Below are 72089 nucleotides of genomic sequence, written 5' to 3'. Positions count from 1 at the left end.
GTGGGACTCGGTCCAGGGACTCCGGGATCATGACCTGAGCCGAAAGCAGTCGCTTAACCAACTGAGCCACCCAGGCGCCCTCATTACTATTTTCAAACAAAAATTTTGTTTAAAAATTTATTACATGTCTTATTGGTCAATTAGATTATTCCTCTTCTGTGTAAAACTTTGACTCTTTCATCAGAGTTGCTTTTGGTTTAATAATTAGTTTTATATTTTTATAATATATATTAATTTTTGTATAATTTAGGTATATATATTTAACCATTCAATAATTTGAATGCTATATATTTTTAAGCATTCAGTAAGACAAAGAAACAGATCTAAGAAAAGAGCATTTTATAAGTCAGTTATGATGGAGCTGTTGGGATGAATATAGAGAGAATAAACATAACGAATACAGAAATAAAAATTGCTTTGGTTAAAAGGACTCTTAAAGTTTAGATAATTCAAATACTTTCATTGTGATTCAATCTTTTTTACAAGGACGAGTGCTCATCTAGACAACAAGGCAAATAATGGGTTTTTAATATGTATAGCTCTTAGTTGTTTTTGCTATTATTGTGGTTTCTTTATATTGATTGAAATTGTTGGCTGACTAAATGTAAATTCAATAATTTTGAGATTAAGAAAGATTTTTAAAAGTTTGCAACTTTCTTCAGCTATTCTAGCTCCCTGACCTACCATATTTCTCCTAACATATTGGAAAGCTAGTGCTAAAACATAAGATATACAAATGGCAAAGAAGCACATAAAAAGGTTTATAGCAGTTTCAGTCATCTGTGCAATGCAAATCAAAACAAGATACAATTTACAGCCACTTGAATAACTGTAATTAAGAGATAGACAATAACAAGTGTTGGTGAGGAAGTATAGCAATTGGAAGCCTCATACACATTGGTGGGCATGTAAAAGCTTGCATTTGCTTTGGAAAACAGTTTTGTAATTCCTCAATAAAGTTCAACACAGAGTTAGCGTATGACCCAACAATTCCACTCCTAAGTATATCCACAAGAAAACTGAAAACATGTTCACATGAAAAGTTGTACATGAATGTTCATGGCAGCATTATTCTTGACAGCCAAAGAAGGGAAACAACCCAAATGTCCATCAACTGATGAAAAGAGAAATAAAATATACTGTATCTGTACACTGGAATAGTATTTAGACTTCAAAATGTAGTGCTGATATATGCCACATCATGGTGGAATCTTTAAACATTTATGGTAAGTGACAAAACCAGACACAAAAATCACATACTGTGTAATTCCATTTATATGTAAACTCAAAATTAGCATTTCCATAAAAACATTACATTAATGATTTCCACGGATTGGAGAAGGAGAAAAAAGGGAGGGGCTACTAATGGGTATGTACTTTACTTTTGGGATGAAATATTCTGGAATTAAAGAGTGGTGACAGGATGGTTGCAGAACTTTGTCAATATACTAAAACAAAAAGAATTGTTTAATTTAAAGTATGAATTTATGGTATTTAAATTACATCTCAGTTTTTAAAAGTACACTACTTAGCACTCTTAATTGAAACTCAGGTGAGTATAAATATAATTTGACAAATAAATTCAAGTTTAAATATGTAGTTATAAAAATAAGTTATATAGCTCTCTACATCTAATTGCACATTTAGGGCTACAAGATAGATTTATATTTAAATATTTAAACTAAATCATATTACTGAGCATGGCTTTGCCTTGACCCCTCCCGCCAACCCACTTAATAGTGTTTCAGCTTCAACAAGCACCCATAGCCCACATGATTGATTAGTTAAACCTCTCTTTGTATATCTATAGATCATGCATTCTTTCCTAAACAAAAAACAGAGAACTTCTACATGTCATGAAACAGAAACCAGACCCTCATGCACAACCCCACCCCTAGCACCAAGGAACCAGACCCCAAGCCCCTTTTGCACAACCTCTGGGCACTAAGGCACTAGATCCCCTTGCACAACCTCTGAGTACCATTGTAAGGTTTGTAGCTGGCACCAAGTTTGCTTGTAATCCAGAAATGTTGGAGACCACTGCACTCCCTGAACTGATTAGCTGCCCTAAACCCCTTTAAAAACCCCTGGGCCAGGCAGAAACCTCAGTGTTGGACAAGAGTCCACCTTCTCCCCAGCTGGCTGGCCTCCTAAATAAAGCTCACACTCCTTTCAATCAAAACTCATTTCTTGAGTATTGGCTTTTTGAGCGATGGGCAGCTGAACTCGGGTTTTTGGTAACAAGCATGGATAAAGAATTTTTTTTTTCCTAAATTTTTGACTTGCTTTTATGTCAGTACCTCTATGGGTTATAAAATGAGTGATAAAAGAAAAATGAGGTGGTGTAACTTTAATAATACAACAGGTATTTCTTAAATATGCAGTCACATAAAATAATAAATTAGAGCTTTGTTTATTGGAGCATTTAATTTGAATTATGTATTGGTTTTAATGCCAGAAACATGAATGAAGCATTCCAACAGCTTTGTTTATAGATTTCAAAACTCAGGGAAGGTAATCTTTGTAGAACAAAGTAGAATATTTGTTTAATTGAGCATACTTTTTAACCTTGTGATTTTTACCTCATTTTGTCAACCTTGTGAACATACTTTTCTTAAAAATTTGGAAGTAAAATCAGTAGAAAACAGAGTATTAAAAATAACTTAAATCTTCTATAATCAAATATGTAAAATTTCCCATGATACTCTCCCAATCAAGGTAGTTGAGTTATTGTTTAAAAGTGCATCCTATTTTATATATGCCACTAGAATAAATGTTTACATTTTTTTAGACCCAGCAAAATTCAACTAATCATAAGAAAAATAATTATCTATTCCAAAATATGCAGCAGTAGGATAATGACTACTATCATTGAAGAGAAAGTAATTTAGCAATGACTTATACAAATTGACAAGCACCTTGACAAATTAGCACCTTGACAAATTAACAAGGTGCTAAATATGTAACTATACAACTTTGGTATACATATAATCAAAACATTTTAAAAATGAAAAGCTCGAGCAAAGGATATTGTGAAAAATTAGAAGATTTGAGGATATAGGATGTGGTTTTAACTCTTATTCTAGTTGAAATGTGAGATTTTGGAAGAAAAGTGACAATGTGAAATTGAGCAGTTAGTTAATTAGATGATGAGGATGAAAAGGATTTAATATCCTGTACTTTGGCCTGAGATGCCAAAATGATAACTTCCTGGCAAGTGATAAAGGACATCTCACAAAGACTTGAGATAATATGTTTAGCAAAATATTTTTTAACCTAATAAAATGACTACTTTATTTTAGTCATTATCAGAAAAAAAACCCTTCAAAATATATAGCATTCAATAGCAGAACTAACATATGACTTAAGTAAATTAAATAATTGCCTTTTCCTGTGATTTCTCAGGAGAATAGAGACTAAGGCACTCTTCAAAAGTATCAAGATCATGCATGGAAAACAAGGAAAAACAGACGGAGACACAGACTGCAGGAGACTCAGGCATGAAAACTAAATACATTGTAGTATCTTGGTTTGCATCCTGGAACAGGAAAAAAAAAAAAAAGCTTGGAAAAACTGGTGAAATCCAAGCGAAGTCAATAGTTTGGTTAATAGTATTTTATCAATATTGATTTATTAGTTTTAACAAATTTTCCATGGCTATTTAAGATGTTAACCTTATGGAGGGACACCTGGGTGGCTCAGTCGGTTAAGCGGCTGCCTTCGGCCCGGGTCATGATCCCAGGGTCCTGGGACAAGTCCCACTTTGGGCTCCTTGCTCAGCAGGGCCCTCTCTCTCCCTCTGCTTGTGCTCTCTCTGTCAAATAAATAAAAATCTTAAAAAAAAAATGTTAACCTTATGGAAAGCTGGGTAAAGGATATTTGGAAAATGTTGGTGCTCTATTTTCAACTTTTCTGGAAGTTAATCATTTCAACATGACAAGTTAAAAGAAATCTGGAACAACAACAAAAAACAACCACTTGACCATTTCTATGTGGGCATATCTGTACTCTGTAATCTGTTCCATTAATATATATACCTATCCTTATTTAAATACCACACTCTCTTGAATGCTGTAATTAAATAAGCTATAATTCTTTCAAGTTTGCTCATCCATTTCAAATTAGTTTGACTATTTTATATCCTTTGTCTTTCCATAAATTTTAGAATTTGCTTGTCAGTGTGTTAAAAATCTGACTGGGATTCTGAGATTAATCTATAGATTAAGTTGGGGGAATTGATATCTTCAAAATACGGATTTTTCCAATTCTTTAATGTAATATGTCTTTTTCTTCTTTAATTTCTCTCAAGAATCTTTGTATTTTTTAATGTACAAGTCTTAAATACATTGTCAGGAGCTCAGCTGAGCTGGAGAGAGAGCTTGAGTTAGCAGGTGTCAGGATAGACAAAGCAGCAACAAGCCAGAAATGAAAGTGACAGTCAAGACTTTAATCATTTACTGCCATAGTATAAGCAAGAATCTAAAAACAGAGAAGATGCCAACTGCCTCCTGTTCCATTTTTCCTTCATGGAACATCACTCAAGTGGGTCAGCACATGGAGAGGGAAGAGGATCATTACACTATTGAGAAAGTGCCCCCTCCCCAAAAAGACTCTTATAACTCTATGGACCTAGGCACAGTAGAGAGGGGTAGGGAAAGGAATATGAGTGGGAAAGTACTGAGTACTGAGTGAGAATGGAGAAAAAATGTCTTCAGATTTCACTTATAGACACCTCCAAATGGAGGGCACCTGGACTAGGAATGTAGTTAAGCCTAAGAAGATGGCCAGCTAGGGGAGCATGATTCCTTGACTGTAATTTTCTTTAGATACTGCAATGTACTGACTGTGCACCAAATCTGGTGTGGGGAAGGGAGCTCTTCCCCATGAGGTCTGCCAGGTAAAGCTTTTGTAATTGCCTGTGGTTGGATCCAAAAAACCACACGGTTTTATCTCCTGGTCGGGAGCTCGATTCTCCATGCATATCATTAAATTTATCCTCAAGGATTTCATGTATTTGGATGCAATTTTAAATAGTAGTTTTAATTATTTTTGTTGTTAATTGCTAGCATATAAAAGTACATCTTTTTAGTATATTGTCATTCTTGTGTGTAGTTGAAAAGAATATGCATATTTTAGTTGATGCATATTGTGTTCTTAAATTCCTCTATGCTGGCTGTGAATATAGTTTTATTTTTTAATATTGTGATTTTTCACTATCTGAAGATAAGTAGAAGGTCTCATCTTCCTTGAATATGAGAAAATTCTTAATCACTATTTCTTCAAATATTTTTCTCCCCTATGTTACTACTACCTTTCATTTTGGAATCTTATTATATGGATACTAACACATTGGTATGTGTATATTTTCTCTCTTTTTTTTTAAATGGGTTAATAGAACACAAAGACCAAGAGTTTTAAATAAGCATAAACATTTCCAAAAAGGATAGAAAAAAATATTGGAAATATGAATGACTTGAAAATAGTGGGCATAAAAAATAATATTGCTAATATGAAAATACACTCAATAGAGTAAGAGCAAAATCGATGCAAGGGAAGTATGTATTACTGAGTTTTAAAATCAGAGAAGCTACTCTAATAACCAAATACCTAGTAATTACCAAATTAAAAAAATACATATAAAAAGAGTATTTCTATATCTTGTTTGGTTCTTTATGATAACTGACATTATTGACTGCTTCTTCCTACTTGAAATCTTATTTTGGCTTAATACCTTCAACATCATTAGTTTTGTACTACCTTCTGGTCCAGCAATTTTATTCTCTTTAGGGACTTCATTCCCTTCACAAACCTTAAATATTAGAATTCCCTAGTGTTACATTCCCATCTGTTTGCTCTTTCACTTGAAAAAGATTTTCTGGAACAATCTCTTTTACATATAGAATTTTCTATTAGTATTCAGTTTGAGTTCAAGTTACTGAAACAAAAAATTTAAAAAAAAATCTTATTTAAACCAGAAAGAAGCCAAAATTGTAACAAATCTTGGAGTAGTCTAGGAACACAGTCTGCATTATCTACAAAAGACATAATTCGGAAGTGTTACTGGAACAAGCTACATTCCTTATTGCGACAACTTTTTCCAAAGCTAAAATTTTCTGCCTCCTCCAGTACCAAAGATAGATTGTCCTTATCTGTGGCTAGTATTTCAGAAAATCTAGGTTGGTTGATCACAAACTTTATCCTGAAGAAGTCAAACCCCTCCTTGTTTTACCCTTCGTGGCCCATGGCTTTTGGAAGTGCCCATTTACCACCATCAGGCATGGAAGAATGAAGCGACATCGCAGTGGGTTTCAGGGGTTCCATACATTTTCCTGCACCGATAATGTAGCAGCAAATCTAGCTTTTGATGGTCATCAGATCCAATGACCCATGCAAATAAAGTAACTCTGTCTGCTGTTCCATAAAAAGAGCCCAGATTCCAAGGTAATAGTAACTACATCTGCCTGTGCCCCCAAGTGTAAGCAACTTCATCAGCTCTCACTACTAGTACCAGGTCTCCTGACCTCTAATTCAGCAAAACCTAAGGATTCAGGAATTTGGGGGGTGGGTTCTCTAAATGGTTCACTAGAAATGATTGTTAGAGAGACTAGAGGTATTTCTGTCTTTTGATTTCATGTATTTGAACATAATACATTAGCTACTAGTTCTGTGAAATTATTGTATCCTTAAAAATATTACTCAAACCCATCAGGAAGATTTCTCTGAGCTGATGTCTTAGTTTATAATATAAACGTGCAATCTATTTTCTGTTAGAACTGCAGCTTCTGTAAGATGAAGGCTAGATTAGGAAAACTTGATTCCATGATCATGATCCATTATTACATCTCCTTCTGCAAAATAAGTCTCATGGTCAACAGCAAGGTTTTTGGAACTCTCAGGATAGTAAATCAGGCACTTCTTTTTTGACATACACCATTGTACCAGCCAATAAGAAAGACTAGCAGTTGTAAAAAAAATTATCTTGTCTAAATGCACAAAAAAATATTTTGTAGTGAAGCACTCTAGTGGACATAAATATGAAATATGAAGATCTGCCACTTTATGCTTAAGCAGTTTTATACAGAGGCCTTCTCCCAAAACTTTCTTGCATTTCATCTTCTAGAGTTGCTCCTTATAGGCCTTTGGCCAACCAGTCAAGCCATTCTCACACTAACAGTCTATGAATGTTCTTAATTTGGACCATTTCAACCTTCATAAAAAAATGACTGGGGCGCCTGGGTGGCTCAGTCGGTTAAGCGTCTGCCTTCGCCTCAGGTCATAATCCCAGGATCCTGGGATCGAGCCCTACATCGGGCTCCCTGCTTGGCGGGAAGCCTGCTTCTCCCTCTCCCACTCCCCCTGCTTGTGTTCCCTCTCTCGCTCTCTATCAAATAAATATATAAATAAAATCTTAAAAAAAAAAAAAAGAAAATGACTGACCAAGTGTTCTGCTCACATTTCTGCCACTGGGAATATTTCCTTCACCAGTGTTCTGAGACATGCCTCACTTAGTTTGTAGTGTTATACCAATTCATCTTCGGTTTTCACTTAATACATCATATTCGGTCAACCCATCTGTTAATCAGACTGAGCTGTTCTTCTCTCACTTGAGGCTCCAGGTTCAATTTGAGAAGGAGACTTTGGTGCAAAAGAGGTAGATGAAATGAAAAACTGTACATGTTTGCCTCCATCTCAAATTTACCATTTCTGGGTTATGATAGGTTGCTGTTTCACCTACATGACTCTTTGATTTGGTGAGTACCTTAGTCCTTCCAGGGTGCTATAACAAAGTGCTATAGACTATATGGCTTATAAGAACAGAAATTTATTTCTGACAGTTCTGGAGGCTAGGAAGTCCAAGATCAAGGTGCTATGAGATTCAGTGTCAGGTGAGGGCCAATTTCCTGGTTCATAGGTGGTCTTCTTGCTGTGTCCTTACATGGCAAAGGGGGTGAGAATGATTTCTGGGGTCTCCATCATAAAGGTACTAATCTCATTCATGAGGGTACCCCTTTCATAATTTAATCACATCTCAAAGGCCTCACCCTCCTAATATCATCACATTGGGCATTAGCCTATCAACATATGAAATTGGGAGGAACACAAATATTTGATCCTTAACAGGACCGTAGCAATGTCACCTTTAACTTAAAGCAGAAAGTCCAGCAGGACCAAGATGACTGGAGCCATAATAATTTCATTGATCTGTCAAGTCTCTGCATCTACATAAGACTTATCTCCAATACTTTCATTTACATGTGTCTTTCTTTCTTTTTTTTTTTTTAAAGATTTTATTTATTTATTCATGAGGGACAGAGAGAGAGAGAGAGAGGTAGAGGGAGAAGCAGGCTCCCAAGGAGCAGGGAGCCCGATGTGGGACTCAATCCCAGGACCCCGGGATCATGACCTGAGCCGAAGGCAGACGCTTAACCATCTGAGCCACCCAGGCGCCCTACATGTGTCTTTCTATGGTATGCAGAGTACTTACACTTCCTGCTTATCAAATCCTGTAGCATAATAGCAAAATGTCATCAATATAGTGGATCAACATGATGTTCTCAAGAATGTTCAAGACTACCAAATTCCCTGAAGACTATATTTTCACAAAACAATAAAATGTTAACATAATCTTGAATAAGATAGTGAATCTATACTGCTATTTTTCCCACATAAAAGTAATTGATATGATCTTTTTATTTATGAGCATAGTAAAGAACACATTTTCCTGTTTATCTTGTGGCAGTGACACTTGTCCAAGACAGCACAGTTGGTTTGGGGGCTAACTTGTTTCCGGTAGTTTCCAGTAGTTTGCCATCATTTTCCATGTTCCATGTAGTTTTCTAAGATCCAGACAAGGGGTCTAAACAAGGATATTATAGGGAACCCACATTAAAGCTTTTGATGGGGTTGCCAGTCTCAGCATTTCCTGATGGGATTCAGGAAAACATCTAATAAACCATCTTGGCTGAGGCAGGAGGACACATTCAGATGCTTTCATTTTTGTCTTTCTATTGTAATTTCTACTCTCATTTCACGTGTCAGGAAACCAATATGAGAATGCTGGGACATGCTCCCTATACTTATACTGGTCATAATTACATCTGAAGGTGACATGCTAACATGTAACATTATGTCAGTTTGCTCAATCCCAAAAAGCACATCTTACTATTATCTTTAGCCTAAAGCAAAAATAAACAACCAGTTTCTCAAATATATTTTGCATCCTTCCAGCCAATGCACTATCTATTGCTTTGGTGAAGACAATTGTCAAAAATTGTGAATTGCCTGAGATACCACCCTAATTTGAAGCAAACAATTTATACTAATATAAATTATTGGAAGAAGGTACAAGATTCCTCTCTCAAAGACAACTGACTTTATTACACATTGCATAACAAGCTACATAACTTACATCTGCCTTATTTCCTCTTGGCCACCCTGAGAGGTATCACTCGTAGATGATCCCAGTGACCCTGTTTGTCTTCTTCTTCTTTTTTTTTTTTTTTTAAGATTATTTATTTATTTGAGAGAGAGAGAATGAGATGAGAACACATGAGAGGGGATAGGGTCAGAGGGCAAAGCAGACTCCCTGCCGAGCAGGGAGCCCGATGCGGGACTCGATCCAGGGACTCCAGGATCATGACCTGAGCCGAAGGCAGTCGCTTAACCAACTGAGCCACCCAGGCGCCCCCCTGTTTGTCTTCTAATGAAACCTTCCTTTGAGTCTTGGAAGAAATTGTGAATATTTTGAGATATCATTCCTGTGATTATGTTATGCTATATGGCAAAAGGGAGACTATCTTGAGTGGGCCTGCCCTAGCCAGATGAGTTCTCTAAAGGCAGAGGGTTATCTTTGCCTGGTTGCAGAAGACAAAGTCAGAGAGACATGCTCAGATTGGCCAGAAACAATGAAAACATGCTTGCTAATATTCTGTGGGGCCACATGTCAAGGAACTCAGGATGGCCTGTAGGAGCTAAAAGCAGTCCCTTGCAGACAGGTAGCAGCAAAACAGATACCTCAGTCCCTACAGTTGCAAGGAAATTAATTCTATCAGCAAGTAATGAGGTTGGAAGAGGCCTCTGAGGCCCAGGTGACAATCACAGCTCTACTCAAAGCTTAAGATTTCAGTCCAATGAGAGCCTGAATAAAGTTTTGAACTTCTGACCTATAGAGACTGTGACATAATACATTTGTGTTGTCTTAAGCCCTAAGTTTGTGGTAATACCACCCCCATGACCATCATAGTGGTGAAACAGAGGCTAAGGTAGATGGGGCACACACAGTGGGTTTGTGTCACGACTGAAGAACTCCAACTTTGTTTGGTGAACCCAAACTTATTATAATAGGATACAAACAAGGACATCCTCCCTTTACTCCAGAGGGATGAACTCGATGTGCCAAGGCACTTTCAAATAAATACACTCTCAGAAAGGTAGTTTGAAACAAAAACAGCCAACACCTCTGCTTATAAGATGTGCAGAAACATGAAAGACATGTCTCTCAACAGATATGACCTCTGGCCCCTCCCAGGGAACCCAGTCATAAGATGGATTCTCTGGTCAAAAAGTTTAATTTTATTATGTCTACCTACTATATAATTGCAATCTCTCTTCATGCTGTACCTTAACTGGTGTTCAGGTGGCACAAAGTTACCTATTTGGTGACCATTAGTTTAGTGTCTTTATTTTAAAAAATGCTTATTGGTAAAGAATCCTAGAATGTACAAAACATATTTATTTGTTTTTGTTATTTTAAATCTGTCATTGATTTATCACATCTCAGTTTTCTCAGGGCAATTTTTAATGAATGCTGTTTATCAAAGAATAAACATGTAGATATCATCTATATGTTAAAAGATAATTTCAACATGATTATTTGATTTATGGAATTATATAACATGTTTTATGTAAATAATATTTTCCTGAAAACTATAGAAGCCAGGTGACAGAAAATACATATTATACAATTTATCAGGTAAATTTGTATATGTGATTTGATATTAAATAGAATTTTAAGTTTTTATGTTTTATAGCTTGATTATATAGAAAGTATTGACTTAACCATAAATCAAATTTTTTCCTATGGAGAATAGAGAAGGACATAAATAGAAGTTTAAACTTTCTATGCTTTACAGAATTCCATAGTTATGATTTATTTTTTTTCAAGATTTTATTTTTTATTTGACAGAGAGAGAGACAGCGAGAGAGAGAGCAAGAGAGAGAATCCAAGCATGGGGAGTGGGAGAGGGAGAAGCAGGCTCCCCACCAAGCAGGGAGCCTGATGCAGGACTCGATCCCAGGACCCTGGGATCATGACCTGAGCCAAAGGCAGACGCTTAATGAATGAGCCACCCAGGTGCCCCTCCATAGTTATGATTTAACTTTAAATCACTGGGGCACTCTTTTTTTGTATAAATTAATTATATGATTTTGCAATTGATCTATTTTAAAAAACACCTTTAGTAAGTACATGGCCTTGATGATGAAATTTAAAATGTCATACAAATACTGACATTTTCATAATTGAGCCGTACAGAGAATGCTTTCGGTTTCACAAAAAACAAACTGTTCATCCCTTCTTCAGTCAGATTAACTGCAGTCAGATTTCCTCTGAAGTTATCTTGAAAAATTTTGAGAAAATTTGTAAATTGTAAAGAACATTAAGGGAGGAAAATATGTTAAATTTAGAATATTAGAAAAATTTTATTTAAAAATTTAAAATATACCTATATCATATAATTTGGTCTGAAATTGTAAAGAAAAGTAAGTATGTTTAATGTGTACATTTTAACCTGTTTCTTCAGGATTGAAATGAATTTAATTGATATTTATATGTGAAAATATATGTTATTTGTTATGCTTGCTTTTATAAATATATATGTGTTTACATTTATAATTATATATATAATCCTAACTATATTTTATGCATAATAAAATATTAAAAGTTAATATACAACATGCTGTCAGTTAATATCTCTGAGTGATTTTAAGTGAATTTTATTATTGTAATTGAGATTTATCTATATATTCATAACTTTTATAATGGATATTTTTGTTAATAGAAAATGTACATGTTATTTTGTAAATTAGTGATTCCTTCAGCTACAAGGAACAATAGAAGAAAGAAGGGAAGGAGGGAGGGAGGGAGAGAGGGAGGAAAGAAAGAAAGAAAGAAAGAAAGAAAGAAAGAAAGAAAGAAAGAAAGAAAGAAAGAAAGAAAGAAAGAAAAAGGAAGGGAGGGAGGGAAGGAGGGAGGGAGGAAGGAAGGAAGGAAGGAAGGAAGGAAGGAAGGAAGGAAGGAAGGAAGGAAGGAAGGAAAAGAAAGAAAGAAAGAAAGAAAGAAAGAAAGAAAGAAAGAAAGAAAGAAAGAAAAAGGAAGGGAGGGAGGGAAGGAGGGAGGGAGGAAGGAAGGAAGGAAGGAAGGAAGGAAGGAAGGAAGGAAGGAAGGAAGGAAGGAAAAGAAAGAAAGAAAGAAAGAAAGAAAGAAAGAAAGAAAGAAAGAAAGAAAGAAAGAAAGAAAGAAAGAAAGAAAGAATTACTAATAGTAGCTTTTAAGTAAATGATAGGGTTTTAGAGAAGCCTTCATTAGTATTTTCTAGAAATTACCAGAAATAACCACAGATTGCTGACTTCATCTTCCATGATCAAGGGAATTATAGAGAAAATACATCAAGACATGGACTAAACTTTTAGATAGTATCTGGGGTAACAAAGTGCTGCTTTGAAATGTTATATGCGAATTTGGTGGCAGCAGGGAATCATGGCTCTGGTATGATAAAAAAAAAAAATAGAAAAAAATTCCAGTTTTGTTTATCCATTTCTCTTGCTTTAGGACTGTAAGTGCCTGCTTCTATACTGCTCCAGATATCATAGGAGTAAAATTAGGTCAATGCAGAAACCCTGCAGGATTGAGGACAAGAAACAGGTAGGGGGGAGGAGTTGACTGGCTTTAAGCCGTCACTTCCCTATCTAAATTCTAAACTCAGTGCTTGTGAACAGCAGTCAAAGAGGAGCCTTCTTAATATCACTTGGGAGAATGCTGAATAGAGCTAGAGGATAAATCTTTGAAATAAGGAGAAGTGTAATGGAATGAAGTATGAAATTATGGTGACTGGGATCTCAATACAAAAGATGACTCAACCTCTTATTTTTTAAACCTAATTTGGATATTCAGCCCTTCTTCTACATACTTTTCAGTACAAAAGGAACCACAATCCCAGTTATATGATTCTGACATGCCAAAATATCAAGACACAGGAAGAGAACAAATTATCTTAAAAGAAAAACAAGAAATTGGACTATGAATTCTATCAGAAACAGGCTACCATAAAAAAGGGAAAAATAATTAAATATAAACCTATTAATCACACTAAAATAAAAAAAAACAGGAAATGAGAATCATTATGTAATAAACTAAAAATCATAAGAGGAATCCACATGGGAGTATTATATTTAGGATGTGATTACTTAAGTATAGAAAAGAGTAGACTGGATAAATAATATAATGAATACAGCTGGGGAAAAAATCGCTGAAATGATAGCTCAGATGGAGAGGCACTCCCAAAAATGTAGTAAAAAAGGACAAAGAAATATTAAATATATAATAAAAATGAAGAAAGAGAAATACTGTGTATGAAGGGTAAGAGAGAAATGCTGTCATCTCATTGCCACAATCTTAATGACACAAATCTCAGAAAGAGAAAATTTAAAAAGAACAGAAAAAAAAAAATACTTAAACAGAAAGAGATATGTTTGGTAGAATGTAAGGATGAATAACCTAAGGATAAAGAAGCTTATAGACTACTAAGATAGGGAAATAAGCATATTTAAATATAGAGAAGTAGGAACATAATAAAACAAATTTTCAAAAAGAGAAAATCATACTTGCAATTGAGTCAGGGTCAACTTAACATTAGATTTTTCAATAACAAGATTTAAGAATCTATTTTCAAGAATACAGCATTATTTTCAATAAGAAAACACTGTGTCTAGAATTTTATATCCAAAAAAATTTACCAAATATAAGGCCATTCTATAAACAATCTCATAAATACAAGTCCTCAGATTTACCATACAAATATGTTAAAAATATCTTTGGAGAAAGTAAAATGCTAAAGATATGAAAGAGATAATGAAGGATGGTTGACTTGGACAATAAGAGTTGATATGTCAGAATAGATAAGATTTAAGAAACCAAAATAAATTACACACACACACAACCTAGAATTAAAATTCCCCGTGACAAGATTGTGGGAAATAATTGATGAGAGCATCCTAAAACTCCTGTGTTTTTAGTAAACAGTATGGATGTCTACTATAGAAAATATATAAAGGATTAAAAAGTAAAAATAAAGAATACATACAGATTTTTTTAAACTAACTTTTTGGAAGCATTTTCAAATAGCTGATTTTACAACAAACTTAAATGCACTAACCTGCCTTGTAAGATTTGATTTAAATAATGTCTTTTGTACTTTACAAGAGACACCTATAAAGACTAAGCACTCAAGGAAGTTGAATATGAAAGCATGATATAAAAATATATGAGGCTATGGGCGCCTGGGTGGCTCAGTTGGTTGAGCTGAGCCTTCGGCTCAGGTCATGATCCTGGAGTCCCTGGATCGAGTCCCGCGTCAGGCTCCCTGCTCGGCGAGGAGCCTGCTTCTCCCTCTAACCCTCCCCCCTCTCATGTACTCTCTCTCTCTCATTCTCGCTCTCTCAAATAAATAAATAAATCTTTAAAAATATATATATATATATGAGGCTAATAACAATGAGCAAAAAATCTGGTGTTTATATATATTAAAATTATATGGACTTTAAAAATCAATATTAGGAATAAATAGGGTTATTACATCATGATAAAATCTGTAATTCATCAAAGGTAATCACCTTTCTAATTAGGCAATTAGAAATATGTTGGTTTAGACAGAATAGATTTATCATATATTAAGTAAAATTGATAAAATTAGAGTAAGAAATTGGTAAATCCACCAAAATGAGACATTCTAATTCACATTAGCTCTTTATGGATAGGTCAAATAGAAAAGATAGACACACACAAAAAATTAACACAAATGTAAAAACAATCTGAACAACATAAAGGGAGAAATACAGAATTCTGCAACCAATAATTAGAAAGTACACATTCTTGTCAAATACATTTGTAAAATGTACACAATTTGGTATGTACTATGCATTAATTTTCAAATAGGTATCATGATATATGGCTGGGGCTACTAAAATTTGTGTGTTTGTATGTACATTTGTATATAATTTATAATCACATATATATCTTATTTTCCATAACTTATATGGATCTCATATGTTCAATAAGATATATTTAATAGTTGTTTACGTTTTAGTGGTGAGTGGTTTATTTTTAACAGCCTTGCAATTTTTACTTTTTTTTAACTTTTCTTTTTTACTCCTGGTAAATGTGAAGTACCTTCTTAGGACTGAACATCTGTATATAACATTTATAAACTTAAGATAAAATATTACAAATAACCACCTGAATAAAAAAATAAAATTGGGAATATCTAAAAGTGAGTTGATACTTGGAAGAAGAGAAAGATGTGGGTAATTTTCTCATTCTTTTTTTTTTTTTTTAAGATTTTATTTATTTATTTGACAGAGAGAGACACAGCGAGAGAGGGAACACAAGCAGGGGAGTGGGAGAGGGAGAAGCAGGCTCCCCGTGGAGCAGGGAGCCTGATGTGGGGCTCATGACCTGAGCCGAAGGCAGACGCTTAACGACTGAGCCACCCAGGCGCCCCTAATTTTCTCATTCTTAAAGCTTTTCACCTGAGGGTAGGCTTTGACTGGTGCTATATGAAGTACCCTAAGACTACTTCAGTCTTACTGACTGAGAAATTAGAGGACAGAGTTTTGAGTGATCTCAGTGAGAGAATAAATCCAATAAAGGAGAGATCAGTGGGGAGAGACAGGCTCTGAATACATAAACTATTCAAATCTCTGGTTGACCCTTGAAATATAAGGTGAAGGACGAGGTCCAAGAAGCACAGATGAGACCTCTCCTAATCTCATCTCCATCTGTCACAGACTTCTCAACTTCTTCCTTTGCTATTTTTAATTACTTTATACCATGCAACACAACCTAAATTCCTGCATTCCAGAGAGTTAATGAACATAGACTTTGGGTAGAATAGATCCTACTAAATATTTCATGCAGTGAAGCAGATTATAGTTCAGATTATTACAGGAAAATTATTTATGTTAGGACTTGCTTTAACTAATTTCTTATTGGCCATTTTTTCCATTTAAGTCATTTATTTACTTTTATACCTTCTAGATCCCAAGCTCCATGCTAATATCTGGGGTATGATGTTGATTAACAACAACAGCAATAAATGATGATCATGTCTATAAAGGTTAAATTCTAATGGAGAAGAAACAAACAAAAAGAGCTATCTTATCAATAGGATAATTACTTACAAGTTTAGATAAGTGCCATTCTGCTGACACATACTGACATAAGAAAACAAAGTAGTTTCAAGTGGAAAATAAATTGAATTTATATGAAAATTATGAAAGTATACACATTAAATCAGTTGAGAATACATTGAAAGGAAATAAAAGCTCCTTTTAAGAATTATGTTCCACTAAGTGAAAATTATTTTTACCACCACCAAATTAGACAGGTACACATACTTAAGACATGTTAGAATTTGAAAATAAAACAATAACATATTTTATTTAGAGAAAGGTGGAATGGGTGGGATATAAAATCTCAATTAGAAATGTTGACTTCTAACAAGAGAACTGTAACTACCTCCAATCCTGGAATTAAGGCACTATTGACGGACTCAAGTATAAACAACTGTTTTGAATGGGAGGGACCTGAGGGCCTATCAGTATGTGAATGAGTGTATATAAACAGTCCTATCTGTAAGAACCAGCATGTGTGAATTTATGTACATTTTATCAGTCTAAATATTCTTTTCATGTCCACAAAAAGTCAGAAAGAGGAAGTTCAGATTTCTTCTGACATCAGGGAAAAACAAACAGACAAAACCAGCTGTGTGGAGTCATATGGAAAGAAATTACATCAACAACCAAACAAAACAAAGTAATCATTTACAGAAAGTAATTTCCCCTCACAGTATGTAAACATGATAATTTTACTTAATTTTTCTTTTAATATTTAGAACATTTTCTATCAAACCTAAATTTAAACTAATTTTAGATTTGTAAAATACTTTTTTCCTCAGAAATTTATTTTCCTTTTGGAAGACTAAATAATTCATTCACTTGAAATATAAACATTTATATGTTTACTAGTTTTCATTTTCATCTGTATACATATTGATTTATTTATGTAATGGTGTAATTTAGACAATTATTTTATTACATAGCTGATACCACTTATACCCACTTATATCACTTACTTATAATTATCAAAACTACATCTTACTTTGTACCCTTTCAACTTCCTAGCCTGGTAAAACTCTTTTATCGCCAACAAAACACTAATTCTTTTTCTTAGTTCTTCATGGCTAACAGTAAAAATTCTAAGATAATGTTGCTAAAAGATATCCTTACAGTTTTATATTTCTTTTGAGTTTATTTATGGAACTATTTAATTATTTATTATACAGGCTCATGTAACAGCTGTTGTATTTAGAAATTTTAGAGGCAAAATAAGTTTTGTGTTATATTTCTCTGAATTACATTCCCACTAGGTATTTTTAGTCGTAATAGAAAATCAAACATAATTTTATACTGTAGCATCTGTCTGATGTTCCAATTAAGAATAATACAGAGTTTTCCTCTCAAAAGAATAAAAAATATAAATAGAGCTTACAAATATTTTAATTTTCAGGTACTTATCACTTTACCAGCACCCTGAAAAAATTTGACAGAAATTCTTTTAACTACAAATCCTTTATTCTAAATCAAATAACATATCAACTTTCTTGCAATTTATCACAATGTAATTTTCACATTTAAACTTCATGGATTTGAAGAAGAAAATGAATTATGACTTGCCTGAATGAAAGGAGAAATACAGCTATACTTATATTTGAAAATAAAGTGTAGACCAACATTACCTCTCTTTCTAGGATACTCCATAGCCCAGTAGTGGAAATGGCAGGCAGAATGATATGTTTCAGTATTTCCCAAAACAACATTAAGTATAAAGGAATATATTTACACATTAGAAGTCAATGATTAAGGGTATGAAATATTTTGTCTGCACCACCTGGGTTTCCCACAGAGCTTTTGACTCAGTAGGAAATTTTAAATTAACATGTTTAACCTTATTACCACTTCCCGCCCCCCATATCACTCTTAAAAAAAAGAAAAAAAGAAAAAAAGAAACATCAGCAGCAAACCTACTTTAAATCTAGTGCAATTTTAAGTCTATTACTAGCTGGCCTCACAAACACCCCTTTGCCTAGTTGATATCCAAAATTCTTTTCGTAAGACATAAGTCCTTCTGTTTAAAAGCTAAAAGTAAAATGATTCAGATCATAATATCTACTTGCTACAACTTGCAGAATAATATGTTTGCGTCAGGTAAAATGAACTAGCAACAGGAGGATCAGAGAGCAGAGACATGAGCTACGTTTAGAGATGCTAGGAAAAAGATGCATGATCTGTGATTGTACATAAAAAGGACAGACCGGGATTGTTGGCTAAGGTGGATTCCACTTAAATTTTGCTCAAACAGACAAATAATAAATGTTCTCACTGTTAAAAAAATATTCATGTTTCAACAAAGGAGTGGTCTTTTTATGTTTGTTTTGTATTGTATATACACACCAAACATGGCTAACACTGTATATAATAACTCATTCCATGAGTTATCATTTCCACTTGTCATATTTTTACAGTGTACAATGCATAACTTCAAAAAAGAAATATGTGTTTGAATGGAAATGATTATGTCATGCTTAACACCACTGTATCTACAGGCACTATATTTTAAAGACTTGAAGAGATTCTATTAAGTATCAGAGCAGCGAAATCCCTGAACCTTATACAGGGGGTCACAATGAAGATAAATGTCTAGAAGACATTCCTAATTTAAAGTAAGAAAAGTGCACAATTCTATTGTCAAGAAATTAAAGAAATAAATGGCCAGTACATAGAAAGGTTAGGTTATATAGCAGAGTTGTAGCTGTTCTGTGACATTTCTACTACAAGCAATAGTGATACCAACATTCTTTTATTTTTTATCTAGCTCACCTCTGCATCCCCAGAGATCAATTCTCAAGATATTTTTTTTTACTAGAAATAGAGATGAAAGGTTTTTCATGGCCAGCTGACCCAACTTATTGTTTCAGACAAAAATATCTTAACTATAAAACTTATGTCATAGGATATTTCATAATTATAAAGCCCAAGTAATGCTTTTCCTGGTTCCCATTATTTCCTAATAATACTAATAATGTTTGGAGCTTTCATTAACTCTTATAGGCCAACCAAACATTGAATCATTCTTCACAATATCAATTAAACAATTAGCCAAGAACTCTTAAAATAAACGCATCAAGCACAATGCTGAATCTTTGTAGCAAATGGTATCCTTATGTCCTGATTTAGTTGAAATTTATTAACAAGTAAATAAATGAGCATTTAATAAGCAATTACTTCAATAAATTAGTTGGATATACAAAAGGCTATAAAGGTTTTTTAGAATAATCTCTCTGTAATTTCAGAATTAATAATCTAATGCAGAAAGCCACCATGTTAAAAGATCCATAAAGACAAAGGAATATAGAAGGTGGGGAAATACAAGTAACTTAAGTGACTAAAGTTGGTAACTACAGAAAAATATTTCAGTGGCATTTCATGACCAGAAACAAACAAACCCCCCCAAAACAAAAACAAAACAAAACCAACCGAATAAGCAAACAAAAAACATTTTTGCTGCACCAGAATCACATACAAAGAGTCACCTGGGATCAGATCTTGGATGAGACAGTTCCTAAATATATAGCCTATATTTTATTAATTTCCATATTGCTATAATTAAAACAATGCATGGCACAAATTACACATTGAACATAGTATCTAATTTAATCCTAACAAGGTCCTGTGGGTATAACTGGAGGAAGAGGTAAATATTAACACATTACTGACAGTAAGACTGAAATGCTAGACATAATCCAGATTATTAATGAAATTCCATATTATCTTTATATTTTTGAAAAACTGCTGAATGATTTCAAGTAGAACTTAATTAAAGGTCAAAGACAACAATGATGAGAGTGTGAAGAATGCAACTGATGAGGCAGAGTAAACCAGTTACCCATGATGAAGACTAGAATTAATGCATAAACAGAGACGATGGAGAGGTAATGATCAATTGCAGAAATATATAGAAATTGAATTTTCTGGACTTAGTGAATAGTTTGTTGTATTGTTGAAAGATATAGAGAACCAAGAACAAACCCCAGGACTTAATCAAGATGGTGATAATAGGAGGCTCCTGAATTTCTGTCCTCCCATGTTTGCACCAAATACAAAGCTGCACATGAATTGATTCCCTCTGAGAGAAATCCAAACTAGTTGAGTGACTCCTCCACATGGGGGAACTGAGAAAATACACACATTGCAATGGGTAAAAAAGGCTCTTGCCATAGACTCCAGCCCCAACACAGCACCTTAGAATTCAGAGGAAACTCTGAACTCCCAGCTTCTCTCTGAGGAGCAAAGGGTTTGGACCACATACATAGTGCCCTTTTAAAGCTGCCACCTGAGGGATGAGCCCTCAAATCAGCTAGTGCCCAAGAACCAGTGGGGCTGGTGTTTATGAGTCCCACAGGACTATAACATTATAACAAAGAAAGTAGCAGTTGCTAACAGTGTGAGAACGCTTCCTGCCGCTCTTCCTCCTCTTCCTTGCTTAATGCAGAGATTACAGACAAGAATACCAATCTCCCATTTTTTTTTCCTGGAAAGGGTTTGCATACTTTACCAGTTGCTGCCTGAGGATCCAGCTTCAGATTAGCCTCTGTTTAAGGCTATGAACTAAAGGGAGAAGACTCAAATAAATCAAAAAGTGAAAGAAGGAACATTACAACTAATAACACAGAAAGACTAAGGATCCTGAGAAATTGATATGGATAATTTGCCAATGAATTAGAAATGGTAAGTTCCTAGAAATGTATGACCTTTAAGACTGAATCATGAAGACATAAAATCTGAATAGGCCAATTACTAGCAACAAGATTGAATAAGCAATCAAAAACCTTCAAAGAAGAGCCCAGGATCAGACGACTTCACTGGTGAATTCTACAAATATTTATAAGGTAATTAAAACCAACCCTTTTCTAATTCTTCCAAAAAAAACTAAAGAAAACGAAACACTTGTAAACTCATTTTATGAGGCCAGCATTACCCTGACACTAAAACCAAAGACACTAACTAAAAACAAATTACAAGCCAATATCCCTGATGAATATAATACAAAGATCCCCAACAAAATATTAGCAAACCAAATTCAACAATACATTAAAGAATCATACAACATGATCAAGTGGGATTCTATTCTGGGATGCAAAGATGGTCCAACATAGGCAAAAAAAGTTTGTTTGTTTTTTTTTAAATGTGATATACCACATTAATAGAATGAATTCTAAAAATCATATGATCCTCTCAACAGATGCATGATAAAAACTCTCAAAAATCAAATATAGATGAAATGTATCTCAATGTGATAAAGGCTGTATTTGACAAGCCTACAGCAAATATCAGACTCAACAGTGAAAAGCTGGAATCTTTTCTTCTAAGGTAGAGCACAAGTCAGAGAAGCCCACTCTCAGCTAGAGCAATAGGTAAAAATAGAATAAAATAAAATGAAACAGATAAGGAAGAAGTATATATAATTGTCTCTGTTTGCAGATTGACATATTATTTTATATAAATTTTATGTATTTCCATACTATATATAGAAAACTCTAAAGATTCCATCAAAAACAGAATAAACAGTTCAGTGAAGCTACAGGATACAAAATCAATATATAAAAATCAGTAGTGTTTCTATACAATGAACTATCAGAGAGAGAAATTAAGTAAACAATTCCATTTACAATAATATCAAAAACAAAATACTAAGGAGAACAATTTAACTATGGAGGTAAAAGGTCTATAAACTGAAAACTATAAAACACCAATGAAAGAAATTGAGGAAGACACAAGTAAATGGATATTCTATGTTCAGGAACTGGAAGAATGAATATTGTTAAAATGTCTATACTGCCCAAAGCAGTCTACAGATTCAGTGAAATACCTATCAAAAATCCAATGGCATTTTTCACAGCAACAACAAAAAATTATTTTTTTGTAGAATTTAGTGATTCATCACTTAACATATAACACCCGGTGCTCAACACAACAAGTGCCCGTCTTAATACCCATCACCCATTTAGCCCATCCCCCACCCACCTCCCTCCATCAACTCTGTTTGTTCTTTATAGTTAAGAGTCTCTTATGGATTTGTCTTTCTTTGACTGACTTATTTTGCTTAGCATAATACACCCTAGTTCTTATGGAACTACAGAAAACCTTGGATAGTCATAGCAATCTTGAGAAAAAGGAGCAAATCTGGAGGTATCCTGCTTCCTGATTTTGAACTATATTATAAAGCTGTAGTAATGAAGGGAGTATGGTACTGGCATAAAAACAAAAACATAGATAAATGGGACATAATAGGGATCCCAGAAATAAACCCATAAATATATGGTCAGTTACATTTTGACAAAGGAGCCAAGAATGTACAATGGGGAAATGATAGTATCTCCAGTAAATTGTGCTGGGACAGCCACATGCAAAGGGATAATACTGGAACACTGTCTTAAACCATACATAAAATTCAACTCAAAATTGATTAAAGACTTGAATGTAAGACCTGAAACCATAAACCTCCTGGAAGAAAATATAGCATGTAAGCTGCTTGGCACTGGTCTTGGCAATTATTTTTTATATTAGACACCAAAAACAAAGGCAACGAAAAACCAACAAGTGAAACTACAAGTTAAAAAGTTTGGAAAGGAAAAAAAATCATCAATAAATTAAAAGGCAACCTAAGAATGGGAAAAAAAAATTTTTCAAACCACATACCAGTAAGAGCTTAATATCTGAAATATGGAAGTTCATAAAACTCAATAGCAACAAACAAACAAAAAACAATTAAAAATTGGGCAAGGACCTGAATAGACATTTTCCCAAAGAATAGATTATTTTCTTGAGGAAATTCCATACTGCTTTCCATAGTGCTTGCATCAGTTTACATTCCCACCAACAATGAATGCCCAAGACTTCCCTTTTCTCCATATTCCACATCTGGCATTTGTTAACTTTTGCTTTTTTTTATTAATAGACATCTTAACAGTGTGAGATTATGTATCATTGTGGGTTGGTTTTGCATTTCACTGGTGATTAGTTAAGCTGAGCATTTTCATTACCTGTTGGCCATTTGCATGTCTTCATTAGAAAAATGTCTACTCAGGTCCTTTGTCCCATTCTTCTTTGTTATACTTGAGATATTACTAATTCATTTATTGGTTCGGGGGTCAAAAACTCTTTTCTGTAAAGTTTCATATTGTAAATATGTTAAATTTTGCTGGCCATACCATATTTGCTGCATTTACTCAAATGCACAGCACCCTTGCAGTGTGACAGCAAGCTATAGCCAATATATAAAAGAATATGTGTTTGTGGCCCAGTGAAACTAATGGGCACTGATACATTCCTTAAATTTTTTTTTACCTGTCACGAAATATTCTTATTCCTTTGATTTATTTTAACTATTATAATTATTTTTGAAACAACATAACTATTGAAATTTCTCAAAATGTTTGATGACATCTTTATATATTTTATGAAGCATATTTTATAAAACTCAGTGCTAAAGTCTTACTCATTTGAAGAATTCCCCATTGTTGCAAATCAAAAATAATGCTTTTATTTAATTACTTATATATTTTTATTTAAGTAAAAAGCTTAATTTAATTTAGTTTATTCAATGAAATTATTGGGTGATTATTTATTAGGAAAATATATTCTTTAAACGATATCATTAAGAACTACAAAACCAAAAGCCAGATTTAGTTTGATATTAATGTAGCCTCATATGTATATCACTGCATGCTATTTCATTATTGGAACCATTTTGAAAAACTGCAGAATACAAATATATTCATGTGCCACAAATCAGGGGAAATACTCTCAAAAATGACAATTTCTGTTTTTTCTTGGAAGGATAAAGTAATCAATAAATAGCCAAAAGTATAGGAGAAAAATAGTAAAAAGTAAAAATATAAAATAAAATAAAAATGAATTAGAAAACCCAATATTAAAACCTATTAAAAATATTGCAAAGTTGCAATTACTACTGTTAGATAGAATCCCATTACATTTTGAAACACAAATTTCAAACACACAAACATAAAGATATTTATTAAAAAAGAAAATATACTGAACATATGTCACAGAAAAATAATGGATGCTGTATTTTAACAATGCATAATTCAAAATTACTGGATAAATTGATAAAGTATGTTAGAGGAAACTCATGCTTCATTAGCACCTCACAACTAGAATTAACCCTTTATTTTTTTAAGATATGTATATTTTAGAGAGAGAGAGTGAGTGTAAACAGGGGGAGGGGCAGAGAGAGAAAAGCAGATGCCTCAGCTGAGCACAGAGCCCAAGGCACAGCAGGGGCTCTGATCCCAGGACCCTGAAATCCTGACCTAAGCCCAAATCAAGAGTCTGAAGCGCAACTGACTTAAGCCCACCCAGGTGACCCAAGTTAACCCTTTCAATACTATTGCAACTTGAGTAACTTTAGTAGGAAGCATGATCAATTGTTGAAGGCAGTAGTCAGATATTTTACTTTGAATTCTGACATTCTACCTATCTAAAAATTTTCAAATACTATAAAGGCTTTATAAATTTTCTGAGTAACATAAAATTATAAGAGTGGTTTCAGTTTTCATGTCTCTGATTAATGAAATATTAAATTTGCAGGTATTTAATAAAGACAAATATTGGAAGTAAGGTTTTATATACATATATATGGTGTTTTTTTCTCCTTATCCATAATGGAGAGAGGACAGTTAGCATAAAAACTCACAACATACAAGTTATGCTGTGAAAAGCAACTGAAGTTAACAAAACTATAATGTTAACATCCACTATTTCACTTCTACTATGACCAAGAATCAGTCTCAACTTTTTGGAAGGCATGAGTTTTCATGAGATTTGCCACAAGGGACAAGTAGAGTGACAAGGAAAAAGAGAGAAAGAGTGAGAAAAAATCAAAGTCTCATCCATCTAGTAATATCATTTCCAGAAATTAGTCTACATCATGAAGAAGTCATAAACTTTAAAAAAGTGCTTATTAGGAGTAAGCAAACATTCAACAGATTAGATTTTTCCTTGTATTTTGCACTTGGTATAAGTTGTGTGTGTGTGTGTGCATGCGTGTGTGTGTGCATGTGTGTTGTGTGCAATCTTTGAATGCTAAAGCTACAAATGCTAGTTAATTCAAGTATGTTTCATCAATGATCAGATACTTCAAAAAGTATGTTGTCATCATTCATACCATTTTCTGAAATGACAAATAATTTTGGTCAAAATTCTAGAGAAAGCAGGCATTGTCTGCATTTATCCAATATTGTATTCTTGAAAAAGTCAGTATATATTAAAACAGTGCAAAAATGTGTTATCTTTTTATGTAAAATGCAATCAGGTGATCACAGTAGACAATTACAAACATATTTGACCTAATGATTCTTGATGAGGAGGACACAAAATTCTTCAGTTTACTGTACCAACACACGTTTTTGTTATTGTTTTTGTTTTAAACATGTAACATCGGTAACTCCTGCCTATAATATTTACATAGTCATTATGACAACTGAAAACACCTCCATATGTTTCCAAAATGCATCTTTGTGGGAAATACTTTCCCCATTGAGAAATGTGTAAGATTCTGAGTTTCATTGTTATTAAATATGAGTATTAGATTATTTCCTGTAAGTAATTTCCTATGCAAGACAGTGCAAAATAAGTTATATGTACGTTTATGAATACAATAACACATATAATCATATAATTTATATTGATACAGTTTTAGTTTTGAAAACCATGTGTTGCCACATAGATCCATAATATTTCAGATAGGTCTAGCCTGAAACATTACACAAAGTATGAGGAACAAACACAAATAGAAAATAAAAGAAATGAGTAGCATTAATCAATGCTAAATGAAAGAAAATACACCACAATTTTAAAGAGTTTGAATGAGTTTCCCTTTTGATAAATGTTTTAGATTGTTGTAAAGTCTATTAGACATAAAACTCCTAAATTTGGGAAAATAATATGATTAATATTGCATTTTTATTTCATTACATACTTCTGGATAAAGTGTAAAATCGGAAACAGGTTTTCTTCAGGGTTGCTTAGAGGAAAAAAGACTTTGGGTCTTTGTACACACTGATTTTAGAAATCGGAGTGAGTAATTTCAAAAAGGACATAAATAATGCTAAGTCTTTGCCTGCTCTTATTATTATGCCAAAAGTACCACTGTTACTGAGGAAGGAACTGACATCTCCTACAAGGCTCTCACTCAAAGGAAAGCCTGGAATCAGACCCTCTACTCTTTCCTCAGTAAACTAAAAGAACATTGATTATTGCGGTTTCTTTGTGGCACAGGCCACAGGTAGAACAGAACAAAGACTAATGTTCCTCAGCACAATAATAGGATATCATTGTGCTTAGAGGACAGGGCCAAATCCTCCCGAATAAAGGCACTATGCTTTCTTCATTATGCCATTAGGTTGTTGCCACAGAGAGAAAATGATGTTTTTGACAGAGGTCTAACTTAGGCTATCACATAAAGAAGCTGGCTGAAGTGTCATTCTCCATTTTTTTGTGTTTTTTTTGGAGAATTATAAGAAAGTTTATTTTAATCATTCTGCACGATACAAAGTGACCACATTAATGAAATGAATAGAAATATAGAGATAATAGAAAAATAATAGTAGAAGGAGTAAGTCCTCATTATCATCCTGAGAAATCCAAATGTTTTCATTTCTCTGGGTACCTTTCCAAACTTTTTTTATCAAAAATGTTGAGAAACCAGACATAGCTAAATAATTACATATGAAATTAAGCACTGTACATTATCTGTAGAGTTTTATTGTATATTAGACATTGTTTTGAAATATATTTATATTCAATTTTAAAGGATAAAAATATGAGCCATTAACTTAAGTCAAGTATTGTAGAATAGAGTTCAGAAAGAAATCCAGGCTCCATTTCACCATTTTTTTTTTAATTATCAAAATCTTATGGTCTACAAAAATTCTATTTGAATTAGAAAGGGTGATCATTTTTTTCTATTCAACATCCCCATTACCTTTTGTGGAAAAAGAAGGCTCCTTCCACTATAGATTCTTGATTCCACTACACTGTTGGTGGGAATGCAAGCTGGTGCAGCCACTCTGGAAAACAGTATGGAGGTTCCTCAAAAAGTTGAAAATAGAGCTACCATATGATCCAGCAATTGCACTGCTGGATATTTACCCCAAAGATACAAATGTAGGGATCTGAAGGGGTACGTGCACCCCGATGTTTATAGCAGTAATGTCCATAATAGCCAAACTATGGAAAGAGCCAAGATGTCCATTGACAGATGAATGGATAAAGAAGATGTGGTATATATATGGTGGTTAATATAACATAAAAAAAGAAACATTAGTTAATGTGCTCATACACTAAAATAAAAAAAAAAGGATGACAAATAAAGACCAGCAAGAGAACCTATTAAGAAATAAAATCTGTTTGCTCATTCATTCATTCAACACATATTTACCACTGAGCACATGGCACATGTCAAGACCACTCTTTATGTGGGTCTCTACAACAAAACTTCTATTATAGGTGAGGGACTGGGTGAAAAGTGGATGTAGGATCCTGGGTTTTGAATAGATGATTTTTATAAATCCTGCCCAATGCTGAAACAATTATGATGACTTTCCCTTTGTCTTCTCTTGGGTTTATCTTTACTATATTTTTCTATTCTTTTGTACTTGGATCTCATGGATTTTAGATTGATTAGTGACTTTCATATTCTTAGAATTTGGAGAACCATTCTGCAAGATTTTTTTTTTTTTTCTGTCATACAATCCAAGATTTAGAATGGACACTGGGGATGATTAAACAAATTCACACTGAACACAGTCATCCTGTATCCTCTCAAAAATAGGCTCCTGAGGGGCGCCTGGGTGGCTTAGTCGTTAAGTGTCTGCCTTCAGCTCAGATCATGATCGCAGGGTCCTGGGATCGAGCCCCGCATTGGGCTCCCCGCTCTGCGGGAAGCCTGCTTCTCCCTCTTCCACTGCCCCTGCTTGTGTTCCCTCTCTCGCTGTCTCTCACTGTCAAATAAATAAAAACTTAAAAAAAAAAAAAAAAAAAAAAAAAAGGCTCCTGAAATGTCATTCCCCATTAAAGTAGCTTTGGAATAGAACACTTCAGTGATTAGCATTCATAACCCAACTTGAACCTTTACATCTTTTGCAAATGCATTTTGACCAAGACTTTCAATGTCAGGTGAGAATGAGAATTCTAAAAGGAATCCCAAAGCAACACTTCCTCCTGTGAATAGGGGTTGACTTGCCAAAGACTAGGAGATGTATGTTTTTAGATTGAAAGCCTTCAAGGTGAGAGAGAGAGAAAATGGTGGGGGAAATGAAGGGAGGGGGAGAAGGAGAATATATGCAAATGTGAACACTTGGAAAGAAGAATGAGGTAAGGATTTGAAATGGTATTCATAGATACATCTCTGAATGATACTAAGGTTTGAACTATCTTCCCTTACATGGAACAATAAAACGTTTGATTTTGTTGAGAACTTCAACTTTGTTCTTTCTAATCTTTTTTTTTTTTTTAAGGATTTTTTTTATTCTTATGTTAATCCCCATACATTACATCATTAGTTTTAGATGAAGTGTTCCATGATTCATTGTTTGTGCATAACACCCAGTGCTCCATGCAGAATGTGCCCTCCTCAATACCCACCACCAGGCTAACCCATCCTCCCACCCCCCTCCCCTCCAGAACCCTCAGTTTGTTTTTCAGAGTCCATCGTCTCTCATGGTTCGTCTACCCCTCCGAGTTCCCCCGCTTCATTCTTCCCCTCCTGCTACCTTCTTTTTTTTTTTCTTAATATATATTGCGTTATTTGTTTCAGAGGTACAGATCTGAGATTCAACAGTCTTGCACAATTCACAGCGCTTACCAGAGCACATACCCTCCCCAGTGTCTATCACCCAGTCACCCCATCCCTCCCACCCCACCCCCCACTCCAGCAACCCTCAGTTTGTTTCCTGCAATTAAGAATTCCTCATATCAGTGAGATCATATGATACATGTCTTTCTCTGTTTGACTTATTTCACTCAACATAATACCCTCCAGTTCCATCCACGTCGTTGCAAATGGCAAGATCTCATTCCTTTTGATGGCTGCATAATATTCCATTGTATATATATATACCACTTCTTCTTTATCCATTCATCTGTCGATGGACATCTTGGCTCTTTCCACAGTTTGGCTATTGTGGACATTGCTGCTATAAACATTGGGGTGCACGTAGCCCTTCGGATCCCTACTTTTGTATCTTTGGGGTAAATACCCAGTAGTGCAATTGCTGGATCATATGGTAGCTCTATTTTCAACTTTTTGAGGAACCTCCATACAGTTTTCCAGAGTGGCTGCACCAGCTTGCATTCCCACCAACAGTGTATGAGGGTTCCCCTTTCTCCGCATCCCTGCCAACATCTGTCGTTTCCTGACTTGTTAATTTTAGCCATTCTGACTGGTGTGAGGTGGTATCTCATTGAGGTTTTGATTTGGATTTCCCTGATGCCAAGCGATATTGAGCACTTCTTCATGTGTCTGTTGGCCATTTGGATGTCTTCTTTGGAAAAATGTCTGTTCATGTCTTCTGCCCATTTCTTGATTGGATCATTTGTTCTTTGGGTGTTGAGTTTGATGAGTTATTTATAGATTTTGGATACTAGCCCTTTATCTGATATGTCATTTGCAAATATCTTTTCCCATTCTGTCGGTTGTCTTTTGGTTTTGTTGACTGTTTCCTTTGCTGTGCAAAAGCTTTTTATCTTGATGAAGTCCCAATAGTTCATTTTTGCCCTTGCTTCCCTTGCCTTTGGCGATGTTTCTAGGAAGAAGTTGCTTCGGCTGAGGTCAAAGAGGTTGCTGCCTGTGTTCTCCTTTAGGATTTGGATGGACTCCTGTCTCACATTGAGGTCTTTCAACCATTTGGAGTCTATTTTTGTGTGTGGTGTAAGGAAATGGTCCAGTTTCATTCTTCTGCATGTGGCTATCCAATTTTCCCAACACCATTTGTTGAAGAGACTGTCTTTGTTCCATTGGACATTCTTTCCTGCTTTGTCAGAGATGAGTTGACCATAGAGTTGAGGGTCCATTTCTGGGCTCTCTATTCTGTTCCATTGATCTATGTGTCTGTTTTTGTGCCAGTACCATGCTGTCTTGATGATGACAGCTTTGTAATAGAGCTGGAAGTCCGGAATTGTGATGCCGCCGGCTTTGCTTTTCTTTTTCAACATTCCTCTGGCTATGCGGGGTCTTTTCTGGTTCCATACAAATTTTAGGATTATTGTTCCATTTCTTTGAAAAAAGTGGATGGTATTTTGATGGGGATTGCATTGAATGTGTAGATTGCTCTAGGTAGCATTGACATCTTCACAATATTTGTTCTTCCAATCCATGAGCATGGAACGTTTTTCCATTTCTTGGTGTCTTCCTCAATTTCTTTCATGAGTATTTTATAGTTTTCTGAGTACAGATCCTTTGTCTCTTTGGTTAGATTTATTCCTAGGTATCTTATGGTTTTGGGTGCAATTGTAAATGGGATTGACCCTTAATTTCTCTTTCTTCTGTCTTGTTGTTGGTGTATAGGAATGCCACTGACTTCTGTGCATTGATTTTATATCCTGCCACTTGCCTGAATTCCTGTATGAGTTCTAGCAGTTTTGGGGTGGAGTCTTTGGTGTTTTCCACATAAAGTATCATATCATCTGCAAAGAGTGAGAGTTTGACTTCTTCTTTGCCAATTTGGATGCCTTTTATTTCTTTCTGTTGTCTGATTGCTGTGGCTAGGACTTCCAATACTATGTTGAATAGCAGTGGTGATAGTGGACATCCCTGCCACGTTCCTGACCTTAGGGGGAAAGCTCTCAGTTTTTCCCCATTGAGAATGATATTCGCTGTAGGTTTTTCATAGATGGCTTTTATGATATTGAGGTATGTACCCTTTATCCCTATACTCTGAAGAGTTTTGATCAAGAAAGGATGCTGTACTTGGTCAAAAGCTTTTTCTGCATCTATTGAGAGGATCATATGATTCTTGTTCTTTATTTTGTTAATGTATTGTATCACACTGATTGATTTGCGGATGTTGAACCAACCTTGCAGCCCAGGGATAAATCCCACTTGGTCGTGGTGAATAATCCTTTTAATGTACTGTTGGATCCTATTGGCTAGTATTTTGGTGAGAATTTTTGCATCCATGTTCATCAGGGATATTGGTCTGTAATTCTCCTTTTTGATGGAGTCTTTGTCTGGTTTTGGGATCAAGGTAATGCTGGCCTCATAAAATGAGTTTGGAAGTTTTCCTTCCATTTCTATTTTTTGGAACAGTTTCAGAAGAATAGGTATTAATTCTTCTTGAAATGTTTGGTAGAATTCCCCTGGGAAGCCATCTGGCCCTGGGCTTTTGTTTTTTGGGAGATTTTTGATGACTGCTTCAATTTCCTTAGTGGTTATAGGTCTGTTCAGGTTTTCTATTTCATCCTGGCTCAGTTTTGGTAGTTGATACATCTCTAGGAATGTCTCCATTTCTTCCAGGTTATCTAATTTGCTGGCATAGAGTTGCTCATAATATGTTCTTATAATTGTTTGTATTTCTTTGGTGTTGGTTGTGATCTCTCCTCTTTCATTCATGATTTTGTTGATTTGGGTCATTTCTCTTCTCTCTTTGATAGGTCTGGCCAGGGGTTTATCAAGCTTGTTAATTCTTTCAAAGAACCAGCTCCTAGTTTCGTTGATCTCTTCTACTGTTCTTTTCGTTTCTATTTCATTGATTTCTGCTCCGATCTTTATTATTTCTCTTCTCCTGCTGGGTTTAGGCTTTATTTGCTGTTCTTTCTCCAGCTCCTTTAGGTGTAGGGTTAGGTTGTGTACTTGAGACCTTTCCTGTTTCTTGAGAAAGGCTTGTATTGCTATATACTTTCCTCTTAGGACTGCCTTTGCTGCATCCCAAAGATTTTGAACAGTTGTGTTTTCATTTTCATTGGTTTCCATGTATTTTTTTAATTCTTCTTTAATTTCCTGGTTGACCCATTCATTCTTCAGTAGGATGCTCTTTAGCCTCCATGTATTTGAGTTCTTTCTGACTTTCCTCTTGTGATTGAGTTCTAGTTTCAAAGCATTGTGGTCTGAAAATAGGCAGGGAATGATCCCAATCTTTTGGTACCGGTAGAGACCTGATTTATGACCTAAGATGTGATCTATTCTGGAGAATGTTCCATGGGCACTAGAGAAGAATGTGTATTCCGTTGCTTTGGGGTGGAATGTTCTGAATATGTCTGTAAAGTCCATTTGGTCCAGTGTGTCATTTAAAGTATTTATTTCCTTGTTGATCTTTTGCTTAGACGATCTGTCCATTTCAGTGAGGGGGATGTTAAAGTCCCCCATTATTATTGTATTGTTGTTGATGTGTTTCTTTGCTTTTCTTATTAATTGCCTTATATAATTGGCTGCTCCCATGTTAGGGGCATAGATATTTACAATTGTTAGATCTTCTTGTTGGATAGATCCTTTAAGTATGATATAGTGTCCTTCCTCATCTCTTATTACAGTCTTTGGTTTAAAATCTAATTTGTCTGATATAAGGATTGCCACTCCAGCTTTCTTTTGGTGTCCATTAGCATGGTAAATGGTTTTCCACCCCCTCACTTTCAATCTGGGGGTGTCTTTGGTTCTAAAATGAGTCTCTTGCAGACAGCATATCGATGGGTCTTGTTTTTTAATCCAGTCTGATAGCCTGTGTCTTTTGATTGGGGCATTGAGCCCATTTACATTCAGGGTAACTATTGAAAGATAGGAATTTAGTGTCATTGTATTGCCTGTAAGGTGACTGTTACTGTATATTGTCTGTGTTCCTTTCTGGTCTATGTTGTTTTTAGGCTCTCTCTTTGCTTAGAGGACCCCTTTCAAGATTTCCTGTAGGGCTGGTTTTGTGTTTGCAAATTCCTTTAGTTTTTGTTTGTCCTGGAAGCTTTTTATCTCTCCTTCAATTTTCAGTGACAGCCTAGCTGGATAGAGTATTCTTGGCTGCATATTTTTCTCATTTAGTGCTCTGAATATATCCTGCCAGTCCTTTCTGGCCTGCCAGGTCTCTGTGGATAGGTCTGTTGCCAATCTAATGTTTCTACCCTTGTAGGTTACATATCTCTTCTCCCAAGCTGCTTTCAGGATTTTCTCTTTGTCTATGAGACTTGTAAGTTTTACTATTAGATGTCGGGGTGTTGACCTATTTTTATTGATTTTGAGAGGGGTTCTCTGTGCTTCCTGGATTTTCATGCCTGTTTCCTTCCCCAAATTAGGGAAGTTCTCTGCTATAATTTGCTCCGTTATACCTTCTGCCCCTCTCTCTCTTTCTTCTTCTTCTGGGATCCCAATTATTCTAATGTTGTTTCGTCTTATGGTATCACTTATCTCTTGAATTCTGCCCTCGTGATCCAGTAGTTGTTTATCTCTCTTTTTCTCAGCTTCTTTATTTTCCATCATTTCATCTTCTATATTACTGATTCTCTCTTCTGCCTCATTTATTCTAGCAGTTAGCGCCCCCATTTTTTATTGCACCTCATTAATAGCCTTTTTGATTTCTACTTGGTTGGATTTTAGCTCTTTTACTTCTCCAGAAAGGGTTTCTCTAATAACTTCCATATTTTTTTCAAGCCCAGCTAGTATCTTTAAAGTGATGATTCTGAACTCTAGATCTGACATCGTACTAATGTCCGTATTGAGTAGGTCCCTGGCAGTCGGTACTACCTCTTGTTCTTTTTGTTGAGGTGATTTTTTCGTCTTGTCATTTTGTGCAGAGGAGAATAGATTAATGAGAGAACAAAATGCTAGCAGAGTAACCACGTCCCCAGAAAATATACTCTAAACAAATCAGAAAAGACCTGAAGCAGTGGGAAAAGAAAGGGAAAGAGAGAAAAAAGAGAAAGAAAAAAAAGAAAAAGAAAAAGATAAAGATAAAAACAAAAACAAACAAAACAAAACAACAACAACAACAAAAAAACAGAATGTGATCAAATATGATCAGGCTGGTATATAGATCAGTGCCACACACTAGATTTGGGGTGTATTTTGGTCTTTTAGAAGAAAGTGCCTCCCAAAATTTTAAAGAAAGAAAAACTTATATATGTACAAAAATAAGGGTTGATATGATGAAGGGATGGAATATGACTGTAAAGATGGAAATTATAAAAAATTTTATAAAAGGAATTGATAAGAAGTTGTTTGAAAAAAGAAAGAAGAGGATTTAAAAAAAGAAAAAAAAAGGGAGAGAATGTGATCAGGCAGTGGAATAGAAAACACCATATACTAGAGATTTAGGGTATATTTTAATCTGTTAAAAGAAACTATCTCAAAATTTTAAAGAGAGAACAACTTATATGAATAAGCCAAAAATACGGGTAACTACTATGAAGGGATAGAATATGACTCTAAAAATGAAAAATAAAAATGTTTTTTTTTTTTTTTTTAGGGATTGATAAGATGTTGGTTGAAAAAGGGAAAAAGAAAAATTCAAAAAGAAAAAAAAAGAAAAAAAGACAGTGAAAAAAAATTAACTTTGAAAGACTGAAGAATCATGGTAAAAAAGCCATGAATTCTATGTTCAGTATTCCCCTAGCGCTGGAGTTCTGCGGTTCTCATTGATCGGTAAACTTGGTCTTGGCCGGCTGTTCTCGCTGATCTTCTGGGGAGGGGCCTGTTGCCGTGGTTTCCAAATGTCTCTGCCGGAGGCGGAATTGCCCCGCCCTTGCCCCCTCCCGGCTAAGTAATCTGCTCGGGTTTGCTCTCCGGGGCTTTTGTTCCCTGCGAGCTTTCCGTACAGCTTTGGAGGCGGAGAGTGAAAATGGCGGCCTCCCAATCTCCGCCCCGGAGGAGCCGAGAACTCGGGGCCCCGCTCCTCAGTGCGCCCCCAGAGAAAAGCCGTCAGTCACTCCCGTCTCCCCGGTCTCCGGCCGCACTCCGTGCTCACCCGGCCTGTGACCGCGCGTTTCTATCTCTGGCACCCGACCCCGGGTGGAGTCTCCAAACCCAGCAGATCCCTGCGGTGCACTCCCCCGCGGCTCCTCCCGGGGGACGAAGGTGAGTCTCCCCGGATCTGCCGCTTGTTGGGTCCCTGCTGGAGGAGCAGGGGCCCGACTGTGCCGCGGATCACGGTCTATGGCAACCCCGAGCTGAGAGCCCGCGCCTGGGCTTCGCCTCTGCAGCCGGCTTCCCTGCTCCGTTACCTGGGAGCTCTGCCACACTCAGGCACCCCCGGTCTTTCTGTGACCCCGAGGGTCCTGAGACTACACTGTCCCAGAGGGTTCCACCCCCCGCTTAGCCACCAGAGTGACGTCCCTCGGCGGAGCAGACTTCTAATAGTTCCGATTTTGTGCTCCGCGGCTCTATCACTTGCCAGAAGCGGCCGATGGAAGCCCCTCCCCCGCCGTCTATCCTCCCGAATATCGCCTCGGATTCACTTCTCCGCACGTCCTACCTTCCAGAAAGTGGTCGCTTTTCTGATGAGAGAGTTGTTGCTCTTCTTTTCTTCGATCTCCTGTTGGGTTTGTAGGTGTTCAGAATGGTTTGATCCCTATCCAGTTGAATTCCTGAGAGGAGATGAAATCCAAGTCTCCTACTCCTCCGCCATCTTGCTCCGCTCCCCCCCCCCCGTTCTTTCTAATCTTAATACTTCTCTAGGGATTGCTCTAGGACACCCACTTTCAGTGTATAATTTTTTGTACGTTCATATCACTCCTTTCTATTTGTATTTTTCTAAAGGGAAATGATAGCTAGAGGATCACTGGGGTTTATTTTCTTCAGAGGTAAGGGTCATTATCCCCTTGAGTGAACTATGATCTAGACTCTCTGATGAATTTGAGTGGTAGTTGCCCTGTCTCAGCTGAGATGTCCCATTTCAGCCATGACAGCTAAGAGAGGGAAATATATTTCGGAAGTAAACCAACTAAATTTTCATTATATTCTTGAAAGGAGCAAACAAAAAATAATGGACCCATCTACACTTGGGTTACAGAAAATAGCATGCAAAATTATTTTCAAGTCATTTGGGCATGTTATGTGAACACTCAGGTTTGAGGTAATAGGTCCCAGGTCATGTCTAATCTTCTAATCTTCTTTTCCTTCTTCTCACAATCCTAGACATTCTGTGCTATAATTGTCCTGACTACAGAGCATACCTTTTTTGCACCTTTCATTTCCTTTCATGCTTCTCCCCTTCCCCCCCTAAAAAGAGATGAAATACAGAAACAGAACATAGAAAATATTTCTTTTTTTTCCTACATTCTCTCTATTTCTTTTTTTTTTTTTTTTTAAGATTTTATTTATTTATTTGAGAGGAAGAGAATGAGGGAGAGCACGAGAGGGAAGAGGGCAGAGGGAGAAGCAGATCCCCTGCCGAGCAGGGAGCCCGATGTGGGACTCGATCCCAGGACTCCAGGATCATGACCTGAGCCGAAGGCAGTTGCTTAACCAACTGAGCCACCCAGGCGCCCCAACATTCTCTCTATTTCTAATAAGGAACCAGTGTCCTTATTACTTCCATTCATTTGGGGGACACAAATTTCACTTTCCTTACTTGATACCCAAGTATACTGACACATATATTGACATCCCTGCTCAATGGGTCAAGTGTACTGATAAGGGAGGTATAGGATGGTCAGTGAGGAGCACTGACTCTTGGAATCATACATTACTGTTCCCTAGAGATACAGTGCTGCAGCCATGGGTTTAGGGGCTCTTCTTATGTGAGCAATAAGTCTTAACTGAGAATATGAAAGTCTAAAGTGGGAAATTCAGGAAATGGCACACTCCTAGCACCAGACTTGGACACATCAGTTATAGATTCCGAACCTTTCACAAATAGCTTCCTACACTAAGTTGCAACAAGAGACATATGGGATAAAAGAGAAGAGTATACATATATAATAGGCTGAATACTTAAAATATGGATTGACAGTTTTTATAAATAAAAATAAATTGCTCATATTGATTGCATATTTGTCATAAAACAGTTATTGTGATGTTTTGTAAGGATTATGTCCTTTAACTTTACACACACACACACAAAATTCCATGATCAGGGACACCTGGGTGGCTCAGTCAGTTACGCATCTGCCTTCAGCTCAGGTCATGATCCCAGGGTCCTGGGATTGAGCCCTGCATTGGGCTCCCTGCTCAGCGGGGAGTCTGCTTCTCCCTCTCCCCCACTCCTGCTTGTGTTCTCTCTCTCTCTTTCTCGCAAAAATAAATAAATAAAATCTTTCAAAAAGAAAATCTATGATCAGAACCACAATCTCATTATATAAGTAGTTTGGAAAATAATGTTCATTTTAAGTACCAAAATACCACACGTTAGAGTTTTCAGTAGCTTACAATGTCCCAGTTTACCATTAAGTTTTTTTTTTTTTTCTCACTGGCGCCAGTTTAACAGGTGGAGTCTGCCTGCTCCTTAATCCTGATTGAGGATGAGTTCTGGAAATGAGTAAAGCCTTAGACCCAAACTTTAAGTTTCCAGCCTTCCCAATTTCTAAGGCACCTCAAGACTGAGTGGGTCCATCAGGAAGTCTTTTCTATCCTTATGAGCATTTACAGGAATGCAGAGGAGAATCTTTACACATAGCTCCCATTCGCTTCTCGATACACTTTACTCAAAAGAAGTAAGGACTTATAGGAATGCCCTGTTACTTTCCTAGAAAACTTGAGAGTCCACATATCTACATGCTGCAACTGAATCCTTTCTTTTTGGGGGTGTGGGAGGGTGGGCACAGTAGTACCTTTATATTTGTCAGTCTCTGGTCATAATACAACATGCAGATCGTTTCCTACAGACCCAGATACCCTTCATTTTACTGACTACCTATTTACTTGAGTAGTTCCTGACTGACTATACCACAGCATAAGAGAAAATGTAAGGTTTAAGGCTGTAGGTGTTTCTTAACATGGGGATTAGGAAAAGTCTAGTAACTGTCTTCATTTCTATATTAGACTCTATTATTCTTGTGATGTTTCCTTATTTTCAATTCATGGCACTATCCTAAAACCATATGCAGTCTGGTAGCAAATGGTATCGGCCAGATGCCCCAAACCTAATCACTTTTCACTCTATGAGATAGGCCCTTGGGTTTATATGCTTTGACAGCTGGAGGACCTATTCAGCCCGAGAACTCTTTGGTTAAATGAATTAGATAAAAGAATTAAAAAATTCTTTGCTTGGTTTACTTTCTTATTTTCTGCATGTCTCCACACACATTACATTGTGGAGGAATCACTTGCTCCGAATCACAGGATAGTGATTACAAAGCACTTCACATGCATGGTTTTTCATCTGAAACATTTAATTTCTAATTGTATCCTGCGTAGCCTTTAATGTTGGTTACAAAACACTTTCTACAACTTCATCAGATGGCGCTGATATCTCATGAGGTATGAACATGGCCTGAGCTGTGTTAATTAATACTCTCCATAATCAGGTATTTAAAGTTTGTCAGTCATAATAAAAATATTGTCCTGGCTCAATTCTAGGGTAATGATTACATTAAAGATGGTTGTTTACAACACCAACCTAAAGGGACCTAAGGTGTATTATCCGGTTGTCAGCTCTGGTAACTTGTCCTTTGAGATCCACATGTAATTTGTTCAAAATCCATTGCATGTATGGTGGGGTATCCTGCCTTCTTGATATCTCTGCTCTGTCTTATTTTTATATTCACCTCTGAGTCTATGTTTCTGTTCCCACTGAAGTAGTTCACTTTTGGAATTATTTCACTAGCTTACATATATGTAAGTTTACATTAAGTTTCATTATATTATAAAACACTCCCTTCATCTTGGGATGACTGGGTGGCTCAGTTGGTTATGAGGCTGCCTTCGGCCTGGGTCATGATCCCAGGGTCCTGGGATCGACTCCCACATCGGGCTTCTTGCTCAGCAGGGAGCCTGCTTCTCCCTCTCTCCCCCTCTGCTTGTGCTCTGTTAAATAAATAAAATCTTAAAAAAAAAAAAAAAACACTCCCTTCATCTCAATAACATTTCTGAGACTCTTCCCTCAAGATCTCTCTATAAAATCATTACTTGGAGATAGCCACTATTAACAATAAGATCAAAGTAACTGTGTCTCTGGATCACCCACAACTACTGAAAAAAGTTCTCTATGAAATTTTCACACAGATGTATATACATATGAAAGGAAAGAATACCATCAAAACAAACTGTATGCCAATATATGCGGTTCTGGGATTATTTGGAAACAGGGAGGTATTATAATAATGATGTGGTAAAATTAAAATGTTAAAGTGTAAACTCTTTCTTGTTTCTCTGGTAAGTGTGAAAGCAATTCAAGCCAAGATGCTACAGTTACTCAAATATATTTCTATATGCTGGGTTTTCAGTCATTTTAATATTTTATAATTCTACATTAGGTGTTATTTGTAACAGAGAGCACAAGACAGTAAAAGACAAACAGGTGCATTGATACCGACTGCTTCCAATGTCAGGACTGGATTGTTTGAGGGAGAACCGAACTCATGGACGTGTCCTGGAGTGAGAAGTTGCTAAGATACTTACCATTTATCAATGTGGCATCAGATTTAAATTCACACACACACACACACACACACACACTCGTATTCTGAAGACCCTTCTTGGGTGTTGTTTATACTTGAGAAAGAGGGAAAAACAAAAACTCCAACTAATGCCAGTAGCAATTTGCCTAGCGCTAAGAGATGGGACACAGTGTTCTCCAAAAAAATCACAGATATTTTTGCAGAGCACGAATACCCAAGAAGGTTACTCATAATTAGGATCGAGCAAGTTAAAACAAGATAAATTATGTCTAAACACTGGCAAAAGCAATCCATGAAGACCACAAAACTGATTTTCTCTCTCAATATACATCTATATATATGTCTATATAAATATATATCTTTCCTAGCTTCTTTACTAAATTTAGCCTTAGCCCTGCTTCAGTTCTCCCACTTCCATACAAAAATAGGAGTATTGATCCTGTTTTCTGGCAATACTTAACCTAAAGGAAAACCATGCCCTTTAAACTTTTCACCAATATCACTTAATAAAAGCCCAAATCTCTCCATCTCTTTGAGATGCTCCATAACATAATGTACAGTCAAATGGGAGAAACTCACTTTTCAGCTTTTATGACAGTGTTTGTTGACCATGTCTACAGACTATGTTGCTCTGACCAAATACCCTCAATTTCATAGGTGATTATAATGAGACTAATAAGATAAAACAATAAGTTTTGATAGAATAATTTCACAATCTTGAAAAAAATTTGTTCTGTATAGTTTGGTAAAATTACTCAGGTGACCACTCTAAGTTTTAACTATAGTAACCTGGACTAGGTTTTGCTAATAAAATCTAGGTCAAGACCCATTTATGCTTCCTGATTATTTATTATTGATACTAGGGTTTTCGCTCTTACTATATCAGAAAAGCAATCCTCTTTTTCCCTTTCACAAGACTGAACACATTCTTTTTTTTTTTTTTTTTTAAGATTTTATTTATTTATTTGAGAGAGAGAGAATGAGAGACAGAGAGCACGAGAGGGAGGAGGGTCAGAGGGAGAAGCAGACTCCCTGCCGAGCAGGGAGCCCGATGCAGGACTCGATCCCGGGACTCCAGGATCATGACCCGAGCCGAAGGCAGTCGCTTAACCAACTGAGCCACCCAGGCGCCCCAAGACTGAACACATTCTATACCTTATCTTTAACATTCTGAATTCAAACACTTGAATTCAAACACTTTGAGGTTATTAGATTAAGTCTTATGCTCTAACAAAACACACAAGTAACAAACTACAAACACAAGAAACAGCAGATTTGAGTTAGAGGAAGACTACTTCAGTTAACTTAAGCACCAAGAACATATGTGTGGTCATTTTATCACTAAGTGAACTTTGGTAAGTCTTATGGTCTTATGAACAAAACTAAAATTAAGGCAGTACTATTCCATATATTTTCTTTTAGCAATAATAAGTATTTGAAGATCCATTGCATCAGGATTACTTTATCAATAATATTCATGGATCTTCACTGATTTTGAAGCACCTGGGACACCTCCATATACTTGAACACATATTCTAATAAGCACAGAATGGTCTGACTGTATCTTGTGAGTATCTCTTGGATCTCTTGTCTTCATTTTCAGTGCCTGCTGGCTTCTTGAAGTAGATCCTTAAATGGACTCTCAAGGTCCAATCTTATTCTATCATTGATTTTTATTTCAGCTTGGCTTACCTTTCTAAAATACAAATCTGATAATGTTTCTTCCTTGCTAGAAGCCTTCCAGCAGTTTGTTACTCTTGTAATAAAGTCCATCCTTTTACAACTCCTTGTGATCGGCATTCTTTCAGTTTCCCTCTTTATCTCTCACTACTTTCTTAATAAAAAATGTCCACTACATATATACTTGCATTATGCCATTATTTTGAGAATTACATTTTATGAATTAGTCATATTTCAACAAGATGTATAATGATTACTTGGCCTTTCTATGTCTTCAATGTTGTTGACTTTTATATCATGACTTTCCCATTAACACTTGAAAATTTTGTTAACTCTTTCTTTGTCATAGTACATCTTCATGTATCTTTTTAAAAATATTTAAACTTTTTATTTTTTATAGGCACAAGAATTATCTTTTTAATTCACACATGATTTGACTGTTAGACCCTTGTGTAACTGAAAATATGTTTATGACTATTAAAAGATCAGCAAATTAGCTAGTTTAAAATTCTTGAATGAAAAAAATATGTTCTTTTTATTACATCTTTTTCTGTTCTTAAAAGTTTCTCTCAATTTTTTGAGGACAGTATGTTTTGAAGTACTTTCTAAAAATGTCTCTCTGAAGGCACAGATGGTTTTTCTTTACCCTTTGAGTTGCAAGAAAATTGCCCAGTTGCATATAAATGTAAATATGTTTTAATTATTTTATCTACTCTACTTATACCATTTTTGTTCAATTTAGAGTCTTATTTCAATCACTGTCTCAAGTAGATCCCCTTCCAATGACTCAGCTTTTACTTTCTTCAAAGAACCAATAATCCTTAATTGTATGTCCACATATTCTTGGTGTCAAGTCAATCACCTCTTCTTCATTCCTTTAAGGTCTTTGTTATCTTCTAACCTACTCAGTTTCTAATGTTCAATAGACACACTGCTGTTCTGTATTTCTCCATATAAAGCTGCAAACATTGATATCAAATCCTTTCCTTTCTTTCTTTTTTTTTTTTTTAAAGATTTTATTTATTTATTTGAGAGAGAGAATGAGACAGAGAGAGAGAGCATGAGATGGAGGATCAGAGGGAGAAGCAGATCCCCTGCCGAGCAGGGAGCCCAATGTGGGACTCGATCCCGGGACTCCAGGATCATGACCTGAGCCGAAGGCAGTCGCTTAACCAACTGAGCCACCCAGGCGCCCCAAATCCTTTCCTTTCTTTACGATTCTTCTTTTTGGCCCATTTCCAGGTGGATTGCTGTACTTTTTCTCTACTTAACCTAAAGGAAAATCATGCCCTCTTAAATCTTTCAGCAGTATCGCTTAAAATGAGCCCAAATCTCCTCCTCAGCATCTCTTTGAGATGCTCCATGACATCTCAGCTGTGTTTCTGATCTTCTTGACTGGTAGGGATCTGCTACGGACTGAATGCTTGTGTCTCTCCAAAATTCATATATTAAAATTCTACCCCTGGGGCGCCTGGGTGGCTCAGTCCTTAAGTGTCTGCCTTCGGCTCAGGTCATGATCCCACGCTCCTGGGATCAAGCCCCACATGGGGCTCCCTGCTCTGTGGGAAGCCTGCTTCTCCCTCCCCCACTCCCCCTGCTTGTGTTCCCTCTCTCCCTGTCTCTCTCTCTGTCAAATAAATAAATAAAATCCTTTTAGAAAATTAAAAAAAAAAAATTCTACCCCCCAAGGTGATAACATTAGGAGGTGGACCTTTGAGAGGTGCCTTGGTCATGAGGGTGGAGCCCTCATTAATGGGATTAGTACTCTGATAAAAGACACTCTACAGAGCTCCCTAACCCTTTCTGCCTTCTGAGAATATAGTGAAAAGATAGCCATCTATGAACCAGGAAGCAGGCTCTCACCAGATACTGAATGAAGACTCCAGAACTGTGAAAAATAAATTTCTGTTGTTTATAAGCCACTCATCAATGGCTTTATTATAGCATCCAAATGAACTAAGACAGGATCCATACACCTTTTCAAGATAATTACTAAATCCCATTAGATCTATTAAAACATTTTTGGGGTGCCTGCATGGCTAAGTCAATTAAGGATCTTACTCTTGAATTCAGCTCAGATCATGATCTCAGGGTCGTGAGATTGAGCCCTGCATTGGGCTCTGTGTTGGGCATGGAGCCTGCTTAAGATTCTCTCTCTCTCCCTCTGCCCCTGCCCACCGTTCACTCTCTCTCTAAAAAAACAAACAAACAAAAAAACCCACATACCACATTTTCTAGCCTTCATGTTAAGTATGTGAGTGTGGTAAATTATAAAATATGGATACAAATTTTATATCCTTTTGCACTATCCTTCCAAATGATATGGGCCAGTTTTGTGACCTGTGTTGGGTATGAGACAATTAGCAAACATGACACAAAATGACAACTGTAAAGTACTTCTTTGTAGTTATTCACTTGCTGCTTTTGGAATCCACTTACAGGTGAAGGAGCCCAGCTTCGCCTATTATCAGCATGATGAGAGACATGTGGACATGACCACATTAATCCCATCATCCCTGCCGATACTGGGCCAAATAAGAAATAGAAGAATGAGGCCACCAACACCATCCAATCTAGTTCAGTGACCTGTTCTTTAACAGTTGATCTGGTCCAGATGGGTAGAAATACTCAACTAAACCACAAGATTGTGAGAAATAACACATGCTTGTTTTTAATCCACTAGTGAGTTTGGGATGATTTGTTGCATAGGAAATTTAACTGATAACAGGCAAGATAGTGTCAACTATAAAAGGAACCACTTAGTACGGAAACCCTTGAATAACATCTGTTCTTTTTAAATAGAATGGAAATTATCAGCCAGAGAATGAGATATCCCCAATGTATTAAGAAGTTGGTTAAGGAAATGGAGGATGTTCTTCAGCTCTCTCCTGGCCTACTGTTATCCTGACAGCCACAGGCCTCATGGGACTAGCCTCTCCATGTTGCATACTTCACAGACAAGCATACTAACCAGGAATATTTCACCTGATGAAAACACATTTCCTTTTATGTAGCTTTTCTTAGTGATATTAAAACTTCTCTTGCATATCCTTTGCAAATAAACTATGTAATGGTTAAATTGTGCAGTGAAGAAAATCTCATATATCAATCAGTTTTAAATAAGTTCTTTGTTCTAACAGAAATTCTAACAGAATTTCCTGTGTCCATACTGGGAAAACAATTAACTCAGTTTTCTCCTAATGGTAGAAAACCAAAATTTACGTGATTGGTATTTACAACAGCAGCTCTACAACAATTTGTATATTTAAATTTTCTTTTTTTTTTTTTGTATATTTAAATTTTCAAAGGAAAAATTATATCTGAGACAAAGATTGGTACATAATGGATGTATAAGTCAAATGGAAGAAACTCACTTTTCAGCTTTTATGACAGTGTTTGTTCACCATTTCTACAGACCATGCTGCTTTGACCAAATACCCTCAATTTCATAGGTCATTATAATGAAACTCGGACTAAGAGATAAAAAATAGCTTTCAGAATCTTGAAAAAATTTTATTCTGTATTGTTCGGTAAAATTACTCAGGTGACTAAGTTTTAACTACAGTCCTGGACTAGGTTTTGCTAATAAAATCTAGGACAAGACCCATTTATGCTTCCTGATTATTTATTATTGATACTAGGGTTTTTGCTCTTACTATATCAGAAAAGCAATCCTCTTTTTCCCTTTCACAAGACTGAACACATTCTATACCTTATCTTTAATATTCTGAATTCAAACACTTGAATTCAAACACTTTGAGGTTATCAGATTCTTATGCTTAAAGTCTTTTTTATCTTGTTCAACAGACATGCTTTTGTTCTATATTTCTCTATATAAAGTTGCAAATATTGATGCTGAATTCTCTCCTTTCTTTGCCATTCTTCTTATCCTGCCCATTTCCCGGTGGTTTGCTGTACTTTCTACCTACAAGTCATGTTATCTGTACTCATACTGAAGATTCCACATATTCTTACAGCTGTCCTACAAATCATCCTTAGAAATCTACTCTTCCTGTGAATTTTCAGGATGAGTTTGTTGCACTGTATTTGTTTTGTGTATTTTTATTAACTGGGAAATTCATTGAGACCAACTCTTTGTAATCAGAGGGAATTGGTGGCCTTAGTTTCTACTTGTTCTCTACTTGGCAGAAGTCGAATACAACTTCTATATTTCCAGCTAAATTCCACATTAAAGTGATTTTTTTTTTTCTAATTTTTCTCCTTGTGTCCATGAACTATATTTATTATTGCATCCATGAGGCTTATATACTACTTCTCTGGAAGACTGAAACTGATTTTCCTCCTCTCTGTACTGCCTGGCTCATTGGGTACTTGGAACAAATGGAATGAAATTTTTTTTAAAGATTTTATTTATTTATTTGAGAGAGAGCATGCATGTATGCACAGGGACAGTGAGGGAGGAGCAGATGGGGAGGGAGAGGGACAAGCAGACTCTGCTCTGAGTGTGGAGCCCAATGTCAGGCTCCATCACAGGACCCTGAGATCATGACCTGAGTCAAAACCAAGAGGTGGAGGTTTAACCGAATAGAGCCACCCAAGTGCCCCTAACAAAGAGAATGAATTCTTAAAATCTCTGTACTACATTGCTACCTTTCTTTCATTGTATTTTTGGTGCTACTGAAGAGCTAATAATTTTATATAAAATAATGCATTTCTTTATATATAGTTGATATATATCTTTCACATTCACTTTTTGTTTTTCACACATAAGTCGGTGGGGGGGCAGAGGGAGAGGGAGAGAGAGAATCTTAAGCAGGCTCCATACCCAGCAAGGAGCCTGACATGGGGTTCTATCTCACAACCCTGAATTCATGACCTGAGCCAAAATCAAGAGTCAGACACTTAACCAACTGAGCCACCCAGGCAGCCCTCACACTCACTTTAAAGTATGTTATTTTGACTTTTTAGTTTGTTTTAATAATTTCGTAGTTTTCTCTGCCATCATCTATAGATATTATCCCAACCATTTTGTATTTTTGCACTAAAATCTATTTTTATTTTTAAAATTAGCAATGAGTTATGGTAGCCTAATATAATTTGTTCAGAATCAAGAGTGATGCTTCCCATCTGACATACATTTATGTAATCACCTCATATAGTTCAATGTTTTTCCTTACTTTTAGCTCTTTTCATCTCAAATTCAATAACCAACAAAAATTAATGATATTTAAATGACCCCATTGCATAAAAAAATTACCCACTAACATGATCTGTTTTGTTCCATAATATTACTATTTTGTTTGTTTTTATATAGAATTTACACTTGTTAGAACTTTGATTTTCTCCATTTTTTAATCTATGAAATATAAGCATTAACTCTATTCAGTGTATCTCTGTAATTTGCAAAATCATCACCTCTTGGCCTTGTTAAAAAATGAAATAACCAGGTCCCAAATAAAAAATATGTTTCATTAGAATTGTGCTGAAATGTAGACATCTATATTTTTATTTTTAAGTATCTTGGATTATTCTGAAGCATGTAGTCCAGGGACTAAATTTAAGGAACAGTTGTTCAAATAATCTTCAGTTTTCTTTCTTATCTGATAGTATATATATTTCTGATTTCTGGTTTATACTTTTGAAAACAAATGAAAGTTATGCTGTAACATTCTTTAAAAATGGTTCCTTCTACCACCATAGTGACTCCTGCTTGCCTTCTATTTCCCCTCACATACTCATTTTAAGCAGAAGAGACTATAGTGCTTACCCTATTCCTGTCCCACTGTTGCCTCTTTGGTGTGGTGGGGATGGAGAGCATAACTGCCTCTTTAGATCAAGGCCCTCCTCATATGAAGAACTGGACTTAAGTTGCTGAACTCAAGGAATGGCATCCATGCTTCCTCCTCTCTACCTGAACCTGATTGAAAAGATGAGATTCTGGAATCTGATCCTATGCCTGACGCTATAAAAGATACAATTTCACTGGTCAGTTGAGGGGAGGAGAGTTTATTGTGAACATGGAAGGAATATAAGTAATTGTGGGCAGATGGCACACAATGATGATTTTAAAACTCGTCAGCATTTCTTTTTTGGACATTCTTTTCACAAAAACTGGAGTCTAACTTCTCACTTCTCAAAAATGGGCCAGCATACTGATTTGCTTTTAAATGAGAGGAAGTAGCGGAAGTGACACAGTTGGACATTTGCAAACAGGTTTCTCTCAGGTCTTTCTTTATTAGGATTTATGCCTTTGGAGCCCTGAGTATCTGTGGAGAATGTTTGACTCCCCTGAAGCTGCCTTGTCGGAGAGAGCATATAGAGAGAACAGAGGAGTGCAATCCCCTCCAGCTCCCAGATGTTCAAGTCTTCCCAGTTCAGAACCAGATACTTGACTAAAGAAGTCTTTGAGAGGATCCTCTGTCCCCAACCACTCTATCCATGCAATGTCATGAGAAATCCCAGCCAGAAACAATGAAAAAAGAATGTAAAAATTTAACACAAGTGATTTTTTTTAGTTATCTTAAAATTATTACTATAAATCTGCAAATTTTCTTAACTAATTCACCCTTTTAAAGAATGGGCACCTTCAAGTATATTTATTGTTTATTACATATATATATATATACTGTACACAATCAAACACTCTGAAAATACCTTGTTTGTTTGATTGGTTCATTTTTTTTTTTTTGCACAGTTAAATCAGCAATAAATGTAAAGTTGAGATTCATAGACAGACCTCTTGCTTTTAAACCCTATCCTGAACATTAGTTGTACAGATACATCCAAATCCAGACCCTAATTTTTTTACATTTTGTTAAAGTAAGTATTACTTTTAAAATAAAATTTTTAGCAGGACACAACACTTACATATTTCGTCATTTCCATTACAATTAACATTACAGTTCGAAAGTGTGAATTTGTATTAGCATGTTGAAAAGGAAGATCTATTACTTAAATTAACACAACCAAATAACCCTACATTTCGTTAATAATAAGACAGAAATACATCACCACGGTATACTTTTTAACTTGTAATTCCTTAGTTGGGATTTTATGAACTAGTATGGCATCTTAATCTCTGATACAGTGGAGAAAAAGAGTGCAATCCTATTGTCTACACATTGTCACAGATGACCTCTATCTAGTCCTATACTGATATCAATGCAGTATGATCTGTTATCTCAAAAGCAGAAAGTATACAAATGAGTTGGATACAATGCGAATTTCATTGAAAAATTTAAATATAGTATTCTTTACTATTTAGTAAGTATAGTAGTCTTCATTCAACTGCCTATATGTAAGGAATAGATCTAAAGAATAAAGGATTTTAAACATGGGTATCGGGGTGCCTGGGTGGCTCAGTCGGTTAAGCGGCTGCCTTCAGCTCGGGTCATGATCCTGGGGTCCTGGGATCGAGCCCTGCATCAGGCTCCTGGCTCAGCGGGAAGCCTGCTTCTCCCTCTCCCACTCCCCCTACTTGTGTTCCCTCTCTCCTGTCTCTCTCTCTGTCAAATAAATAAATAAAATCTTTAAAAATAAATAAATAAATAAATAAATAAATATGGGTATCATTTCAACTTATCAATTTTGTTGAAGAGTATGGGAAGATGATAAGCAAATTATGATTCTTTTCATAATTTCTCTTAAATCCATCTAATGCTTATAAATAAAATAATACATGTAAATAATATATTTATAATATAAACATAAACAATGCATAAACTCATTCATCGTGAAGGATATTTACTTTTTCATTCAAAGTATGATGCCAGATGAATGATTACTATCATTTTTGTGGATTGTACTTGGCAGATGAAAGCCAGGTTTGTCACCAGGCTATCGGGCTAGAGAACCGAAGTTGATTAGTTTCACTCTGTTCAAAATTACAGAAAGTGACCCGTTACAAGGTTAATCAGTAGATATATAGGAGATAGTTTGGTAATCATAGCACCTGGACAAAGAACGAATAGATTCTTTCTGACTAAATCCTCAAGTCTGAAATTTCAAACTTCCACTTTAAGAATGAAAATGACAAGTGAATGAAAATACCTGTGTTAATTGACCATGCGTACTACCTCTTCAAGTAATTCTGGAGACCATCTGAAATACATAACCAAATCAAATGAACATTAGAAGTTGGAGGTTTCTGTGAAAACCACATCATTTTCTTTATACAACTGTTACTTAGTCACCCAAATTATAACCCAACTATGGATTCATCTTTCCATAAAAGTATATACAAAGTCCCTCCAATTAGGTATAGCCATTTCTCAAATGTCAAAATACTACATTTACTCTTATGGGAAGAAAATTTGAAAGCACTGATTATTATGCTTCACATTCAGATGGTGGCCTTGCTTCTGACACCCTTTTTAAAGTTTCTGTTTCCATTATTAATGGTTTGATTAATTCCCTGCATGGAAACTTTCTAACAACAGATATTGTTAGTGCTATCATGTAGTTCTGTGTCATTCAACTCCATATTTAGTACCACCTTCCCATTTACTTTATCAACATGTTAGATTTGAATTTAATATCCATGTTTATTTACAGATTTATTGATTATATGTAGAAAATTTCAGTAAATGAATGGAATTGATTTTATTTGTAGCAAAATGGGTGATTTGTAGTTTACAGCACATTTCGCAACTCCACATTTCAGGATAACCTTAAATAAAAGACAATTTAGTCAAAATTACATTGTATATTCAAACAAATGGATATTTGATAATTTATTATTTACCTATTGACTATTTTAAAACAAAAGACCTCCCCCAAGTTTAACTATTATTTAAATAGTAATATGAAGGGGCACCTGGGTGGCTCAGTCGGTTAAGCGACTGCCTTCGGCTCAGGTCATGATCCTGGAGTCCCGGGATCGAGTCCCGTATCGGGCTCCCTGCTCGGCGGGGAGTCTGCTTCTCCCTCTGACCCTCTTCCCTCTCGTGCTCTCTGTCTCTCATTCTCTCTCTCAAATAAATAAATAAAATCTTAAAAAAAAATTAAAAAAATAAAAATAAATAAACAGTAATATGAAGAAGGAAAAAAACGCAGGACTGATGATTAAAATTGGGTTGAAGGAAATCAAAATATCTTTATAACATATTCCTGCTAAAGAGGATGTAAGGCCCTAACAATCATACTGTTTAGAAAACTGAGTTGCTAAATCATGTTGTAAAACTTAATGGCCATTCCTGTGACGTTATCTACAGCAATACAGAATATTGCTCCCTAAAATAGTATATAGTCATTAGGTCAAACAGAGGAGTTAACATTTGTAGAGCACCTGTGCTATGTAAAGCCCATTGCCTATTTTTAAAACAATTCTGTCATGAAGATAACACATTCTCATTTTACAGGTAACGCCCTAGGCCCGGACGTAGTGAATAACATACTCTGTTTCAGTCAGACCTAGTGTTCATGTGCCCTACCCAAGAAAGCATCTCCATCTGTGTACTCCCTCCATCTCTATTTACAGATTATGAAACATGCACCATGTGAATAACTCTAATGTGTAGGGAATAACATGTAAAGCTTCCAATTATAATGCAATCTATTATTATAAAGATTCTACTTAAACAAAATCATACAGCAATACATTTCTATATATGCCTTTAAATCCTGTAACAGCACAATTTTTATAAAAGATTTCCATCTTAAAAAAATGGGTTCCATAGGGGTGCCTGGGTAACTCAGTCGGTTAAGCGTCTGCCTTCGGCTCAGGTCATGATCCCAGGGTCCTGGGATCGAGCCCCACATCGGGCTCCCTGTTCAGCGGAGAGCCTGCTTCAATGGGTTCCATCATATTTGCTCATGAAATATGTTTATTTCTTTGGTTATTAACCTATCAAATTTTAAAATATATTGTTTTACTTGCTCCATGATTGTAGATATAATTTAATAGTTATTTGTAATTGTTTGGATAAATGTAAAAAAATACATGTGCTAAATTAATATTTTATATTTCTGTGGCTTAAAATATGGTGCCTGATAGACACAGTTTATGTTGAGTTAAATTTAATGCAGTTTTTGATAGAACAAAGAAATAAAAGAATTTCGATAACAAAAATAAAAATAAATTTTAAGTTTAGAAGTCTGTATAAATGTTGAAAGATCTAATGGAAATCTGAGGAAATAATACCTGAGATATCCTGGAAAAGGAAACATTGACAAAATTTTCCACTCTAACACCTTTAACATTTTTTTGTTTTAAATTTATATGGATAGAAATACATAAATAGAAACAACTGAAAATCAAAATGTGTATTTTCAAAAATATTGGCATATTCAAATAGATACAACTCAAGGCTCCATTTTTTTTTTTAAACAGCTATATATTCCATGAAAGATATTTATTAATTTCCTTAGGAGCAAGTGAGAAAGAACCAGCAAATATCAACATTAGCCACTGTGAACATTTATGGTAGCATGGACTAAGGAAGCTTCTCTGAAGATTGCTCATGGAGAATTTCTGGAACTCATCAGCAGACAGTATTCTCCCTAACATGTACATTAATGAGGGAAAAAGAAAGTTGTATCCAAGTTTGGTTGTTGAAAGTAGTTTAGGTTTTATTATCTGCATCACCTTAAAAGAAAGGGCTTTAAATGAAGGTAATGCACTGCTTCTTATCACAAATTGGGAAGTATTAAAATGCATAATTAAAATATATAACTTGAAAGTAGGGTAATACATTGGAAAGCAAAACATTCATTAGGGGCGCCTAGGTGGCTCAGTCATTAAGCGTCTGCCTTCGGTTCAGGTCATGATCCCAGGGTCCTGGGATCGAGCCCCGCATCGGGCTCCCTGCCCCGTGGGAGGCCTGCTTCTCCCTCTCCCACTCCTCCTACTCGTGTTCTCTCTCTCGCTGTGTCTCTGTCTGTCAAATAAATAAATAAAATCTTAAAAAAAAAATTCATTAAATGCAGTGAGTTTGGCAATGAATGCATTGTTCTATGTGCTGGGTGTGGCTGACCACCTGAAATAGATAAAAAATAATTTTGATTATAGAAAAACACAGGATCCCAGGAAGATATACTGAGATATTCTGAGAAACATTTAATAATAGTCATGTGGCAAATAGACTTTCATGTTTGGCTGACTGATTCATTTCCATGTTTAGTCTTTAGTAGAAAACACAGGTTTTACCAGAGCACAATCCAATACAGCGTTCGGTTCTCTCATGCTTCTGAAAAGTTTGAGATACATATTTTGGATGCAATTCTACTGATTGCATAGAGCAATACAGATGTAACCAGCTATCATGAGAGAAGGCTGCTGCTGGAAAATCCCCAAGGAAGATGGGAGATAACTCTAACCTTGCAGAGTATCCTGATGATTATCAAACATCACATGGTGAAAAGAAAAAGAATGGCATCAAGCAATATAGGCATTGTTGATTATTTTCAGACAATTATGTCAATATAGAAAGAAGGGAGGATAATAAGAGTACTCAGTGGGGGTGTATGCATGATGGTGTGGGGCAGTTTTGTCCTACAGTATATTAGATTTGATAAGTTCTTTTTTAAAAATTTTATCGTTATGCTAATCACCATACATTACATCATTAGTTTTTGATGTAGTGTTCCATGATTCATTGCTCCATTCAGTATGTGCCCTCTTTAATACCCATCACCAGGCTAACCCATCCCCCCAAACCCCTCCCCTCTAGAACCCTCAGTTTGTTTCTCAGAGTCCATAGTCTCTCATGGTTCATCTCCCCCTCTGATTTCCCCCCCTTCATTTTTCCCTTCCTGCTATCTTCTTCTTCTTCTTCTTTTTTTTTTTTTTTAAACATATAATGTATTATTTGTTTCAGAGGTACAGGTCTGTGATTCAACAGTCGTACACAATTCACAACACTCTCCATAGCACATACCCTCCCCAATGTCTATCACCCAGCCACCCCATCCCTCCCACCCACCACACCAGCAACCCTCAGTTTGTTTCCTGAGATTAAGAATTCCTCATATCAGTGAGATCATATGATACATGTCTTTCTCTGATTGACTTATTTCGCTCAGCATAATACCCTCCAGTTCCATCCACATTGTTGCAAATGGCAAGATTTCGTTCCTTTTGATGGCTGCATAATATTCCATTGTATGTGTATATATATATACCACATCTTCTTTATCCATTCATCTGTTGATGGACTTTGATAAGTTCTTTATAGATTTTGGATACTGACCTTTTAGTAGATAGGTCATTTGCAAATATCTTCTCTCATTCTGTTGGTCACCTTTTAATTTTGTTGATTGTTTCCTTCACTGTGCAGAAGTTTTTTTATCTTTATGAAGTCCCAATAGTTCATTTGTGCTTCTGTTTCCTTTGCTTCAGGAGACTTGTCTAGTAAGGAGTTGCCATAGTCGGGGGTCAAAGAGGATGCTACCAATGTTCCCCCTAGGATTTTGATGTTTTTGTCTCATATTTAGGTCTTTCATCCATTTTGAATTTATTTTTATGTAGGGCAAAAGAAAGTGATCCAGTTTCATTCTTTTGCATGTAGCCATACAGTTCTCCCAGCCCCATTTGTTGAAGAGACTCATTGGATAGTCTTTCCAGCTTTGTCAAAGATTATGCTTCTGAAAAGTTTGACTGAACAGTGGTGGGTCCATTTCTGGGTTCTCTATTCTGTTCCATTGATCTATGTGTCTATTTTTGTGCCAGTACCATACTGTCTTGATCATTACAGCTTCATAATATAACTTGAAGTCAAGGATTGTGATGCTTCCCACTTTGCTTTTCTTTTTCAACATTACTTTGACTATTGGGGGTCTTTTGTGGTTCCATACAATTTTAAGATTATTCTAGCTCTGCAAAAGTGCTCCTATTACTTTAATCAGGATGGCACTGAATCTGCGGACTACTTTGGGTACTATAAACATTTTAACAATATTTATTTTTCTAATCCACGAGCATGGAATGTTTTTCCATTTCTTTGTGTCTTCTTCAATTTATTTCTTAAGTGTCCTGTAGTTTTCAGCATACAGATCTTTTAACTGTTTGGTTAGGTTTATTCCTAGGTATCTTATGTTTTTTTGGTGCAGTTGTAAAAAGGATCAATTCCCCTTGACTTCTCTTTCTGCTGCTTCATTATTGGTGTACAGAAATGCAACAGATTATGATTTTTGTATCCTGTAACTTTGCTGAGTTTGTGAATCAGTTCCAGCAATTTTTTGGTGGAGTCTTTCAGGTTTTCTACAGAGTATCATGTTGTCTCCAAAGAGTGGAATTTTGACTTTTTCTTTGATGATTTGGATGCCTTTTACTTCTTTTTATTGTCTGATTGCTGAGGCTAGAACTTCCAGTACTATGTTAAGTAGCAATGGTGAGAGTGGACATCCCTGCCTTGTTCCTGACCTGATATCTCAAGTTTCTTAATTGTTTTGAAAATTCAGTTATTTAAAAAATCTCAGTTTTCACTTATTCATGTTTTCTGGTATAGAAATTTGATTCTCTACTTATAAAATAAGTAAGTCATGGTGATGTTATGTACAGCATTGTGACTCTAGTTATACTGTGTATTTGAAAGTTGCTAAAAGAGTAGATCTTAAAAGTTCTCGTCATAAAAAAACGCTATGTATGGCAATGGATGTTAACTAGACCTATTATGATGATCATTTTGCAATATTTCCAAATATTAAAACATTATATTGTACACCCGAAACTAATATAATGTTTTAGGTCAATTACATCACCATTAAAAAAATCTTTTTCTTTAATGATAACAACTAGATGGAAAGTTTTTTTTTCTATTCAGTAGATTTAATGTATATTTAAATACTATTTTAATTCATAATTTCTCTCAACCTTCTCTCATTACTTCTTTCATTTGAGTTTTGGACTATATATTTTTTTGACATTTTAGGTAGGCTCCATGCCCAAAATGGGGCTCAAACCCATGACCCTGAGATCAAGAGTTGCATGCTCTACCAACTAAGCCAGCCAGGTACCTCTGGACTAATTTTTTTATAACTAAGCCTGGACCTCCCACCCCCACCCCCACCCCACATTCACACAGAGTAGAAAATACTTCTGGCTGCATGGTAAAATAACAACTAATGAAAATGTTAAGTAAATCTATATTTTAAAAACTCAGAGTTTTGAAAGAAATTCTTTAAAATTGGTATTTCTTTAGTCAGTAAGATGTTTCATTTTAAAATTCTATTTAAAATATATTCAACAATTGATAGATTTTGAGTAAAGGAAGGCTAAAATTTTGATTAAGAATGAAATTTTTGTCTTGAATATGTGTGAATAATGTCCCTCAATTGTGAATGTAGTAGTTAATTTATTTTTCCTCTTTGGAATCTCATAAGTATTAATTCTATTTGCAAAGTACACAAATAGGTTATTATCACATTCATCCATCAAAATCAGTTACTATCCAACCAAGTAATAAAATTAATTGTTCCCTATATTGGATTTCTTTCTTCCTTTCTTCCCTTCCTTCCTTCCTTCCTTCCTTCCTTCCTTCCTTCCTTCCTTCCTTCCTTCTTCCTTCCTTCCTTCCTTCCTTCCTTTCTTCTTTACAATACAAATTTTTATTTAGGTTTGGTCAGTATAGGTAAGATATATTGGAGTCACAGAGCAATATGCATTAACAGGATACAACAGTTAATAAAAACTGAGTAACTATACACATAAATTTCTTAAACATTCAGTCACCTAAAGAGAAAAGGCACAGATGTATGATGGGAAAAACTGTATCTAACCCTTAAACTACTATAGGACTCTATCAGCAAGTCCAACTTTTATGATAAAACTACTGTACTGGGCAAACTTGGCAGTCATAAAACTATATCTACTCTAACAGCTAACTCGAGCATGGGTAAGAATGCCTGTACATAGCACAGGTCCTAAGATAGACACAGATTTCTGCAGAGATAATTGTGTTATGCTTTAAAGAAAGATGTCCATTTATAACTATACATTAACTCATGTAACAGTAACGTGACACTACACAAAATGTCCTTTTAACAACAAAGTAATTAACTTAAAATTTCCAAAGTGACAGAGGTATTGAAACAAAGAAAAAAAAAAAACACCCACAAAAAAAGGTAAATTGTGACAAAAGTATGTGTTTATTTCCTGAACAGAATCTCCCCCAAATTAAATGGCACTGTATGAAAATTTGTTGGAAAAAATATTACAAAACTGAACCCTGCACATTTACACTTGAGTCCAAGCCATTCTGAACATGGCAGGAACCCACAGTTCAGTTACCTTTCCCATTCACTGTTTTCTCCTCTTGAGGGTCATGATTAGAGTCTGTGTCATTTGAGTGGTGTGTGAGAGTTTTCATTACCAGTGAAAAGTCTACACTTTCATACCCTGCACTGAGTTGGTTTGCATAACTACTACTTCCTCTGCCAGTTCTCTCCTCTGAGCTGTTGGAAGCTTTATTACCATTCCCTGGAGAAAAAGGGAAGTCATTTCTGGCTATGTCTCTCTTCCTGTGAAATCTGGACCCAGATGTCCTCTTCTAGGAGGAACTGCCATTACTTGGTCCATTGGCCAGCCAACTGGAGTCTTTACCTGTGGCCTCTGCCTGTCATACAGGCTCAGAAGATGTAGTCCTGCTGGTACTTGGGGCTGGAGTGTGAGACTGTGACTGTTGGTACTGAGCCAACTACCAGCATATCTCTTTCAGTTGCTGCTGAAGAACTAGAACGGTGCTCAGCATACCTTCTACTTCTATCAAGTTGAATGATGAAGACATTCAGTTCATTCTGACTGCATTTAAGTTCCTGGCTATATTTTTTCTGTAAAGCCAACTCTGCTTCAAGGTGTGCAACACATCCCTGGGACAGCTGAATTACAAGCTCTTGATTCTCCTTGGTTTAAGCATTCAACACTTTGCCATTAACGCTTTGCCTGTTTGGCTCATTTGAGTTTAGAACCGAAAGTTCAACAACAATGATGAAGTCCATAGTCTTTATTTATTTATTTTTTTATTCTTATGTTAATCCCCATACATTACATCATTAGTTTTAGATGAAGTGTTCCATGATTCATTGTTTGTGCATAACACCCAGTGCTCCATGCAGAATGTGCCCTCCTCAATACCCACCACCAGGCTAACCCATCCTCCCACCCCCCTCCCCTCTAGAACCCTCAGTTTGTTTTTCAGAGTCCATCGTCTCTCATGGTTCGTCCACCCCTCCGATTTCCCCCGCTTCATTCTTCCCCTCCCGCTACCTTCTTCTTCTTCTTTTTTTTTTCTTAACATATATTGCATTATTTGTTTCAGAGGTACAGATCTGAGATTCAACAGTCTTGCACAATTCACAGCGCTTACCAGAGCACATACCCTCCCCAGTGTCTATCACCCAGTCACCCCATCCCTCCCACCCCACCCCCCACTCCAGCAACCCTCAGTTTGTTTCCTGCGATTAAGAATTCCTCATATCAGTGAGATCATATGATACATGTCTTTCTCTGTTTGACTTATTTCACTCAGCATAATACCCTCCAGTTCCATCCACGTCGTTGCAAATGGCAAGATCTCATTCCTTTTGATGGCTGCCTAATATTCCATTGTATATATATACCGCTTCTTCTTTATCCATTCATCTGTCGATGGACATCTTGGCTCTTTCCACAGTTTGGCTATTGTGGACATTGCTGCTATAAACATCGGGGTGCATGTAGCCCTTCGGATCCCTACTTTTGTATCTTTGGGGTAAATACCCAGTAGTGCAATTGCTGGATCATATGGTAGCTCTATTTTCAACTTTTTGAGGAACCTCCATACTGTTTTCCAGAGTGGCTGCACCAGCTTGCATTCCCACCAACAGTGTAGGAGGGTTCCCCTTTCTCCGCATCCCCGCCAACATCTGTCATTTCCTGACTTGTTTGAAGTCCATAGTCTTATTGACAAAACTGATATACAGTGTCTCTCAGTCAGTATGCTCAAGGTTAAGAGTGATGCATATTCCATTTTCACCTTTTACTGGAATTTTACATGTTCAATTCATGATTTTAAATTTCTAGGTTTTCATTCCTCCAAACTGTCTGAAGACACAGTGTGCCCAGATTTGAGACTTCTCTTTCTCTGTCTAGTTTCTTCAAACAGAAAGATTTCTCAAGTGTCTACAAGTTCTAGAAGGGAAATTTTTTGGAAGTGGCCACTTCTTCGGAATAGTTCCACACCATCAGCCTCTGAAACAAGGGTAAGAGGAAGAGAAAACAGCCAAACACAAGGTTCATCTGGTAAGTTTTACATGAACAATTTCAAGCTGGAAATTATAAGAATGTGGCTTTTTTTTTTTGCTCAAAAAGTCTAAGTCTTGCTGTGGAAAGGAGTACTTGGCTGTCCCACCACAGCTTTTTCCTAGTGGGATGGTCAGGGAAGTCTTGACTGGGGAGTATGACTGTTTACCTATCAGGCATAAACTTCCAGGTACACAGTTATTTCAGGCTTGTTCCAGTTTGTCTTTAGTCTCTTCCAATTCACCTTTCATTTTTAGGAAAAACCATTGATCACTGCGTCTACCATTGTTCATCTCATTTGGGTAACGCTTGGCTGCTGGACTTGCTTGAGGTACTGGATTTGAGTAGTATATAATTGTATCTCCTGCTCCTTGGTTGCTAGTCACATTACACGGATTTTTCCCTGTGTGCGGACTTTTGTTGCTGCTTTAGTTTTTCTTTAGACTCCCTTAAGCCAGTTGCATCATTAGAATTAAGATCTGTGTACTTGCTCTCCAAAGCTTGGACATATGCTTCATATTGTTTCCATCTTAGAATTAACTCATCTTGTGCCATAATTTTGAAGTCTACTTCACTCAGTCAAACCTTTTTGAGAAGAGGTTCCTCAATGCTCAGCTTGAATCCTCTCCAGACAGAGGCCAGCGCCAGTCACATAGGCCAAAGCAGCACTGTCCACTTGCAACCCAGGCCACCAGACTGTGCTACCCCGGCCTCCCAACTCCTCTTCCTGTCACAGCCCCTGTGCCCCTCTTCCTGTACTGGATTTCTTTCTATCTATCATCTATCTATCTATCTATCTATCTATCTATCTATCTATCTATCTACCTACCTATTTAGATTTTATGTATTTGAAACAGAGAGTGAGCATGAGAGAGAGAGCACGAGCGGGTGGGAGAACACAAGCAGGGGAGCAGCAGAGGGAGAGGGAGAAGCAGACTCCTCACTGAGCAGGGAGCCTAATGCGGGGCTCGATCCCAGAACCCTGGGATCATGACCTGAGCCGAAGGCAGATGCTTAACTGACTGAGCCACCCAGGTGCCCAATGTATTTCTTTTTATTGTCTTTAAAACAACATTAATTTTCCCCTGAAAAATAAAAGTTCTAATTGTATGTAGATGGATTCTTCTAACACTGGATGTTATGAAGACACTGTTAGTCCCCACTTGTGAACCAGAAAATACTATATCAGTTTTGACGAATTTTATTTGACCCCATGACACAGATGTTCAGTGTATGTTGCTAATTGTATGTGAGTAGTTGTGTATATATGCATGTATACATATACACATATATGCATACACATATGCTGGTAATACTTATAATTTTGTAACTATAATTTGTAAAGTCATGGATGCTTAAGGATTGTTCTAAAAACCAGGTAATATTCAAATACAGTATTACAATTTTGAAAAGTAATGTATGCAAATTATAGAATTTCCTCGACAGATTGTTATAATAACAAATAGATATATAGTACTGTATTTTCCATAGTAACAGCATAGACTTAAGTAACCAAATACAGGATAATTTCTTTTTAATGTTCATTTCCATACCCATCTTTATAATGTCCGTACCCATCTTTTATTTTTTTTCAATTTTTCATTTTTTTATTTTTTAATTTTATTATGTTATGTTCATCACCATACATTACATCATTAGTTTTTGATGTAGTGTTCCATGGTTCATTGTTTGCATATAACACCAAGTGCTCCATTCAATACGTGCCCTCTTTAATACCTTTGGCCATACCCATCTTTTTAATGTTCATACCATAACCATCCACCCCCATCCACATACATGATAAAAGTTTGTTTTCTGTATATACATTATTGGTTATACCTCCTTATCAATAATAATAATAATAAAGGCTTGACTATATTACTCTAATATGTCTAAATATAGGTACATCCTAAAAATTTGGAAATGATTGAAATTTTGGTTTTCTGTTGATTATTTGCTGTTGTTTATGTTATGGTTTGATTTTCATGAAATGTTATATTATACACATATGACAGACAAATGTAGAGATACTTATATCTTTCTAATTTTATATGCAGATTAATTCTTATCATTGAGAGAATTGACTTAGATCTCTCAAATTCAGATGTGGAAGCATATATATGTATATCTGGGTCCTCAACATTATCATAATTGACATTTGGGACCAAATAAGTAATTATGGGAGGTTGTCCTGTACACTATAGGATGTTTAACAGCATCCCTGGTCTCTATATCCACTAAATGCTAATAGTAACCAACACCACTCTCAGCTGAGACAAGGAATGAATGTATATAACTCAAGCAGTGTGTAGCAAAGATGTTTCCAGATGTTGCTAAATATTCCCCAGGAGACAGATTGGCTCCTCTTGTGAACAGCTGGTCTAATGTTTTAAAAATATTCATCACCAGCCAAATATATATATTAAAGATGGTAAGGAATAGATTGAATATTTAAGCATTTGAACTATTTGAAAAATATAAATCTTTGATGGGTTTTCATGGACTCTTCTAATCATTCAAATCTTGGGTCTTTTTAAAAATATTAGATAAGGGCGCCTGGGTGGCTCAGTTGGTTAAGCGACTGCCTTCGGCTCAGGTCATGATCCTGGAGTCCCTGGATCGAGTCCCGCATTGGGCTCCCTGCTCGGCGGGAAGCCTGTTTCTCCCTCTCCCACTCCCCCTGCTTGTGTTCCCTGTCTCACTGTGTCTCTCTCTGTCAAATAAATAAATAAAATCTTTAAAAAAAATAAAATAAAAAAATAAAAATATTAGATAAATCAGCAAATTTCTTTCCTAAAAAATAAGTCATTTAATAATATGTAATAAAAAATCACACGATATATATGTTAGGAACTTTAAAGGGTCTAAGATTTCATACTATATACAAGCTAATGAATTTGCTTGCCAAAGTTTTATGTATGTTGATAGATTCCTGAGTTAAAAATGGACAGTTTATTGCTAATCCATAGCAGTAGCCAGATATCCACTTATTTGTGTTAGTTCCCCAAGTCCCATTTTAGTGGGGAGACACAAAGAGAGCCACATGATAACTGCACATATACGGTGGATTATATTATAGCAGAGGAACTCTGTGTTTAGAGAAATCAAATCTCTTCTTTTTTTTTTTTTTTAAGATTTTATTTATTTATTTGACAGAGAGACACAGTGAGAGAGGGAACACAAGCAGGGGGAGTGGGAGAGGGAGAAGCAGGCTTCCCGTCAAGCAGGGAGCCCGATGTGGGGCTTGATCCCAGGACTCTGGGATCATGACCTGAGCCGAAGGCAGTCGCTTAACCAACTGAGCCACCCAGGCGCCCAGAAATCAAATCTCTTCTAATTAGAAATTAGTGTACCTTTCCTTTGTTCCAGAAGTAACAATATTTCTATCTTGAAGGCCATCTGGTATGAAAATATCCTTGCAAAAAAGTCTGGAAGAATAGCAGCCAGTGCTTTGAGCCCTGGGTGTTATACGCAACTAATGAATCATTGAACACTACATCAAAAACTAAAAGCAAAAACAAAAAACCCCATGAGACCCAGGGAGAATTGTTTCTCAACAGGTACTACATATAGATTACATTAAGTATAAACTCAAATTTAATTACTGCTAAATAAATGTTGAAGCAATTTGAAATCAAATATGCGTGACATACACTGACTTTATCACCAGAATGAAAATATAAAACCTTTATAAGATATATAGCTGCTGGCCTCAAATTTTAAAACAAAAGTAATCATGCTTTTAATTACCCACCTGTATTCCATTTCTAGAAAAAAAGTACCCTCTGGTAATTACAGAATCATATTTGAGAGCTAGCCTGCCTAGATTCAAGTTTTGGGTTAGCTACTTACCAGTCACATGACTTCAGAAGAGTTTTCTTTTTTAACTGTTCATCCTTCAGCCTTAGTTTCTTCTGTAAAAGAGGGGAAGACACTAGTACCTATCACATCAGCTGTTGCTAAAATTATATGTGGTGATTCACACAATGTATATTGCATAGGACAAAATAAATTCTTAATAACTGCCATTCAGTGTTATTTATTTTTCACTGTATGAGTGTATCAGTGTGCAAGTCACTAGAGCAAGGATTGAAATGCCAAGGTAAATAAGACATGATCCTTGATCTCATGAAGATGAGGGTTGTTGGATGCAAGAACATTCACCAAAAGTCATTTATTTTATCTTTACATATGGTAAAGATATGTAGAAAATTATGGTGTTTGGGAGGTTGAATAGAAAATAAAATGTAGTAATATCATTGCTTTTCTTTTTAACCATTTAACTTAAACTTATGGTTAAGACACTCATTCTAAAAAAAATTGATTACATAGTATGTCATTGCTTTATTTTAGCCACTTAGAAAAATAAGAATTTTTTTTTTTTTAAAGATTTTATTTATTCATTTGACAGAGACACAGTGAGAGAGGGAATACAAGCAGGGGGAGTGGGAGAGGGAGAAGCAGGCTTCCCGCGGAGCAGGGAGCCCGATGCGGGGCTCGATCCCAGGACGCTGGGATCAGGACCTGAGCCGAAGGCAGACGCTTAACCGTTGCTTAATGACTGAGCCACCCAGGAGCCCCAAGAATGGCTCTAACATTTATTTTATTACTGTTTCCTTAAAACAATTTTAAGTTCTTTTCCCTCTACATATAATTTCTAGGAAACTAAATTTATCTCAAATTGGTTCTTATATTAATTTCTGTTTCTCTGAATATTTTTGTGATGTTTCTGGGTTTAATTGCAGGCTACTTGATTTTTTTTTTTAAATCTCTAACTTGTCCTTAGCATTAATATTCCAAAATAGAGGTAAGCTTCATATTCTTGATATTTTCTAGCATCACTTCAGATTTTTTTATATCTTTGGCAATTTGGCATACTGTTTTACTTGAATAATCCTCCACCTTCCTGATTCAGTTTACATACCAACTCAGCCAAAATTCTCTTTGATCATCCTAATGAAAATTTAGCATATATGAATTTCTATAATTCTTCCATCTTTCATCAATTATTTGTTTATCTAATCAATATTTGCTACACATTAACTATGTGCCAAGCACTCTGCAATGTGCCTAAAGAGAGATTAAATATAGTACCACCCCTTCCTCTCCATGAACATGAGGTTTAGAAATGAATATTGAGGGGTGCCTGTGTGGTGTAGTCCGTTAAGCAGCAGACTCAGTTTCGGCTCAGGTCATGATCTCGGGGTCATGAGACTGAGCTCTGCATAGGGCTCCATGCTCAGCACAGAATCTGCTTAAGACTCTGTCTCCCTCTTCTTCTTCCCCTCCCACCCTCACTCTTTCTCCCTCTCTAAAATAAATAAATCTTAAAAAATAAGTGAATATTGATATGCAAACTCACTATTTTCATTTCATTTAATGACTATGTCAAGTGTTAGTCATGTGCATAGGAGCACACAAAGTGAGGAATAAGCTTGTACTTGAAAATAATAGGACACATGGGGCACCTGGGTGGCTCAGTCGTTAAGCGTCTGCCTTCGGCTCAGGTCATGATCCCAGGGTCCTGAGATTAAGCCCCACATTAGGCTCCCTGCTCGGCGGGAAGCCTGCTTCTCCCTCTCCCCCTGCTTGTGTTCCCTCTCTTGCTGTCCCTGTCAAATAAATAAAATCTTAAAAAAAAAAAAAAAAGAATTATGAGTCCAATCAGATTTTCTTTCCCTTAAAAGCATTTGATCTTTTATGTGGGTGTCCAAAATAATTTTTTAACTATTCTGAAAACACAATAATTTCACTGAGATATGTCTCACTGTTGAACATTTTAGATTTTGTTTCACTATATAATGTGTATGCTTTTAAAATATGTGTATTTGAGCTTTCATTCAGGAAATTTTTCTTAAATGAATGAGTTTTAATATTTTTTCTTCGATTGATTTAATCATTTTGGCAGAACTGTTTTATTGTTTATCTCCTTCACCATAACTCTAGAAACTTTTTGCCTTTTTTTTCGCTTCTATATCATTATTTTAGCTCATCATTTTTTATTCCCTGTGATTTCTGTTATGTCAGTTCACTCCTGTACACCTTTGAGTGTAGTCTTTTTAAAATGATTTTTTTTGTTTTATTTCTAGGTTCTGTCACCTTTCTTGTAACACTGTGCTATAGTTCAACCATTGATTTTAAACACTTAACACATTCTGTTCATAGGAATCACTTTATCATTTTCTTAATTTGTTATAACTCACTTTGAAATATTGTTGCTATTCTCATCTGCCCTGACACCATATTTTTCGTGTGTGTGTGTGTGTGTGTGTGTGTGTTTAATTAACTTTTGGACTTCACTAATTTTCACCTTTTGTTACAAAATACATATAGGTGAATTGATAATCATTCTTACTGATTTTTCATGATTAAAAGAGTTGGCTTTTCCTAGATTATTAGGAAGAACTTTCCACATACAGTGAAGTGATAGAGCAGGTTGGCTTCCCCAGTCTAACAACTGATATCCAGACCATTCCCTTTGTATTTTTACCATGAGGTATTGAAAAAAACGTTTTGTGTGGTCACATCTCTATTCCTCACAGATAAGTCAATTCAGAGGTACTTCCTTTGTATCTTTTTGTACCTTTCAGAGCTCAACAAACCTGTCCCTTAAATTAGTTCTCTTGTTTATGAAATATGTTGCTGCTATACTACTTTCAGAACTTGGCCTCCTTTGAACCTCTCTTCATATATGAACCACTCTACATCTAGGAGTCCCAGAATTTGTGCCCAGCATTTCTGCCCCCTGCAGAGTTTGGGGGTAAACTTCTATCAATTGGAAGAGAAGTTCTTTTTGTACTTTTTAATTATTGAAACCTGTGAGGATTTTAAATTTTGTCAGTTTTCTCAGATTTGCTCACCTACTGGCTACTCAGCCTAGTGCCTCTTGTTTGGAGTGTAAAATTTGTTGGCATTATCTTCATCCTTAGACTTGTTGGATCCATCCATATTATACTCTCTCTCTATCACTTCTACTGAAAAACTGTTGATCCTGGCCACCTATCCTTATGTTCGGGGATTGGTGGGGATTCCTTGTTACCTAGCATGATTGAAGATGCCATGTGTGTGTTGTTCCCTTTCCTCCTCCAAATCAGTCTGTCTGTTGAGTATATTAAAAAATAATAATAATAGTGCTTGTACTATATTCTTATAAATGGGAATCTCCAATTCTGGTAGAAGGCATGGAATTATATGAGGAGCCTAGTAAGTAAACACAGGTAGACAAGAGATCCATGAGTAAATAGTACTTGTAGGGATTGGCAAGTTTCGGCAATGAGGGAATGCTGCTGATGGGTGAAGTAATGAAAAACTTACTTGAGAAAGGATTGCTTTTATGTTAAAATAGTAAAACATCTCTGTTAAAGTTTTAAAATATGTGAATACAAATAGATTTCTTTTTTTTTTTAAAGATTTTATTTATTTGACAGAGAGAGAGAGTGCACAAGTAGGCAGAACAGCAGGGAGAGGGAGAGGAAGAAGCAGGCTTTCCACCGAGCAGGGAGCCTGACGTGGGGCTCGATCCCAGGACCCTGGGATCATGACCTCAGCCGAAGGCAGCCACTTAATCGACTGAGCCACCCCGGCGCCCCTACCAATAGATTTCTAATAGATGATGTCACTCTGGTCAATATTGCAGAGGCTCCCCTCAAGAGTATACTCTTTAAAAAAAAAAAAAAATTTGTTTATTATTGATCCTGGAGTCCCAAGATCGAGTCCCACATCGGGCTCCCTGCTCAGGGGGGAGTCTGCTTCTCCCTCTGACCCTCCCCCTTTTCATGCTTTCTCTCTCTCTAATAAATAAATAAAATCTTTAAAAAATTATTTATTTATCTGAGAGAGAGCACATGCAAATGAGTGGGAGGTGGGGAAGGGCAGAAAAATCTCAAGCAGACTCCCCACTGAGCAGGGAGACCGCCGGATGCTGGGCTCCATCTCAGGGCCCCGAGATTACAACCTGAGCTGAAATCAAGAGTTGGATGGATACTTAACAACTGAGCCACCCAGGTGCCCCATGAGTACACTATTTTCTTAAGGATTGGTTGTCAATTAGAGATTTTGTTTTCAATACTATAAATGCAAATAGTATTTGTGAATTTTCCAGTTCATAAGTATTTCTAGAATCCACACGGGAATGAAGTATGTTTAATAAATTAGCACAAAGAATAGAAATATGAACTTCTCATATTCAATTTTTTTTGTTCGTCATAATGTGCCACTTATTGTTTTACTGCCTTCCAGCTCCAAACTGACCCTATTAGCCTGCTCTGTGAAAATGGTACTTGACCCTTCAAATACATACACATTTTTTCCTGTTACAGCTGACAAGAAGCTTTATCAGTAGAAGGGACTGAAGAGGCGTTCCAGGAAGGAGTTTTTCTTCCCACTTCAGTTCTGCTCACTCATGGCAATGGACTCCTACAAGCACTTCTGCCTCTTCGTGCCCATTCCTGTGGAACACAGGGGCCAGCAACACTCAGCAGCTCATAGCTTCTCTAGGCACCCAGACCCCTACACTTTGTAGCAGAGTCTCTCCAGCTCTCTCACTGCTTGCAGGTTCTTCTCAGCCCAGCTCCTAAAGCGCATGCCTGTGGGCACTCTGCTGCAGCCCCTTCCTCAGCACCTTTCCCCCATCACCAGGGATGTTTATGGCAGAGTCCCTCAGATTCCCGAGTCACACTCAGCTTCCCCATGCCCTGTTCCTTCAGTGCATATTAGCCAGCAGCACCCACAAAGGACAGCTTTCTCTGGCACCCCAGAGGGCAGACTTACGGCAGTTTCTCCTAAGGGTTAGGGTTAGGGTTAAGGGTAAGGGTAGGGTTAGGTACTTCTCTGCCATTCACCTGTGCCTTCTGTAACAAGGCCTGCACCTCAGCCTCGGGGATGCAGGAGTCTTCTGCAGGCATCTGGGCTCATCCCTAGGGTTAGCATCTGCTGTTTCTATATTTAGAGTTCTCTACTTCTTACTAGCCAATCCCTTCTCACTCTAGTCCTCTGTTACAATTAATAGTTCTTTATATTAAATTCCCCTGTCAAATTAATGTGTGGTTTCTTTCTCCTGATTGGACATTAACTGATTAAGTATGAATGCAGGACGATGCAAAAATCATAGTCCACAATTCTATTTATTGATCTCATACCATAAGTTTAAATTTGACTGTCTCTTAATATTCTAGCATCAGTATTATTGTAAGCCTCAACATCACTATATTTTGTATTGAATATTCAACATGAAGCTGGCACTGTTGTAATAAATTCATATATGTATCAAGTTAATTAATCCTTACAAAAACATGTAAGAAATACTGTTTTTCTATATTTAATAGACAAGTTAACTGATGCTAGATAGTTTAAATATCTTGTCCAGTATCATATAACTCAGTTAAGTGGCAAAACTGAGATTCACATACAGTGGTTCTGGTTCCAGAATCTATATTATCAACACTGCATTTTACTGTGTGAAGGTAACCTTGCACTTAAAATAGGCATGCTCCTGTCAAATAAGAACATACTTGTATGGCTTGTATTAATAACACAGGTAAATGTAACCTAATCATCTCTCTATGTAGACCTATCTTGGAATATTTTTCCAAAGCCAAGAAAGACAGCGAAGCCATAGCATGTGGCTATATAATTTTCAATTACATTAATTATAGGTCCTGATCATATCTAAACCTGTATTTATGATGGATATTTAACCAGATCACAATAAGTTTGCCAGAGCAATAAACTATCTTGTTCGCATTATATTTTAATTAGATTTTCATCAAGAATTAATTACATCAGTTATTTTTTTCTCTTAAATGTGTTTATTTTCATTAGCGTTATAAAAGTAACTGGAAAAAATGCAGTGTATGGAAATTTCACAAGTCACATACTCAAGCTCATTCAATAGCAAATTCTAAATGTCCTGGATTTTTCTTTCCTGATACTTACCACTTATCAGCTGATTTTTGTGTAGGGTAAATACATGTTGTCTGCCCTACTTTATAGAATATAAGCTGCTTGTGGGGAAGAGCCATGTCTGTCTATTTCTTTAATGCTTAGCACAGACCCAGTTTGTGTTGAATGAATGAATACATAATGAAAACTAAAATAATTCTCCCCAATTTTATTTTTTTTTTAGTACCTTTAAATCCATAATGAGTTTTTCTTGGGGGAGAGAGGGGATCTGTTTTTACATGTATAAATCATTTAGACCACACTGTGCTTTTAGTCCTTCCCTCTTCACCAACATATGTTAACACCAATCTCTTAAAAACAAGTTCTATTATTTTACTATTAAGCCACTGCCTATATTTGATAGGTTCTGAATACTTTGTGCTTGGTAAGAGTTGCTGATGGATTCTTTAATCTACAGTTTCTAACTAAACAAGAAAGTATAATGAAGTAACACAATGCATCACATTTTCTAGGTGTCAGTGTGTGGAATTATGTGCTCCTTCTAATGATGCTCTGTTGAGGAAATGGAATGTGAAGTATCATTTTGAGCCTGTAAATGTGGCATGTTGCATAACGAAAAAGAAAAAAGTGGCGGTTGTTTAGAGATAGGTTGGTGGAGCCTTACTGCAGAATTGTAGCAAAGAATACTGAGGGTGAGCTAGAGGATATTTTAAGCTCTGCTTTCATCTTTTTTATTTGTTTCTTCTCCAGTTCTATGTTTTAATTAAAATAGTAAATTGAAACAGCCTGAATCTTCTAGCACCAATGTTCTCTAGGGATGTTACACAGCCAACTGGGTTAAGAACCAGGCATCTGCAACATAATTTTCAGCCAACTAGTCAATGACTAGCACTCTGGCCCTGGATAAATCTCATAATCCCTTTGTAACAGTTGCAATACTGGCAAAGTGTAAGGACAAGTTTGTCAGCTCACAGTTCCACTCACTAGGAATAAAATGACTCTAAGGCAATACTCATGGCTAAAGGCTGCTGAATTCACTCCAAATCCAATACTACAAAGGAAAAAAAAAAGTTGACAGATCTTAATGATTTACTTTAAATCATGATGCAAGGAATTGTATTAATATTTAAAAGGACACTGAAATATTTATCAAAAAGTAATGAACATACAATATCTAGTTTGCACAGTAGACATATATATATGCCAAATAGATTATTCATTTCAGCAGACCATTTCACTGATATTTTTCACTTTCATTTACTGATTTCTATGTAGGCAGTTAGTGAGATTAATAATTTCAGATATAAATGTGGCTTAGGATATCAGGTTGGATTTTGTTTAGACAGTTATGGCCTTCATAAAAATGAGTTACAGACACATTTCTCTTTAATAGACTCAAGGGTCCAAAACAAACAAAACTTAACAATTAAAAATAAACTCTGTGAAAATAAAGCAGATACTCTAATAGAAAAAAGCAACAAACTATTCCCACCAATTCCTTATTCTAGTGGAGCTGCACATGTAACATCCAGGCAATTAGAATTTATATTTTCAAGATAATCTGCACATACAAATTTCTGTTTAACACACTTATGTAATAACACCTTCTGCTGACTGCACCTATTCCACCATTCCTGAGTGAATTCTTTTAAATTATAGATTGCTGATATGAACACTCTGAAATTGGTATTAGAGCAGAAATGGAATGTGTATTCTTCCATCTCCTTTCAAAATACTTCAAATTATTATTTTTTTTTAAGATTTTTTATTTATTTATCTGAGAGAGAGAATGGGAGACAGAGAGCATGAGAGGGGGAGGATCAGAGGGAGAAGCAGACTCCCTGCCGAGCAGGGAGCCCGATGCGGGACTCGATCCCGGGACTCCAGGATCATGACCTGAGCCGAAGGCAGTTGCTTAACCAACTGAGCCACCCAGGCGCCCTCAAATTATTTTTATTTACTCACTCATTTCTTTCTTAGCAAACATTGTGTGTGTTTGCGTGTGTGTGTGTTAATGAGTAATAAAATTGTATTTCAACCAGAAAATTAGATTAACTATCTAGAATTCTTAGAATTCCTACAGGACTAAAGAAGAAAAAAAATAAGCAAAGAAGCTTAGGCATTATGGAAATAAAATGAAGGAAGGAAGGAAGGAAGGAAGGAAGGAAGGAAGGAAGGAAGGAAGGAAAGGAAAGGAAAGGAAAGGAAGGAAAAAGAAGAAAGAAAGAAAAAGAAAGAAAGGAAGGAAGGAAGGAAGGAAGGAAGGAAGGAAGAAAAGAAGGAAGGAAGAAAAGAAGAAAGAAATAGAGAAAGAATGAAAGCAAGGGAAAAAAAAGAAAGAGGAAGGTAGTGGAAGGGAGAGAAGGAGAAAAATGGTATCATGATCCCTAGCAAAAGGTATTTGCATTTGTATTTTTAAACATGTCGGGCGCCTGGGTGGCTCAGTTGGTTAAGTGACTGCCTTCGGCTCAGGTCATGATCCTGGAGTCCCAGGATCGAGTCCCACATCGGGCTCCCGGCTCAGCAGGGAGCCTGCTTCTCCCTCTGACCCTCCCCCCTTTCATGTGCTCTCTCTCTCTCAAATAAATAAAATCTTAAAAAAAAAAAAAAAAAACATGTCGAGTTGTTTAAGTGATTGTTTGCTAATCTAGAATCATTCTCTTAGAGACAAAATGTGCTTGTAAATAGATAGTGAGGGAAAAGATGAAGTATTGCTCCATTTTAAGTCAGAGGTTTTAGCTCACTGTGAGGTATTTTTCCTTTTTGATTTAAACCTTTTGGCTCCATATAGTTTGACAACATGGACTCCAGTCCCCCACAACAAGTCAAGACAATTGCATATGCCAACTCTGTACATGCTACCATTTGGAGGGCTATTCACGTTTATCATGAACTAACTTGGGCTCATCCTTCAGGTCCTATTTGATTCCACACTATGAATCAAGCTTTCTTGGCACCCACAAGTTCAGGTAAGACATTCCACTTTTGTGACTTCATTAAACATCATACTTTAAAAATATATATGTGTATATATATATATATATATATATATATATATATATATATATATATTTATTTATTTTAGAGAGAGAAAGAGAGAGCATATGAGTGGAGGGAGGGGCAGAGGGTCAGAGGGAGAGGGTCAAGCAGACAAGTGGAGCCCAATGTGGGGCTCCATCTCACAACCCTGAGATCATGACCTGAACTGAAATCAAGAGTCAGAAGCTCAACCGACTGAGCCACCCAGGCACCCTGTGAACATCATATTTTTATGCAATATCAGTTATCACAATATATCTTTGGTGTCTATTTATTGTTTTTTCTCCCATTCAATTGTCAGCTAAGTGCTAAGGCAACAAAATAAGAGTAATGATAGCATGTCTTATAT

The 72089-nt window shown here is 36.1% G+C and overlaps 1 pseudogene; it reads right to left on the bottom strand.

The window, feature by feature from the left end:
* Positions 1-58690: 58690 nt before the first annotated feature.
* Positions 58691-60548, bottom strand: LOC123862173 (pre-mRNA-splicing regulator WTAP-like; annotated as a pseudogene).
* Positions 60549-72089: the final 11541 nt, after the last annotated feature.

Source organism: Mirounga angustirostris, unplaced genomic scaffold, assembly GCF_029215605.1.
Source record: "Mirounga angustirostris isolate CCGP_5_RB_7025 unplaced genomic scaffold, mMirAng1.0.hap1 SCAF_9, whole genome shotgun sequence".
NCBI lineage: Eukaryota > Metazoa > Chordata > Mammalia > Carnivora > Phocidae > Mirounga > Mirounga angustirostris.
This window is presented reverse-complemented; position numbering and strand designations above follow the sequence as displayed.